This window comes from Heterodontus francisci, chromosome 28 (assembly GCF_036365525.1).
Source record: "Heterodontus francisci isolate sHetFra1 chromosome 28, sHetFra1.hap1, whole genome shotgun sequence".
Classification (NCBI taxonomy): Eukaryota; Metazoa; Chordata; class Chondrichthyes; order Heterodontiformes; family Heterodontidae; genus Heterodontus; species Heterodontus francisci.
Window position 1 is genome coordinate 40,998,927 of NC_090398.1, and position 72,089 is coordinate 41,071,015.

The following is a 72,089-nucleotide window of genomic DNA, read 5'->3' on the forward strand; positions in this document are numbered from 1 at the left end:
AGCACTGTTATTGTGCCAGGAAGATCAGGAGTGCATCAGGGAAAAGAGAGTTGTCATTAGAGCACTGCTAGTGGGCGAGGAAGAGTAGGACAGATTCACGGAGAAGTGAATTGTCTTCACAGCACTGATAGTGGGCCAGGAAGAGCAGAACAGCTTCAGGGAGAAGAGAATTGTCTTTACAGCACTGCTAGTGGGCCAGGAAGAGGAGGACACCTTCAGGGAGAAGGGAATTGTCTTCACAGCACTGCTGGTGTGCCAGGAAGAGAATGACTGCATCACGGAGAAGAGAATTGTCTTTACCACACTTCTAGAGGGCCAGGAAGAGCAGGACAGCTTCAGGGAGAAGAGAATTGTCTTTGCAGTACTGCTAGTGGGCCTGAAAGAGCAGGGCAGCTTCAGGGAGAAGAGCACTGTCTTTACAGCACTGCTTGTAGGCCAGGAAACGCAGGAAAAGTTCAGGGAGGAGATAACTTTCTTCACAGCACTGCTAGTGGGCCAGGAAGGTCAGAATAGCTTCAGAGAGAAGAGAATTGTCTTTACAGCACTATTAGTGGGCCAGGAAGAGCAGTACAGCATCAGGGTGAAGAGAACTGTCTTTACAGCACAGCTAGTATGCCAGGAAAAGCAGGACAACTTCAGGGAGAAGATAATTGTCTTCACAGCACTGCTAGTCGGCCAGGAAGGGCAGAATAGCTTCAGGGAGAAGAGAATTGTCTTTACAGCACTGCTACTGGGTCAGGAAGAGTATGGCAGCTTCATGGAGAAGAAAATTGTCGTTACAGCACTGCTAGTGGGCCACGATGAGCAGGAAAGCTTCAGGGGCAAGAGAATTGTCTTTACAGCACCGCTAGTGGGCCAGGAAGAGCAGGATAGCTTCAGGGAAAAGAGAATTGTCTTTACAGCAATGATAGTGGGCCAGGAAGAGCAGAATAGATTCAGGGTGAAGAGAATTGTCTTTGCAGCTCTGCTTGTGATCCAGGAAGAGCAGGACAGCTACAAAGAGAAAAGAAGTGTATTTACAGCACAGCTCGTGGGCCAGAAAGATTAGGACAGCTTCAGGGAGAAGAGAATTCTCTTTACCACACTTCTAGTGGGCCAGGAAGAGCAAGACAGCTTCAGGGAGAAGAGAATTGTCTTTACCACACTGCTGGTGGGCCAGGAAGACCAGGACAGCTTCAGGAAGAAGAGAATTGTCTTTACAGCACTGCTAGTGGGCCAGGAGGAGCAGGAGTGCTTCCGCTGGCTCCCCAATTTCAACATCCATCAGAGCATCAAACACCCACATGCAAATAGCCCAAGAGCCCAGGTTCCGACCCTTACCCGCCATTGGAGCAACTCATCCCGGGATCAGACAGCTCCCACTTCCTCAGCTTGATCAGACAAATTCCTCAGTATTGGAACACCCACATCCCGGGAACACACATCACCGCCCCCGAACCGGATCGTACAATGCACTGGGGAGCAGACCAGCCCCATCCTGAGATCAGACAATACCGGTTCCCCAACCCTGATCAGACACTCTTCCAGACTTCGGCTGAGCCCTCCTGCACCAAGATCGTACACTTCTCCTAGATCTGTGCCCTACATCCTGGGATCGGGCACCTCCATCCCGGGATTTGACACCCCTCCCCTCCACTTCTTGGAACAGACACTCTCCCTTGGACCAGTGCACTCTCACCACGGGATCAGAATCCCCTCCCCACTTGCCCACACGGATCAGAGACTCTCCCCAGTGTTGGGACTCGGACCCGCCCAGGATGAGACTTCCTCAGGGTTGGGTATACCACCCACCTTCTCTTGGACCCGCTCTGGATTCCTTTCCCTTTACCTCGAAGGTTAAAGAATCTGTCAAGGTTAAAAGACACAATCTGTGGAGTTCAAATCCTACAGCATGTTTGGAGAAATTTGGACTTCCACCCCCTGAATACATAATTCCCACGCCCAATACGATTGTCCAGACCAAAGGATTGGAGCACAAACAAAATACTGAAAATGCAGTAAATCTGATTTAAAAAAGCAGAACCTTGAAAACACACAGTAGGTCAGGCACCATCTGTGGAGAGAGAAATAGAGTTAACGTGTCAGGATGAAAGGCATCCATCAGAACTGGAAGATGGTCAGTGATTAACAGTTTTTAAAGTAATAGTGGAGCCAGTGAAAAGTGGGTTATGGAGAGGAAAGAAAAAAAGGGAAGGTCTGTGATCGGCTGGATGGCAGGAGGGTTTCAATGACATAAGGGATGATGGTGCCTGGTGAATGGGACAGTTGAAGAAACAGAGGATGGGTCTGGAAGATGGCTAGCAATTGTTATAATCTAAAGTAGTTAAATCAAGTGTAGAGTTCCACAGGCAATGACATGTCGAACTGAAAAATATGGTGATCTACCTTATTGAGATTCTGGGCACAGGATAGAGAGTTCTGATGGGCAGTGGCAAGGGGAATTAAAAACTCAAGTGACCAGAAGCTCAGGGTCATGCTTGAAGACAGAATGGAGGAGTTTACAGAGAAAGCATCCAATCTGCGTTCACTCAGTACAATTCAACAGTGACAGATAATCCCACTAATTATTCCCAAATACTTATTTTCTCCATTGTATCTGATTGCACAATATCCAATGCAAGGCAAGAACCCAATAATTCAGTGAGTCTGTGAGCTCCAAATGGAAACACATTTTCATTTGAGACAGCAGAATAAAACCGCAGTAATAATTGAGGAGATTGAATTCATTAAATGACCACACTGATCGGGTGTCTGTAAAACCCTGACCCCCAGAGTAAAACCAGAAAGCAGTTCATACACAATTTGATGCAACTTCAATGGTTCGAGTCACTTACCAGGAACACCAATGACAGCAAGGATCTGGTAAAATATTTTCTCGGGCATTAGTCTTGAACCTTCCATGTTCTGTGTGAAATGAACGGTCCCTTTGTGCTGCAGGCAGTCTCTCTCCATTAATCTGCGAGGTGGTACTCTCCTCGGGCCATTAATCTATGCACTGTGGGTTCTCCATGGTGAAATTAAAGTTGCAAAATTGTTCACATTGTTTTTCTAAAATTTTCAACAACAGATCACGACAGTCGAGTAAATTCCCTTTAGATATAGAAACCTGTACTCCCTTCAAAGATGTATGCACAGGTATAACCAGGTCCCTCTTTCCCTGCACACTCGCTACAACTGTGCCATTCAGTCGATATTGCCTCTTCCTGTGCCTGCTGCCAAAAGACATCACCTCACATTTTCCAGTATTAAGTTCCTTCTGCCATTTGTCTGCCCATCCCGCTCACCTATCAATGTCCTGTTGTAGTCGATTGGTCTCATCCTCACTGTTTACATCCCCTCCATTTTTGGGCTCATGAGCAAATATTGAAATTTTACAAAAAGCACTGACTGTTGGGGAACACTGCTGTCTACCATTTTCCAGTCTGAAAAACAACCATTTACCACAACTCGCTGTTTTCTGTCCGTTCACCAATTTTTGGTCCAAGCTGACACTGGCCCTCCTATCCCATGAGCCTCAGTTTTGTTAACCAGATTTTTATGTGCTACTTTGTCAAATGCTTTCCTAAAATCCATATAAAACCCATTGCATTCCCTTCATCAACCTTCTCTGTTACTTCATCAAATCCATGCTGGCTTTTACTAATCAACTCAAACCTCTCCAAGTGCCTGTTAATTTTTTTCTCTTTCAATGATTTCTCCAATTGTCCTTTTGAAAGCTACCATTCAATCTGTCTCCACCACTATCAGACATTGCATTTCAAATCTGAAGCACTTCTGTGAAAAAAAAAACATTTTCCTCATGTCGCCAATGTTTTTATTTGCCGATCACCTTCAATCTGTGCTCTCTGGTTATCAATCCATCAGCCATTTGAAACGGTTTCTCTTTATTTCCTGGATCTAAAGCTTTCATGATTTTAAACACCTCGATCAAATCTCCTTTTAAGCTTCTCTGCTCTAAGGAGAACAACCCCAGCTTCTCCAGTCTATCAGTGTAACTGTTATAATCTCATCCATTACTCTATGGTTGAATCCCTCCAATCAAGCTTCCCCTCTGCCACAGTACAGGAAGAGTTCTTATCAAGTCACAAATGATATCCTACGTGACTGTGGCAAAGGTCAACTTTCCCTCCTCGTCCTTCTCGACCTGTCTGCAGCCATTGACACGGTGATAACACCATCCTCCTCCAACACCTCTCCACTGCCGTCCAGTTGGTTGGGACCGCTCTCTCCTGGTTCCATTCTTATCTATATAATCATAGCCAGCGAACCACTTGCAATGATTTCACTTCCTGTTCCCACACTTTCACCTCTGTTGACCCCCAAGCATCTCGCCTTGGAACCCTCCTGTTTCTCATCTACATGCTGCCCCTCAGCCACATCATCCACAAACACAGCGTTCGGTCCCACAAGTATGCTGTGAACACCCAGTGTACCTCACACGACCTCACTCGACTATTTGTAAATTTATCAGTCTGCTTGACTAACATCCAGTACTGGATGAGCAGAAATTTCCTCCTATTGTCTATTTGGAAAATTCAAGCCATTGACTTTGGTCCCACCACAAAATCTGTCCCTCGCCAACTCCATTCCTCTCCTGTTCACAATCTTGGTGCAATATATGATCCCGAAATGAGTTTCCAAAAACACATCTGCACGATCACTAAACTGGTATATCATACATAATGCAGACATCTTTAAAACATTTAACGAAGCAAGTGGTGAAATATTTGATGAAGTAATCAAAAACAGGACAAAACATCTTGTTCAGGTGTTCAGGTGCATTGTATCCACACAGTAAAGGTAAATAAAGGGAAGAGAGAGCAGAGGCACGATTATCTGTTTATTAATTATCAGCAAAAGGGGAATAATGCCAGAGAACTGACAAATGGCTAATGTGCTTCTGGTATTTAAAAAGGCTGGATAGATCAAATCCATGAACGATAGAGCAGTTAACACTACCTCACTGGTAGGAAAAGTAATAAAATTCTTATTCATAAAATAATTGAAAAGAACTACGTGAAATTCATAATGTAGTCGAGTAGCCAGCACGTATTCCAAAATAAAGGTCATAATTGAACAATCGCATTGAATCATTTGCATAATTATCAGAATGTGCAGACAAAACTAATTCAGTGGATGTAATATACTGCGGAATCTGCTTGTGCATAGTGAAACCACTGTGTTTTCCAAAGAAAGGCATAGGGGTGAAGAGTGGAGCAAAAAAGCCAATATTTCACCATTGAATTGTCGCTTAAATTAACGTTTACCGTCAAAACTGTTGCATAACCTGATAGATAATGTTTAATGGATTTGCTTTCCTCTAAACATTCCTCTGAACAGTGGAGTCGTGGACTCCACGGGAGTCGTGTTGAGCCGGCGACCAGCAACACCAAAAGCAATCCTCAGCTCCCAATGAAGGAAAATGTGTTGATCACGAAGACGCTACATTAAATGAATGGACCAGTAGGGCGGCAAGGGACTGGCTCTCCACGCCAGGCAGCGGAGTGCGAGCCAGACCGGAGCACATTTCCTGGGCCCGAAACTTCTGGATGGCGACCACGAGCGCAGCGTCAGCCTGGAGGGCCTGGAGGACACCGACATTGAGGAGGCTGTCCTCGCACCACCTTCCCCCCTCACACCCTCCCACTCCCTGGTGTGCAGCAAATTTAGTCATAAACCAAAGAAGCTAAAGCACTCCAAGCAGAATGGTCACCTGCGCATCAACACGAAGAGCATTTCTTATCCACAGTTGTTGCATAAGTTTCTAAATTCACTTGAAAAAGCCGTTCAAAACTCTCCTGTAGGGGATGCAGAGACGAAGTGGGCCCACATCAGAGACGCCATCTCTGACTCTGCAATGACCACCTTTGGCAAACGTGAGAAGCAGAATGGAGACTGGTTTCAATCTCACTTTGAAGAGCTGGAACCTGTCATGGCCGCTAAGTGCACTGCACTTTTGAACTGCAAGAAAGCCCCCAGCGAGTGAACATCCGTCGCACTTAAGGTAGCCAGAAGCGCTGCACAAAGAACAGTCAGGCGCTGTTCAAATGACTACTGGTAACACCTGTGCAGTCATATTCATTTGGCCTCTTAAACCGGAAACATCAGAGGAATGTATGATGACATTAAGAGAGCTTTTGGGCCAACCATCAAGAATATCACCCCCGTCAAATCGAAATCAAGTGAAACGATTATGGACCAATGCAAGCAAATGGACCGCTGGGTGGAGCACTACCTAGAACTGTGCTCCAGGGAAAATTTTGCCACTGATACTACCCTCAAAGCAAGCCAGTCTCTGCCAGTCATGGATGAGCTGGACGAACAGCCAACAAAATCGGAACTCAGTGATGCCATTGATTCTCTAGCCAGTAGAAAAACCCCTGGAAAGGACGGCATTACCCCTGAAATAATCAAGAATGCCAAACCAACTATACTCTCAGCACTCAAAGAAGTGCTTTGCCTGTGCTGGGATGAGGGAGCAGTAACACGGGACATGTGCGATGCCAATAGCATCAGCCTCTATAAGAACAAGGGTGACCATGATGACTGCAGCAAATACCATGGTATCTCCCTGCTCAGCATACTGGGGAAAGTCTTCACACGAGTCATTTCAAACAGACTCCAGAAGCTGGCTGAGCGTGCCTACCCTGAGTCAGAGTGTGGCTTTGAGCAGAGATATCCACCATTGTCATGCTGTTCTTCCTTCGCCAGCTACAGGAGAAATGACGTGAGCAACAGATGCCCCTCTAAGTTGTTTTCAAAGATCTCACCAAAGCCTTTGACCTCCTCTGCAGATGTAGTCTCTTCAGACCAGCAAAGATCCGATGTCCACCAAAGCTACTCAGTATCATCACCGCATTCCATGACAATATGAAAGGCAAAATTCATCAGACCCCTTTCCTCTCCTAAGTCGCAGAAACAGGGCTGAATTCTCGCACCTACACTATTTGGGATATTCTTCGCACTGTTGCTCTCACGAGTATTCAAATCTTCAGAAGAAGGAATTTTCCTCCACACAAGATAAGATGGCAGGTTGCTCAACCTTGCCCACCTGAGAGCGAAGACAGAAGTACAGAAAGTCCTCATCAGGGAACTCCACTTTGCTGACGATGCTGCATTAACATCGCACAGAGAAGAGTGTCTGCAAAGACTCATCGACAGGATTGCGGCCGCCTGCAACGAATTCAGCCTCACTATCAGCCTCAAGAAAACGAACATCATGGGACAGGAGGTCAGAAATGCTCCAACCATAAATATCGGCGACCACGCTCTGTAAGTGGTTCAAGAGTTCACCTGCCTAGGCTCAACTATCACCAGTAACCTGTCTCTCGATGCAGAAATCAATAAACAAATGGGAAAGCCATTCACTGGTATGTCCAGATTGGCCATAAGGGTGTGGGAAAAAGACACACTGACAAGGAACACAGAAGTCCAAGTGTATCAAGCCTGTGTCCTCAGTACCTTGCTCTATGGGAGCGAGGCCTGGACAAAGTACGTCAGCCAAGAGCGATGCCTCAACTTATTCCATCTTCGCTGCCTCCGGAGAATCCTTGGCATCAGGTGGTAGGACCGTATTTCCAACGCAAAAGTCCCCGAGGTGGCCAACATCCCCAGCATATACACCCTACTGAGCCAGCGGTGCCTGAGTTGGCTGGGCTATGTGCGCCACATGGAAGATGACAGGATCCCCAAGGATGCATTATGCAGCGAGCTCGTCACTGGTATCAGACCCATCGGCCGTCCATGTCTCCACTTTAAAGACGTCTGCAAAGGTGACATGAAGCCTTGTGATATTGACCACAAGTCGTGGGAGACAGCTGCCAGTAATCACCAGAGCAGGCTGACAGCCATAAAGGCGGGGCTACAGATCAGCGAGTCAAAGAGACTTAGCAGTTGTCAGGAAAAAAGACAGAAGTGCAAGGTGAGAGCCAACTGTGTAACAGCCCCGACAACCAATTTTATCTGCAGCGCCTGTGGAAGAGTCTGTCACTCCAGAATTTGCCTTTATAGGCACTCCAGGCGCTGCTCCATGAACCATTGACCACCTCTAGACGCTTACCTATTGTCTTTCATGACAAGCAGGACAAATAATATACTGCTATATTCCCACGTCCCTTGATAGGGGAGCTCATCACAGATTCATAATCAATGTTGGAGCTAGTGGAGTGAAGGCACAAGCAGCGGAATGGGCAGCAAGTTGGTTAATACAAAAGTAAGCTAGGGGATCGGGCTTAACAATATTTACTCAGATTAACGGCAGGTGGAAAGTGGTGTTGCACATTGATCAGCGATGGGAAAGTTGTTGTTTTCCATTTACATCACCGATATGAGCAAGGAAAGCAAAAGCACAATTTCCAAATTTGCAGCCAAATCCAATTGAGAGGACAGATGTACAGACCAAGACTGCAACGAAATACCTGATTACATTAATAATATTTAATAAAGTTGTGCAATGGGCATTTAAATGCAAAATACATTCATTAGAGCTAAGTGTGAGCTGCTGAACTTTGTTCAGACTAATAACCGTCCGAAATACTCCTTGGAACATAAGAGTCTGACTAGTTGGAAGGGAAGACAGATTTAGTCGTGCACATTGACAAATCATTTAACCGAGCAAAACTAGGCACAGGGCCACAACGATGCAAATAATGGATTAGAGTTCATTTCTAGGGGAATGGAATTCTTAAAAACCAAAGAGCTGATCTGATACTAATATGGAACCTTATTATTACAAAGCGTAGGGTACTGAGTATAGTCCTGCTCACCATATTGCACAAAGGGATATTGATACATTGAACACAGTTCAATTATTTTAATCAGAATGATAACAGCAATGATCGAAGTGCACTATTTGGGCTGGATTTTAAGAGCCCGATGGTGATCTCTGTGGCATGTTCAAAAAATGTCAGTCTTCAAGCTAAAGAGCCGCTGCATTCTCCCGCGTGATGTCTTATTTAAATAGCAGGGGTGGTCCGACCCGAATCACATGGAGTGGTCGGTCTTTGCATCAACGAACTCGCATCAGCAGCATTTTAAAGGGAAGCCAGCCCTGCCGGCTTATTTCAATTTTTAAATATACACCCCACCCCCAATAGAAAAATTATCAAATTTATTTCAAACGCCCTTTCAAACACCCCAATGTCTATTAGCTTAAATATTGCACTTTACCCAAAGCATTTACCTTTTACATGTGATCTCCAACCCCTCCTCACACCACCCCCTCCCACCCCCAGCCCTCCAAGACTGTACAAAGTTAAATGTTCACCTCTTCCCACCACCTCCCATATGCATTACAATGAATTGACACCTCCCACCGCACTGAATAACTTAACTTCACCCCCTCCCGACAAGTGTCACGCCGGCTTTCCCTGGATGGGGTACTGAATATGTCGGAGTGTCAGCCAGAGCGCCAAAGATCGTGACTTCCAAAAAGCATTTGACAAAGTGTCACTCAACAAACCTTTGAGGACTAAAAAGGTTAGTAGCAACATGGAGACAAAATTTCCTGAGCGACAACAAACAGAGAATAGTGGTTCTTGCAAGTTTTCTTTAAGTCTAGAGGTTGTTTTTTTATTTAATGAAGTTCCCCATGGGTCGGTTTTAGGCATTTGCACTTTATATATTAATGCTCTAGACCTTGGTGTACAGAGCATAATCTCAAAATTTGCCAATAATACCATATTTTGAAGCATTATTAACTGTGATGAGGAGTGTGCACAACTCCAAAAGGACCTGGACAGTTTGACGGAATTGGCGGACTATTGGCAGATGCAATTTAATGCAGAGAAGTGTGAAGTGAATCATTTTGCTAGGAAGAACGCGGAAACTCAATGTAAATGTGATCCAGGAGCAGAGGCACCTGCTGGGTGTATATGTGCATGATTCATTGAAAGTGGTAGGACTGATTTAGGCAACGTTTACTGAAGCATACAGCTTCCTGGGCTCTCTTCATAAAGTCAGAGAGTACAAAAGCAAGGAAGATATATTAAACTTGAATAGAATACTGGTTCGGCCTCATCTTGAGTACTGCTCCTGGTTTGTGGCCCCACACATTCTGAAAGTTATGACGACTTTAGAGAGCGTGCAGAAAAGGCTCACGAGAATGGTCCCAGAGATGATGAACTTCAGTTACTGTTGACAGGAGATTTGATAGAGATATTCAAAATCATTGGTGCATTGGACACAATGGATAGGTATAAACGTTTCCCATTGGTGGAGGATGGGAGGGAAATAGACTATAGATTTCAGATAATTGCAAAAGGAAGCAATGACCGCGTGAATAAACATTTTTTCTCACGTGGGTAGTTGTTTGGGATCTGGAATGGACGGCTTGATAGTGTTGTGGAGGTAGGGTCAATCGAGGCATGCAAGACGAAATTGTATTGTTAAAGGAAACACAGAAGAACGTTCAGGGCGATGGAAATAAAGCAGTGGAATGCCATTAGATAAATTGCTCTTTTAGGATGCCAGCATAGGCACGATCAACTGAATGGTATCGTTATGTGTTGCAACAATGTTGTGATTCCTTTTTATTTTTGTTAAAGTAAGCTCATGCTACAGAAGATTTGAATACTATAAGAGTGCTGTCCTGCTGTTTAACTGGCAATAAATTGCAAATATCCGTCTCTGCTTTGGCATTTCGATAGGACACGGAACAGCATTTCAATTTAAACATTCATTACCAAGCATTAGCAAAAATCTTCCGCTTTGCAATCAGTCGCATTCTTAACACACAGAGGCAGCTCCATAGAATGGAGAAAGCAGTCACTTGAAACAATGGTTTCAGAACCATATTCAATGATTGTACTCAGTAAAAAATCAGCAGTGACAGTTACTCTTAGCAATACATGGCCACTGAAAACAGGTGTTCCACTCCAGTTAGTGACCCACGCTCAATAAAATTCTACTGTGACAGTATTCCCAGTAATACAAGGCAAATTGAGACAGCTGTACCATTCCAGTTAGTGAGCCATACTCAGCACAATTCTGCAGTGATAGATTCACCCAGTAATACATGGTTCTGGGGTCAGGTGTTCCATTCCAGTCAGTGACCGATTCTCAACCCAATTGTACAGTGAATGATACTCCCACTAATGACTTCAATCAGAGACTTGCATTTGCTGAGTTTCAATGCAGCAGTGCACAATATTTCACGAATTGCATTGACTTTATACGTCATACATCTGATCAGTTCCTTAAAGAGGTTTATTATCAGCTAATGAAATAAAATGAAAATGCAGCAATAATTCAAAACATTTGACATAAGGAAATGAATATTTGATTGTGTGTCTGTATAGTTGTGCCCACCAGATCACCGTGCATTATTATCAGTCACAGAGTAAAACCAGGATCCATCACCCACACAGATATACACATCAGGTTATAGTCACTTACAGGAACACCAATGACGGCAAGGATTATTTAATATATTTTCACGATACTGTCAACTGGTTGGTGTATTCTTTGTGTGAAGTGATCTGTCCCTTCGTGCTGCACAATATGTCACTGTATGAAATTCTCCGAGCAATATCTTCTCAGTCTTTAATTTATACCCTATGGGATATGCCTGGAACATTGTGGTTGCAACATCTTTCACACATTTAAAAAAAAACAATTTTGAACAAATAGATTACGATATCAAGTTCGGTCCATATTTGGTTCTGGGATAGAGCTAGAAAACCCCAAAGACTAGACAATGTTCGTCACATTAAATGATCAATAAAAAAATCAATTTTCTCCCAGCAATCTGGTCGTTGTTTAAACATGGTAAATTCCATCTCTAGACTATATATTATTTGAGTGTTGGCCTTCACTCAACTCTGACCTTTCAATAATAAAATTCCAAATGTTTAAATGTCTCTCTTATTGCACTATTGCACTATGTGATGCGGCACAGTGGCGCAGTGGTTAGCACCGCAGCCTCACAGCTCCAGGGACCCGGGTTCGATTCCGGGTACTGCCTGTGTGGAGTTTGCAAGTTCTCCCTGTGTCTGCGTGGGTTTTCTCCGGGTGCTCCGGTTTCCTGCCAAAAGACTTGCAGGTTGATAGGTAAATTGGCCATTATAAATTGTCACTAGTATAGGTAGGTGGTAGGGAAATATAGGGACAGGTGGGGATGTTTGGTAGAAATATGGGATTAGTGTAGGATTAGTATAAATGGGTGGTTGATGTTCGGCACAGACTCGGTGGGCCGAAGGGCCTGTTTCAGTGCTGTATCTCTAATCTAATCTAATCTTAAATGGTAAACATGCAGTTACGTGACTAAAATGGGCTATTTGTGACTATGAGTCGCAGGATTCAACTAAAACAGCATCAGCAACGAATTCAACACCACAAACTGATATGCATTGCAATGGAATGCAGAAGCTCAAACCAATACAATACTTGAAACCAGCAGAACAACTCTGTTAATTCAGACGTGCCAACCGATGCAGCCTGGGAAGCCCAACATATACCATCTCTCCAACCGATACTCACTCTCAAAACGCTAAAAGCCAACTAACATTGACCCTCCAAATCCTACCAACTCTCCATCCGAAGCAGCACCTCCATCTGAATCATTCCCTCCAACAATTACACACTTTCAAGCTGAGGCAGACACTTCAAATGAAACAGCATCTTAATGCAACACAACAACTCAACATCATAGTTCGCCAGAAACTAATGCTGCCCTCAAACTAAAACCTCACCTGAAATTAATACAATTAAACCTGTTATGTCTGTGGTGGGAGCATCGCACTGTTATGTCAGTCTCTTCGCTCCGAAGGTCACAGCATATTGCTTTAAGCTTTCTGAATCAAATAAGCTGCCAAACTGAACACTCTGGTATGCCCCCGAATGAAGCAGACCGAACTAGTTATCTTTAGGCAACAACAAATTAAGTATTTATTTGAATAAATTAAAATCTTAAACGCCACTAAGATGACCATATGTCTAAATACCTTACACATTTTTATTTAAAAATCTAACCTCCACATTCGCATACATATACACAAACTAACAATCATTCAATTTTTACTTAGCTGATCATTGAGCCATAAGATAAAAAAGAATGTCTTTACAAGTTATGTTCCTAATGAACGGCGTCTTCCAATGCAAAAACAGTCAAAGTTTGCTTGAAGTGTTCACAGTGGTATAATGGGAAAAAACCTTCAAAGATAGGAATTCAACAGCTCAGCTGTTGTAGCATTAAATTTTCGTTCAGTGATGCACACAGAAAATACTGATAATTTGTTATTAAAGAAAAGTTTTCCTTATTTTCTTAGGGAATTAATTTGGCTTACAGCTTTATGGAATTTTGAGGGCAGAATGATACAACTTCTTCAGTTCAAATCGCCTCAGAACTCTCTTTGCTGAAACTGCAACATTGAATCACGTGACCTTTCTCTCCCTCTGCTTTTGCTTGGCAACGACAATGCAACTGGCAGTCTGAGCTTGGGGCTGAAGTGCAACCAAAACGTGAGCAGCCGCCCTTTTAAATACCAAAAGAAAGGGATGCAACGTCGCACACTCTGCATATACATGGAACACAGACTTGTCCAGGCTGCAGAAATTACAGGCTGCCGGGAATCTATGAACCTACTTAAAAGTCTATTGCACGGGATGCCCTGTGCAGCAGCCACCGCCCCATGTCTACGATGTAAAGGGTAAGGACTCCTACGCAGACACCTCTGCCGGGATTTCCCTTCACTGCCAGTTGGCAACTCAAACCGTCATGTTGTATCTGGGTGACATACGAGGGCGAGCAAGTGGGGAGTGTGAAGGAGCAGCCCGGACCAGAAACCCCTCTGTGTACTGTGGATTGGCAGATGGGCATTTCCGAGTGGCAGGTCAGGTTGTGTGGAACTGGCTCCCAAGCAGTGTTTCTGTGCTTGGGTCCGCTAAGCAGTTCCAGCTGAGCGGGATTCAGCTTGGCCGGGCGTACTCCAAAATCCTGTGCCCTCTGGTCACCCACAGTCAGGGACGCCCCAGCGGCATCGGCTATTCGCCTGCTCATCTTTACATCCCGAGAGCCGACTGCCTGAGCCAAGACACTCTCCTCCACCAACTGGGAGCGCCTTGATTGGAGGCGACCATATTCCAGACTCTAAATAGATCATGGTGTAAGACGGGCAGATCCCTCAGAGAGGCGCGGCTAATGTTCTCGTCTGGGAGCTGCGTGTCGTCTTGAAGGCAGTGCCCATGCGCACACAGTCTGGAAGCACACTCGACATACAGGTATCTCTGCACGGTCTGAAGACAGACAGTTACAGCTTGGGTGCGTATGCACACCAGCAACTGGTCTATCTCCACAATTGGGAGACTTAGGACCATAGCAGAGAACCAATGTTTCCTCTTGCCCCAGAAGAAATCGACGATATTCTTCCAGATCTTGGTGGCAAATGCAGGGAGCGAGGCCAAAGTTACCAACCGGTACCACAGCTTCGAGACCACCAGCTAGTATATGACCAGCGATCGGCCCCTGTAGGAAAGCACTCAGAGCACTCCTGGCCCAAGCCCGAGCCGAGTGGTGACTTTCACCGCTAACACATGCCAGTTTGCCGGCCAAGCTTCCTCAGTGGGGTTCAGGTGGACTCCTAGATAGAGGATATTGGTGATGCTGCACATGAAGGTGCTTACTTCCCTGGCAGGGACTTCACTTGTCACTGACCCACCAGGGGTCCAGAGCATTTATCCCAATTGATCCTCACGGAGGACGCAGCAGAAAAGGTAGCTGGCCCTTGCGCATCCTCCGCAAGTCAACGTGACCTGTGACCATGAGGTGCATCTCTTCAGTATAATCCGAGAGGATGATCTGCATGCCAGTGCCACGCAGACCCAGACTCGCCAACCTCCTGTAATGCAGGCACAGGAATGGCTCCATGCAAATGGCATATAATTGGCTGGACATGGGCCATCCCTGAAGCACGCTCTCCCAAATCGAAGGGGCGCCGTCAAGAATCCATTAACTTTGACGAGACACTCGAAGTCCAAATGTACGCAGAGTCCTGAAAAGGTATTCGTGATCCACCCTGTCGAATGCCTTCACCTGATTGAGGGAAAGAACGGCGTCTGACAGACCAGTCCTCTGGAAAGGTTGGATCAGCTCCCGGACCAGGTGGATGTTGTACTGGATGCACTGGCCCAGGACCATATGGGAGTGGTCGGGGTGAATAATGTTGGCCAGCTCGAAGCCCAGGCAGGTAGATACAGGAGTATAGCGCGGGCAAAGATCTCACAATGCGTGCTGAGGCTGAAGACTGGATGCCACTTATTAAGACAGGCGGATATCATCCCTCTTCAGCACCCGTAGAATGAAGGCCCTTCGCCAGGAGAGACCCGAACGCTGTGTTGCCAACCTGTTGCCATGGTTCAGCATATCTCATCTGTGCTGCAAAGGAACTTGGAGTGGGAGGGAAAAGAGCCAGTTGCCATGGGCCACGATGGTACCAACCATATAGTAGAATATGGATAGAGGTTCTGCTGAGGAAATATGAGCAGCTAGGGGCTAAATTTAAAAAAACAACCAAAAGGTAATACTCTCCAGATTACCTCCGGAGCCTCGAGCTAATTGGCAGAGGGCCAATAAGATCAAAGAGGTAAATGCGTGGCTCAAAGATTTGTGTGGGAGAAATGGGTTCGAATTCATGGGGCATTGGCACCAGCACTGGGGAAGGAGTGAGCTCTTCCGATGGGACGGGCTCCACATGAATCATGCTGGGACCAGAGCCCTGGCGAACCGCATAACTAGGGCTGTAGATGGGGCTTTAAACTAAATAGTGGTGTGCGGGGGGCGGGTGAGGGTTCAATTGCATGGGAAATTGGGAAGTCAAGTTAAAGGAGATGATATGAGTGCAGGTTATTGATAAGGCTTTGTATCTGAATGCACAAAGCATTCGGAAAAAAATTAATGAGTTAACAGTGTAAATAGAGATGAGTGCGTATGATTTAGTGGCGATTACTGAGACGTGGTCGCAGGGAAACCAGGTTTAGGAATTGAATATCCAAGGGTACTCAGCATTTTGGAAAGATAGGCAGGAAGGAAAAGGAGCTGGTGTAGCTTTGTTAGTAACGGAAGAGATCAGTGCTGCAGTGAGAAACGATATCAGCACTGGAGTTCAAGGCGTAGAATCAGTCTGGGTGGAAGTAAGAAGCAAACAAGAGAAAGAAGTCCCTGGTGGACGTAATCTATCGGTCCAGAAATAGTAGTTATGCACTGGAGCAAAGTATAAACCAGGAAATATTTGGGCTTGCAAGAACGGTAAGTCAATAATAATGGGTGATTTTAATATGCAAATGGACTGAATTAATCAAATTGGCAAGGGTAACCTCGAGGGAGAGCACATTGAATATATTGGAGATTTCTTTGAGCAATATGTTGTGGAATCAACCAAGGAGCAGCCAATTCTAGCTTTGGTATTATGTAATGAGATGGGTTTAATTAATGATCACATAGTTAAGGATCCTCTTTGGAAGAGTGATCATAGCGTGCGAGAATTTCAAACCGAGTTTGAGGGCGAGAAACTGGAGGCCCACACCAGCGTTTTGGAGTTAAGCAAAGCTAATTACATAGGCATGAGGACAGATTCCGCCCCAGTGGACTGGCCAGGAAATCTAAAAGGTAGGACAGTTGATGAGCAGTGGCAGATGTTTATGGAGAAATTCAATTCCTCCCACCTATAATATACTCCAGAGAGGAGGAAATATGTTAAGAGGGGGAAAAACATCCATGGATAAGCAAGGAGGTTAAGGATAACATAATGACAAAAACTAAGGCATACCATATTGGAAAGGCCAGTGGCAGCTTGGGAGATTGGTATATTTTTAAAGATCAATGAAGGGTTACAAAAAAAAGTAATTCAATGAGCAGAGGTAAATTATGAAAGAATACTAGCGCAGAAAGAAAACATGGATAGCAAAAGCTTCGATAAGTATATAAAATGGAAGAGAGTAGCGAAAGTGAATGTTGGTTCCTTGGAAGATGTGACTGGGGAGTTAATAGTGGGGAGCACAAAAATGGCGGAGACACTAAATCAGTATTTTGCCTCAGTTTTCACGGTGGAGGACACTAGCACCATCCCGATAGCAACAAGTAATGCAGAGGTTATAGAAAGGGGGGAACTTGGAACAATCATCATCACTAGGAAAAATACTACTGAGCAAACTATTGGGATTGAAGGCAGACAAGTCCCCAGGGTCTGATGGCTTACATCCTAGGGCGGTAAAGGAAGTGGTGGCAGCGATAGTGGATCCATTGGTTATAATATTCCAAAATTACCTGGATGCAGGGAAGGTTCCAATGGATTGGAAAAATGCTAATATAACGCCTTTTTTAAAAAGGGAGGGAGGCAGAAAGTAGGAAACTATAGACCAGTTAGATTAACATGGTGTTGGGGGCAATATATTAGTTTAGATAGATGATTGGCTAACCAACAGAAAACAGACAGCTGGGATAAATGTGTACCTTTTTGGTTGGCCAGGTCTGACTAGAGGGGTGCCACAGGTTTAGGTCATCGGTCCCCAACTATTTACAATCTACATCAATGACTTGGATGCAGGAATAGATTTGCAGGTGACACAAACATAGGTAGGATCATAAGCTGCAATAAAGAAATACAAATGGATATGGATATGTTTTTAGATTTGATTCAGAGATACATCACTGAAACAGGCCCTTCGGCCCACCGAATCTGTGCCGACCATTAACCACCCATTTATACTAATCCTACACTAATGCCACATTCCTACCACATCCTCACCTGTTCCTATATTCCCCTACCACCTAGCTTTCCCAGGGGCAATTTATAATGGCCAATTTACTTATCAACCTGCAAGTCTTTTGGCTGTGGGAGAAAACTGGAACACCCGGAGGAAACCCACGCAGACACAAGGAGAACTTGCAAACTCCACACAGGCAGTACCCAGAATTGAACCCGGGTCACTGGAGCTGTGAGGCTGTGGTGCTAACCGCTGTGCCCATGTAAAAGCAGATGGAGTTTCACGTGGATAAGTGGTCAGAAGAATAAAAAGGCAAATTATTATGTGAATGGAGAGAAACTTCAGACTGCTTCGGTGCAGAGGGATCTGGGTGTCGTCATTCAAGAATCCCAGAAAACCAGCATGCAGGTGCAGCTGGTAATGAGGAAGGCAAATGGAATTTTGACATTAATTGCTCAAGGAATAGTGTAAAAATAGGGATGTGTTGCTGCAACTATACAAGGCATTAGTGAAACTGCACCTGGAGTATTGCATACATTTTCGGTCCACTTACATGAGGAGGGATGTATTTGCATTGGAGGCAGTTCAGATGAGGTCCACGAGATTGATTCCAGAGATGAGGGGTTTGTCTTCACAGAATCACAGAATGATACAGCGCAGAAGAGGCCTTTCAGACCACCGTGTCTGCATCGATGCATTAAAGACACCTGACCTGTCTACCTAATCCCAATTGCCAGCACTTGGCCCATAGCATTGCATGTTATGACGTGCCAAGTGCTCATCCACGTATTCGTTTTAAGGATGTGAGGCAAGCCACCTCTACCACCCTCCCAGGCAGGGCATTCCAGACCGTCACTACACTCTGGGTTAAAAAGTTCTTCCTCAAATCCCTCTTAAAACTCCCGCCCCTCATCTTAAACTTGTGACCCCTCGTAACTCACCTTTGAATGAAGGGGAACAGCTGCTCCGTATCCACCCTGTTCATGCCCCGAATAATATTTTACATCTCAATCAGGTCACCCCTCAGTCTTCTCTGCTTCAGCGAAAACAACCCACGCCTATCCAACCTCTCATCATAGCTTAAATGATCCATCCCAGGCAACATTCTGGTGAATCGTCTCTGCACCCCCTCCAATGGAAACTCATCCTTCCTATAATGTGGCGACCAGAATTGCACACAGTACTCCAGCTGTGGCCTTACCAAAGTTCTATACAACTCCAACATGACCTCCCTGCTTTTGTAATCTATGGTTCGATTGATAAAGGCAAGTGTCCCAGATGCCTTTTTCACCACCCTATTAAACTGCCCTTCTGCATTCAGAGATCTATGGACAAAAACGCCAAGGTCCCTTTGTTCTTTGGAAATTCCCAGTGTCAGGCCATTCATTGAATACTTCTGTGTCACATTACTCCTTCCAAAGTGTATTTCCTCACACTTTCAGCGTTAAATTCCATCTGTCACTGTTATGCCCATTTGACCATCCCGTCTATATCTTCCTGTAAACCAAGACACTCCACCTCACTGTTAACCAGTCGGCCAATCTTTGCGTCATCTGCGAATCTACTGATCCTCCCCCACCCCCTCCGCCTCCACATAGTCATCTATGTCGTTTATATAAATGACAAACAATAGGGGACCCAGCACAGATCCCTGAGATACGCCATTGGACTCTGGCTTCCAGTCACTAAAACAGCCATCTGTCATCACTCTCTGTCTCCTACAGCTAAGCTCATTTTGAATCCACCTTTTCAAGTTACCCTGTATCCCATGTGCATTTGCTTTCTTGATAAGTCTCCCATGTGGGACCTTGTCAAAGGCTTTGCTGAAATCCAACTGCATCAACTGCACTACCCTCATCTACACACTTGTTCACGTGCTCATAAAATTCAATCAAATTTGTTAGGCATGACCTCCCTCTGACAAAGCCATGCTGACTATTCCAAATCAAATTTTGCCTCTCCAAGTGGAGATAGATTCTCTCCTTCAGAATTTTCTCCAATAGTTTCCCTGCCACTGACGTAAGACTCACTGACCTGTGGTTCCCTGGCTTATCCCTACAGACTTTCTTAATTGGTGGGACCACATTAGATGTTCTCCAGTCTCTGGCACCTCCCCCGTGGCCAGAGAGGAATTGAAAATTCGCGTCAGAAACCCTGCAATCTCCACCTTCGCCTCCCACAGCATCCTGGGACACAAATCATCCGGACCTGGAGATTTCTCCACTTTTAAGCTTTCCAAAACCTCCAATACCTTGTCCCTCTCGATGACAATTTGATAATAGATATGTCCAATTCTACATCCTCATTCTCTTGGGTGAAGACAAATGTGAAGTATTCGTTCAACACCCTGCCAATGTCCTCTGGCTCCACCCACAAATTTCCCCCTTGGTCCCTAATAGGTCCTACTCTTTCCCTGGTTATCATCTTCCCATTGATATACTTACAGAGTATCTTGGGTTTTCCCTACTTTTACCAGCCAGGGCTTTCTCATATCCCCTCTTTGTTCTCCTGATTGATTGAGCCTTTAACTCTCTAAAGTTCAGAAGAATGAGAGGAGATCAAACTTCAGGTATATAAGATGATGGGGGGATTGACAAAGCAGATGTAGAGAGGATGTTTGCTCTGCTGCGGCAATCTAGAACGAGAGGTCATAGTTTTAGGATAAGGGGTAATAGATTTATAACAGATATGAGGAGAAATTACTTCTCTCAAAGGGTTGTGAGTGTGGAATTCATTATCCCAGAGTGCGGTAGATGCCGGGACATTAAGTAAACTTAAGGAGGAAATAGACAGATTGTTAATTAGTAACGGGTTGAAGGTGTTAACCGTGGAGCGGAGTCAACTCCCCCTTGTCCACAGCTACAGTTACTAACTTAGTACAAAGAGGAAGAACTCAGTCCTTTCTTTAACTATCAATTTACTTTAGTCACGTTATTGTGCAATGTAAGAATAAGGCTTATACACTTAGTTAGACAAAAACATACAACTCCCCTGAGTTATACAGTTAATAACAAAACTAGCTAGAATTCATAAGCACACCCACGAGGTTGCTCTGACCTTTCCCTGTCCTAGTCACAGAATACAAAGGATATTACCCGAAAAAGGGAGAGTTCACGCTGGCCAGACATTCCGTTCTCTCTCTCTCTTCTACGTCATCGCCGCGTCGCTCACGCAGGGTCTTCTGCTTCCACAATGGTTGATGTCCGGAGTTTTCGCTGGCTCTATGCCCAAAAAGCTCTATTCTTATCCTGTTGCTGATCTCTCCAAATCTGCGCTGTGTCTTTCCGGTTGGCTTAAGCTTGATCACCTCGTTCACAGCTTCTCTTAATTGGCCCAAGCTCAAAGACCCCGGTATCACACCGTGTCCAAATAAGGCCCTTTTCCTGTGTCCTGTTCTTTGTCTTGTCCCATAGAGTAATTAGTTCAAACTATTTTAACCAACACAGGCCAGTGTCCGAACTCCAGGTTTTTTTTTTAGAACATTACAGCGCAGTACAGGCCCTTCGGCCCTCGATGTTGCGCCGACCTGTGAAACCATCTGACCTACACTATTCCATTTTCATCCATATGTCTATCCAATGACCACTTAAATGCCCTTAAAGTTGGCGAGTCTACTATTGTTGCAGGCAGGGCGTTCCACGCCCCTACTACTCTCTGAGTAAAGAAAGTACCTCGAACATCTGTCCTATATCTATCACCCCTCAACTTATCGCTATGTCCCCTCGTGTTTGCCATCACCATCCGAGGAAAATGACTCTCACTATCCACCCTATCTAACCCTCTGATTATCTTATATGTCTCTATTAAGTCACCTCTCCTCCTCCTTCTCTCCAACGAAAACAACCTCAAGTCCCTCAGCCTTTCCTCATAAGACCTTCCCTCCATACCAGGCAACATCCTAGTAAATCTCCTCTGCACCCTTTCCAAAGCTTCCACATCCTTCCCATAATGCGGTGACCAGAACTGCACACAATACTCCAGGTGCGGTCTCATCAGAGTTTTGTACAGCTGCAGCATGACCTCATGGCTCCGAAACTCGATCCCCCTACTAATAAAAGCTAATACAGGTCAAACAATACCAGCAGTTTGTAACTGATTCTGTGTTTCTTGCAGCCCCTGGCCAACATCTCCTCCCTCAAGATCCAAGGATACTTATCTTAGGATCATCAAGTTTCCCTTCTCCGTGAACCATTCCTGAGAACGTCATTGTCCCCCAATGAGTGTGCAATACTGTTATATATAACACGATATGCTATAAAACTTAGTATATACAGTCGTTTTACTTCCAGTTTTTTGTTTAATTTGATAACCGTTCCTTCTGTTTCATTATAGTCCCATCATCCAATCTTCGCCAAAGTTCATTTTTCCACCTTGTAAGCTGATATCCATTGAATACAACAATTATTAGCGCACATAGAATCACTATGACAGCAATATGTGATACAATTCTGACCCATGGATGTATTTGAACATTAGATCCCCAATTCCAAAACTTATTCCAAAACCCTGGGTCACGCAACAGTTTATTTGCCTTTTCAGCATGAGTTCTAATTCTTTTAGTGTGTTTATTCCATTGATGAATTATCTCTTTTGCCTCGTCTGCTATTTGTGCCCAATCCACTGTCAGGTGTGGGATGGGTGCTAATTCAGTGGCAATATATTCCCGTACCTCTTGACCTGTATCAGTATGCTGGACCATAAGATTTTCATTTTCACTATCCTCTTTATTGGCTTAGGCAGTACTTGTCCACCAACAACCAAGTCCGAGGTTACATTGTGAATGGCTACATTGTGTCCCTCCAGAGGGCACTGTTTCCATCCCTTGTTGTAATTCACAGCAGCCGTGGCTATGTAATACATTTTCCCCACAAGGGCATATTGTAAAAAGGTCTGGTTATTTACAGGCAAAATGGACAATGAACAATTTTCATAGGTGCTGAGCCCGCAATCTGTATGTTTCTGTCTCGTTGTCTCTTCTGGACAGGCCCAGTGATTCCCCCCTTGATGACATTTTGACAAATCTACCCCTTTCTCAACACCATCCATTACAATGGCATGAGATGGTGGGTGACTTAAAGATATCCAAATACCCTCCTGGTACTTGCCCACATTAAGGACTCTCTTTAAAGGGTAGGTCAAATTACTTCCGTGTCGGGGAATATGAAACACTGCACCAACCTAATATCTTCCTCTATCCTCTTCACAGGTACCTAACACTCTGTTAGTTAAGGTCAAACTCCTGTTCCTTCCAGTAACCCCAATGTCTTTCCCACGCACGCCAACCCATCTATTCCCACACAATACAAATTTAAATCTTCCCGCTGTCCTTCGTTGGTTCGAACTATCTTGATCTGTCGAGCAAAGTTATTTCTGGCCACGGGATAGTCTTCCCACGTCGCCACTGCTTCTGGCGCATTCATTTGTTGTGATAGCTCCAATGCGGATTCACCCATAGTCCCAAATATGGTCAATCCAATTGCAATGCAATGTATCACCCTCTTCATTGTGGGCAGGACCTGTAATATACAAATCTAATTTCTGCTCTTATTTACAGTTTCTTTCTTATCCTATTTTAGGTCCAGTCTCTCCATACACTGAGCCAGACTGTCTATATCTTGGTCCCAATTTGTTACTGATTCTAACCATCCATTTCTCCTAGCCCACTTACTTTCCCTATTTTATTTATTTTTCTTTTATTTTTTCCCTCTGTATGTGGATGGACAAATTCAGGTTGTCTTTCAAACACTTCCGCTTCGATCTGCAATTGATCCTGCTCGTGATCTCCCTGACCTTCAGTCGGAACATCGGTGGCATCAAGCATCACATGCCAACTGTGATTATCTTGTTGTTCTCCTGCTAGCTTTACCTGATTAATGTGATACCAGCCACTCTTATCTGGCGCCGTCAATACTTTGTATACAGATGGACTAGCTTTATCTACGATCTCATAGGGACCGGCGAACTTTGGACTCAGAAATGAGATGGGCTGGTATATTCTGATCATCGCCCTTTGTCCGGGGCTCAACTCTATCCGGCTGGCTTTCGTATCGAAATAAGCCTTACTTTGCTGTCTCTTCTTTTCCTGTTGGTGAGCTGCCACGTAATTTTCTTCCCTCACTGTTTCTACTAATTGTTGTACCCAGTTTTCTGATTTGGGGCGGCACAGTGGCGCAGTGGTTAGCACCGCAGCCTCACAGCTCCAGGGACCCGGGTTCAATTCGGGGTACTGCCTGTGTGGAGTTTGCAAGTTCTCCCTGTGTCTGCGTGGGCTTCCTCCGGGTGCTCCGGTTTCCTCCCACATGCCAAAGACTTGCAGGTTGATAGGTTAATTGGCCATTAGCAATTGCCCCTCGTATAGGTAGGTGGTAGGGAAATATAGGGACATGTGGGGATGTGGTAGGAATATGGAATTAGTGTAGGATTAGTATAAATGGGTGGTTGATGGTCGGCACAGACTCGGTGGGCCGAAGGGCCTGTTTCAGTGCTGTATCTCTAAACTAAATACTGTCCACCTCGGGTTCAGAGAAGTCCAAACCTACCAAACCCTCCATTCCTCTCATGTCCCTTCCTGCCATGAGTCTATAGGGAGTATAACCTGTTGATGAAGCTACGGTATTCCTGATTACCATCAACACATAGGGCAAAACAACCTACCAGGTCGTCTTATGCTGCTGTACCATTTTAGCTGTCATGTTTTTCAATGTCCGATTCCTCCTTTCCACAATTCCACTGGACTGTGGTCGACAGGGTATGTGGAATTTCTGTATAACCCCAAAGAGGATCATGACATTTTGCATTACTTGGGCTGTAAAATGTGTTCCCTGATCTGATTCTATGCTTCGGGATGAACCCCACCTTTTCTAACAGAATTTTCGCGGTGAATTTGGGTGTATTGGTTCTGGTTGGGAAAGCTTCCACCCATTTGGTAAACGTATCTACTATTACTAGAATGTATTTAAAAGCTCCTGGAGTGGGGTTTAAGGGTCCTACATAGTCTATCTGCAAATTAGTCCAAGGCCCTTCTACTGGTCGAGGATGTCAGAGAGCCCCTTTCTTGACATTCCTATCGGGGTTGTGTTGTGCACAGATCAAACAATTCTTGACGTAGTGTTCCATGTCACCTTTCGTTCCAGGCCACCAGCACATCTCTTTTATCCTTTCGAGGGTACTCTCTGTCCCTGTATGTCCCCATAAGTCATGGTACCAGTCACCCCTGGCACTACAAATTTTCCTTCACATTACACTACTCCGTCCTGAATATATATCCCCTTGTACTCTTTGTATGTATCTGACTGTACTCCTTCTATCAGTTTTTTCAATTCTCCATCTTTCTTCTGCTCCTCTGTTAAATCCAATACCTTTACCTGTTTCCGTTTCTGTTCCCCAATGTCCTCAATCGGTGGCTGCCATTCCTGCCCGCTAACAGCACCTTGTTTGGCTGGCTCATCCACTTTCCTGTTCCCTTCTGGAGTAAGTTTTGAATGAGATTTGACATTTGTGATCCCATATCCTTCCCCCTGTTCTCCTTCAAAGATATATCTTAATAATGGAGCCGATGGAAGGGGCTTCCCATCCGCTGAGACAAAACCCCTTGCCTCCCATAAGGGCAAATGTTCCGTGAGGCTATTACAGACATACAAGCTATCAGAATATATAACCGATCCAGGCGGGAAGTATTCTGGGTGGCCAACCACATATGCGATGGCTGCTAATTCTGCCACCTGCGTGCTCATGGTTTTAGGCAATTTTAAGACTGCACTAAATTTTTTCCTGACCGTGTTCGTCTTCTACATATCCCGCACCCAGTCCTCCTCTCGCCTTCCCGTACTGATGAGGAACCATCCACAAAAATGTTTAAGTGGGGTTCCTCTTTTCTCTTTGCACCTTTGCTTTCTGTCCCCATTTGTTTCTCCAATCCACTCCTACCCCCTCCTTTTTGTTTTGATACAAATGGTCCCTTGGGATGGTTTGCTATCATGACTTGACACTCATGTCTCTCTCCTTGAATGTCTAGGTTGTCTGCCAACATAGTGGTAGCTTTTACTCCTTTCACGCTTATGTTTCTTCCCTGCAACAACAGTGTTCACCTAGCAATTCGGTTCTGACTTACTGACCCATCTTTGATCCTACCGTCTAATAGTAACTGTACAGGAGTATGTTCTGTCAATATTGTAAATGGATTCAGTCCCACTATGTAATTAAAATACTGTACAGCCCAAAAAACTGCTAACAAATGTTTCTCACACGTCGTATACCCCTGCTCTACCAGTGAAAGCATACGCGAGGCATACGCTACTGGTCTCAATTTCCTGTGTGTCTCCTGTATCAGAACTGCCAAGAGGGTGGTGTCTGTGGTAGCTACCTCCAATGAAACTGGCTCAGTTGGATTTGGGGTTTTCAGAGTAGGCGCAGCAGCTAGTGAATGCATTAAATCTGAAATGGCCTGTACGTGTTCAGTTTTCCACTCCCAGGCCACATTCTTTTTCAATAGTTCCATTAATGGGGCCGCCTTTGTAGCGAATCCATCAATGTGGTCCCTGCAATATCCCACAAACCCAGAAAAGATCTCAACCCTTTTACATCCCTCGGCACAGGGAGTCTGCCAACCGCTACTACCCTTCGTTGGTCAATTTATCTCTTTCCCGGTGTCAAGATCTTTCCCAAGTAAGTAACCTTCTGTTTCATATCTTGTGCTTTTTTAGGGTTTACTTTTAGTCCCAATTCGTGTAACAATTGTAGTAATTCACTTAGTAACTGATAATGTTCCTGTTCCGCTTCAGTTTGTAGCAGTAAATCATCTACATACTGCACCAGACATTGAGGCTTTGAGAACCTTTTTAACCCTTCCCTTAAACGTTGGTGAAATATAGATGGGGAATTATGAAATCCCTGTGGCAGGGCGGTCCATGTATATTGTTGTCCTTGAAAAGTAATCGCAAATTTATATTGGCATTCCTTCTCCAATGGAATAGACCAAAAACCGTTACTTATGTCTAAAACCGTGAACCACTGTGCATCCTCATTTTGTTTAACTACCGTCTCTGGGCTAGTTGCTACGGTAGTGGCCGTTAACGGGGTTACATTATTTAATTCTCGATAGTCTATCATTAGTTGCCAGCTACCGTCCGGTTTCCTCACCGGCCAAATAGGTGAGTTGTTAGTGGAGGCTACCGGTCTTAATATCCCTTGTAGCAACAAACTCTGCATCACCTTTCCGACCTCCTCTTCTGCCTGTTTCGGAAAACCATACTGCTTCTGTGGTTTGGGGTCTGGGCCCTGTATACACACACTTCCAGTCATTTTCCCACAATCATGTTTATGTCGAGCAAATACTACTGAATTCCGTGTGATAATTTGTTGTACTTCACCATCGCTACTCATTTCTTCTGGTCTTGTCCACAGTTCCCCGAACGTGCATATCCTATCGTGGTATTCCCCCACCGGGACGGATGTGTGATCAACACTACCCATGCCCAAAGGCATTTGCCAAATTGCGCAATTAACAGGGTCAAAACAGAGTCCTGCTTTAGCCATGTAATCACACCCTAATATATGTTCTTGTTCTCTGGGTAACTCAATGAGAACCACTGAGTGCTCTATTGCTACGTCCCCCACACTGACTTCCAACGGTACGCTCACATATCCCACTTGTGAATGTCCTGTGAAACCACATAAATCAAGTTTACTTTGAATTTTCCAATCTACTTTACTAACATTGGTGGTGTTTCCGGTGGTTTGGGATCCTCCAGTTTCCCAAAGGAACGTGACAGGGCGGCCTCCAACCCTCCCATTCTTTAGGGGTCTCCCTGGGTTATCCCACCGTGTGTCACACACCCATAACGGAGAGGCCTGCAACCGTCATTGTTGTTCAGGGTACAACCCTGAAGACGGTGCTATCTCTATTATAGCACATTGAGGATTTGACCTATTCGGTCCTCCCACGGGTAGGCTCTGGCTTTTGTTCTGGCCTCCTCCCCGACCTACATTTTCTCGTCTCAGATTTGGGCAATCTCTTTTGAAATGTCCCTCCTGACCACAGTTATAGCAGTGGGTCGGCCCGCCCGGAATTCTCCCTGTTCCTAGGACAGATCCTCTCCCAATGCCTCTACCCCTTCCTCCTGTCTGAACGGCTGGGTGGGGTGCCCCTTGTGTAGTTCCCCTCCCTTCATTTCTCCAGGTTATCGTCTGATCTTTGACAGGCATCGCCTTTCCCCCAGGGGCATTGGAGAATTTTGTTGTTTCCTTCTCCCATGCTCTAACCACCCTCCTGAGTACCCAAGCCTCTGTGTGCGTGTCATGAGAGGGATCAAATTGATCTAGTACCCTTCTTGACTCCTCAGTGCCATGCGACACCAGCGTTCTGTACCATTGGTTTCTAATCTCTGGCGTTGGATTTGCTCTATCTAGATTCGCGCCATATACCCCTTGAAACACCGCCCAGAAGCGAGCTGCAAATGCGACAGGGTGTTCACCTTTTCTTTGATAACATTTCATTAGCGCCTGCACTGTGTCCCCTCTATTAGCGCCCATGACATTTAATACTTGTTCTTTTAAAGCCTCATTTGTGCCTCTACCGAGTTTTTGCTCCTCCGGTAGGGCGGACTGTATGTGTGGGTGTAGGCACATTATAATTAATTTTCTTTCTTCACCATCATCTTAGCCGTGTATTCCTCCCTGTTGACTGACCACTTGGAACAGCTCCCTCGGATCATCCCCGGGTGTGCACGTCCCAATATCTTTCTCAATTGCTGTACCCCCATTTGAGTGGAATATGTCATATGCGGGCCAGCTGCCTCCTGGCCATCTGCCCCTATCGCTGCCCTAGTGGTCACAAGGGGGCCATGGGGGCCGATGACTCCTTTGGCTTTGGTTCATTTGCTGGTGGAGGATCCTCGAATAGAGGGTCTCCATCATCATGACCGTATCTCGCCCCTTCGTCTGCTAACTCATTGCACTCTGCCCCCATCACCATTCTCCTCTCTTCCTTCGGGTGCAAAAGCACAGATTATACCTCTCTGCGTGGCTAGCTGCTGTTGCAGTCTCGCTATGTATTTTTGACACTTTGTGTGATCACCTGTATTACTTCTCTTTTCCTGGGCTGCTCTCTGAATCACACTCATGGCAGTTTTTAAATCATTACATTGCTGCTTCCATCCTTCCACCTCAGCTTTAGCTGCTTGGGCTTCTCCCTCTCGCCTACTTTTTTCTGCACCTAGGTTTTCGCACTGTAACTGACATTGGTTCATATGCATCTAATCTGCACTTCTCTGTCCCTGCAAATTAGTTCCTTTTTCACTAAGGCGGGCTGCCTCCTCACGGAGTTTTTTATTCTCTTCCTCTAGTCTTTTCTGCTCATTTGTAGCCTTCTGTTGGCATTCTATCCATTCCTCAAGTAAGCAGCCGATAGCTACTGACTTCTGTATCTCTTTAAATTTCCTAGCTGACATCTTTGCTTGTGCAGACTTCCAAAGTCCTTCCCCAACAGATTTTCCCTTATCACTAGTGTGACCAGCATATGCTCAGTATTGCGGCCACTTTGCTATTACGTATTTTTGGAGGAAACCTTTCCAATCAAAACAATCCTAGTCTGCAAGGTTTGGAGATTCCCTTTGTTTCTTCATCTTGTGTAAGGAGCTACAAATCAACCCCTAAGTTCCTGTTCTCTCTGTACTTTGCCAATTCGGTTTGGCTCCAGTCTACCGCTGATTCAACGGAGAGATTTATCCTCAAGCCCACCCAGGGAAGCCAATTATTTTAACCGTGGAGCGGAGTCAACTCCCCCTTGTCCACAGCTACAGTTACTAGCTTAGTATAAAGAGGGGGAACTCAGTCCTTTCATAACTATCAATTTACTTTAGTCACGTTATTGTACAATGTAAGAATAAGGCTTATACACTTAGTTAGACAAAAACATACAACTCCCCTGAGTTATACAGTTAATAACGAAACTAGCTCGAATTCATAAGCAGACCCACTAGGTTCCTCTGTCCTAGCCACAGAATACAAAGGATATTACCCGAAAAAGGGAGAGTTCACGCTGGCCAGGCGTTCCGTTCACTCTCTCTCTTCTACGTCGTTGCTGCGTCGCTCACGCAGGGTCTTCCGCTTCCACGATGGTTGATGTCCGGAGTTTTCGCTGGCTCTATGCCCAAAAAGCTCTATTCTTACCCTGTTGCTTTTCTCACCAAATCTGAGCTGTGTCTTTCCGGTTCGCTTAAGCTTGATCACCTCGTTCACAGCTTCTCTTAATTGGCCCAAGCCCAAAGACCGTGTCCAAATAAGGCCCTTTTCCTGTGTCCTGTTCTTTGTCTTGTCCCATAAAGTAATTAGTTCAAACTGTTTTTTACCAGCACAAGCCTGTGTCCGAACTCCAGGTTACCGCAGGTCAAACAATTCCAGCAGTTTGTAACTGATTCTGTGTTTCTTGCAGCCCCTGGCCAACAAGGGTTTAAGAAGAACGGGCAGGAAAGTGGAGTTGAGGCCGAGATGAGATCAGCCAAGATTGTATTGAATGGAGGAGCAGGCTCGAGGAGCTGAATTGCCATCTCCTGCTCCTTGTTCTTATGTTCTTATTGGTGGGGCACATCCCTGGTCAACAGGCTTTCCCCCAGCACCCGGGCATATCAACACCAAGGCAATTCCAGAATGCAGAGAGCAGCTCCACTGTCAGCCCGTCCAACCCCGGGGATTTTCCCCTTGAGTGCTGATGGAAGGCACCAGTCAGCTCCACCAACGTGAGCAGGGCCTCCAATCCTTCAGGACCTCCGGGCTGATCTTCAGCAGGTCCTTCCACAAACCCATGTGCACATCCTCATTGGACGTATCTGGATAGAAATCATGTCATTATAGCTGCAGACCAAAAGGTCCATTCCCTGCGGATGTGTGACAGAGGATACATCGTCGGCCAGCAGCTCGACGCGATGGTTACAGACCCTGCGCCATTTTTCCATCAATTAGAAGAGAGTGAGGTGCAGTCCAAATCTTCCAGGATCTGGATCCGTGGCCTCATGTATACGCCTTGGGAGCCTGCAAGCTGCAGCTCCCTCAGCTCAGCCTTCACTCTTTTTACATCAGCCAAAGGTGCAGGTCCATGATGGTCTGTACAAGTTGGGACTCTAAGTCGGAAACTTTATCCTGACTCCTGTGCATCCAATCTGGCTTTCCGCCTCTTCGCGTACTCCGGACAGAAGGCACAGATTGAGTCTTGCCCACATGCCACCAGAGCGTCAAGGAGGGGAAGCGCCCTTGCTTCCTTCTCCAGTCCACTCAGATTAAAGGGAACGAGCACTGGAATCGCTCATCCTCCAGCTGTCGGTTGTTGAAGTGCCAGTACCCCATCCCCGCCCATATGCAAAGCAGAGTGAACTCCACCCACACCAGATGGTCCAAGTACGGCACCAACAGCAAGGAGGCCACCAAGACGCAGGAGCCGGACACCTGCAAAATGTAGAAGCCATTGATTCGGGATCCTACTCTTCCAGTGCTCCACCTGAAGGCACTGGAGTCGGGATGCAGTTTCCGCCAGACCTCGACCAAGTCTAGGGAGCTGACCAACTTCTCGACTTTATAGTTAAAAGTGTTTGTTGGGACAGTGTATATGATGCTTTACCTTGCATCAACCAGTGGTGAACCTAACGTGGGAACGCTTGATGGGGACCTTATTGTTACGATCCCGTGAGGGACCGTTAAATTTTAAAAGGTAATTTAAATTCCCCTTCATTAACTGAAAGAACTTACTCCAATCATTCACGTTTTAAAGAAGAATATTTTACTGTACAGGTGTTAAACGAATCAAACTACTACGAAACTAACACTACAATTTTAAATCACTTATATTTTAAACGAAAAATCCGAACAAAATATGAAGAGGTATAATTTAAACTCTACATCTCAAATAAACACCCACGACTGACTTTTACATCTGCACGAAGAGTTCCCCTATACTTTACTGGATCCTTGTCGTTTGTTTGCTTCTCCTGGGACCAATCTACAGAGTACAGGGAGCTTTATTTTGTATCTAACCCTGTGCTGTACAGTCCGTGAGAATGTTTGCGAGGCAGAGTGCAGAGTGAATTTTCTTTTGTGCAAACCGTGGTGAACCTACCAGCGAAGTTTTGATTGGGGTAGTTGAGAGGGAGCTTTACTCTGTGTCTAACATCGTCCTGTACCTGCACTTTCAGTGTTTGATGGAAGAGCGAGTAGGAAGTTTCACTGTATCTGCCCCATGGCTGCAACTGTTCTGGATGTGTTGTCTGAAGTCAGTGCGGAGGCAGGCTGACTCTATAGCTTTCCAGTGCTGTATCTGCCCTGGTAACTATTTAAACTAACGTGTATGCCACATTCCACATTCCTTACAATCCTGAGAATTGACACTAGTTGAGTTGGTCATTTCTGTTTTTACAGAAAACGTTCTGCTCACCCTGGGACTGTTTTGCCTTTGACTTGAGTACTGGTTCCATGGCCAGTTCCTTCATGGGTTAGTTCTTATTTGTGGTATTGAACTACATGAGGCATCAAAGCCAGTCCCCATCGTGCGCTCCTTCAACAGGCCTGAGATAACGATCGCATCCTTCTCTCCGGCCATTGCCTGCAGCTGAATCAGATTGTTTACAATTTTATCGCCCCATTTGACCCGGAAATGAATTAGCGACATCGTGTCTGCCCCACCACTAAAACTGCCTATTTCCAGCTCCATAAGATAATTTGCCTTCATCCCTGTATGAGCTCAAATGGTGCAGAAATCCGCACCGATCACTGAATTTCTAGGACTTTGAAGGCTGGGGCATCACCGATGGCAATGTTGTTGAATGTCAAGGGAAGATGGCTGGATGCTAAACTGATCGGCCTGTAGTTACAGGGTTTATCCCATTTCTCCTTTTGTTGAACCTCGGGTAAAAGTGGTACTCTTCAGACTTTTGGCAGGACTCACATATCAAAGCAGAACTGGAAGGGTTTAATCAATGTCTCTGCTATTTTCACCTTGCCGTCCATCAGCAGCCATCATACATCTCATACAGTCTGTTAAATGTTTTAATTTATTCTGCTACAAAATACGGTGTATTTAATCATTGGAAAGAATTAAGCCAATGTATTTGGATCCAGGTACAAAATCCATTCTTCATTCAAAAACTCCATTCTCTTCTCTGCCAAATATGTGAGGCTAAACCTCATGGATCCGTTTGACACTGAGCTGCCTCTGATCCCAGATCATTTCCATTACTACACTATCACACTGCAGCTCCGCCCATCTGCTGTATAAACCTTCAAGCCTTTACTGAATCTGGACCTTTCTACCCTAATGCAACCCGGGGTCAACCTCCAAGTCAGAAAGCTCAAAAGATGACAAATCATCCAAAGCTCTGCTGTCCGTGCCCAAAATCAGACAGAACCCCTTTTACCCATCACATGCATAATCACTGACCTACTTGGGTTCCCGATCTGGCAGGAATTCAAATTTAGCATTCTCACTCGTTTTCAAAGTCCTCCATGGCATCACCATGAATTACTCCCAATCCCTTGCATGTTCCTGCAACTTCTTACGCTTTACGTATTCACGCTCCCTCTTGAAAGTGAATTTATTTCCCTCTGTTTCTCTTCCTGTGCCCTTTGTGGCTCCATCGAGACGCTGGTGCCGGCGCTAAGACGCCAAGAAGCCATAGGATGGTGCGTAACCCGCTACTGGACTCTGCCAACGTGCGCCATGTGGTGTTCCTTGCTGGGAAGGGTGGATCAGCAACTTTAATGCTCTTCCTTGAAAAGAGTACAGTGTGAGCGTGGAATGTATTCAGTCATTTGCCACCTTTGTGTTTGAGCAGGAAACAGGCCGAGAATCAGTGAATGTACTTGTCATTTTCAGACTCTGAATTGTGTATGAGTGTGGCTTTATTCATTGTCAGATACTATCCCTATCACAGTGTGACGCTGCACTGAGCATGAATATGTGATTAATTAAATACCTACTCGTTTCTGTGTGTCGAGTCGGAAACAGGTCCAGCGTCAGCAACTGGCCATTTCATTACCTTACTAGATGACGTGTGAAACTGTGGGATTAACTCAGTGTGAATTGGTGTCCCCATCACTGTCTGACTCTGGACTGTGTCTGAGTGTGGGATTTATCCAGTGTCAGTTACTCTCTCTTCCACTATATATTTTTGCACTGTATGTGAATGTGGGTTTATTCATGTATGTTACTGTCCCTGACACTGTCCCAACCAAACTGCGTGTGAGTGTGGGATCTATTCAGCCTCAGTTACAGTCGTTGTTTCTGTCTTGCTCAGTGTGTGAATGTGAGATATAAGCAGTTCCAGTGACTGTTCCAGTCACTGTCTGACTCTGTACAGTGTGTGAGTGTATTACTTACTCAGTGTCAGTTACTATCCGTCTCACCTTTTGCCACTGTCGTGTGTGTGAGTGTGGAGTTTATTCGATAACTAGGTGACATTAGGCCCTGAATATGAAAACAGAACTGGTGTCAGGTTCTCTTCCTGTCAGTTCCTGATGCTATTGTTTCAGAGTGCATTTATTTACTGTTCCTGTTGCTGTCTCACTTTTTACCTCATTTGCAGGATTTATTCAGTGTGTGGTACTGTACACTACACTACATTGTCGCACACTACCCGGGGCATGGAGAAGGGATTTCTTCACAGTCTCTTTCTATTGTGTAGCTGACTAGCCCATTGCCATTTACAGTCGCTGCCACTGTCCAGAAACTGTACTATATGTGAATGCCGGATTAATTTCTTATCAGTTACCGTCCATGCCACAGTCTGATTCCCTACTGAGTGAGAGTGTGAGATGTTTTCAGTTTCACTACTGTTCCTGACTGTCTGACGGTATACTGTGTGCTCTGGAACAATGCATGGATAACGCAAAGTCCACGCTGTGCACACAATTATAATAGCCACTTCCCTTTCTTTTGCTCATCCTGACAACACCATGATGCCAGAGGCATATTTGCCTTGAAACTCTGTCATATCCAACTCTTGTGTTCAATGATCCGGTGAAAAGTAACTTTTCTCCTAGTAGCAGATGCTTCAGAATATGAACTTGAGTGTCGTAGAAGTGATCATTTACTTCTACATTTGTGAACAATCTTGGCCCATAAGTTCATATGTAGGTGACCAATCCTCTATCTGATGGTAGAACAAGAGTTATGAGGCATTCAGCAGTTATGACAGGCATTTCAATTATTTGCATCAGTCTGGTGTTGATAGCATGTGTATGGCGGTCATCTGCAACTGTCCGACGCCAGAAGCCAGCATAATTATCTTCACATTGTATCCAGCATCGCTCAATCTACTCTCTTAGAGCAGCAAGCAGTAATGTCGAAGCTGAACATCTGCAAAACACAGCTGATCAATAACTTCTGTTTCTAATAACTTCCAGCATTGTCTGTTGACTGTAACTCTTCATACATGGCAGGACATATGGTCATGACTTTTCAGCTTCCAAGCTGGAGAATCTTCACCTTTTGCTTCATGGATGGCCATTTACCGTCGTTGTCATAATAGGATTCCTTATCCTCGCGGATACAACGCAGAAGCATACTGGCTGGGGGTTGCCCAGCTTTAACAGGCTGTGAGTGCACAACAAAATGACCTGATCATTCAGACGTTCGGAGACAACATATGGTGACCTCCAGTTGCACCAACGGAGTTTGCCTTATCACCTCCAAACTGCTACCTGCTCTGTTGGTCCCCCCACTGGTAAAAGTAAAGATGACATATCCTCTCCATGTCCTGTCTATTTTATTTCGGCTCCCTTTCCTGGGAAGGATTTGGATGCACAGACTTTCCCATCCTCTCCATGTTCTTCCAGACATTATAGACGGAATCCAGAGGAAAAGGAGGAACCCCCTATTCCGGAGCCCACACAGTTGCAGGAATTGAAGGAAGGTACATTATTAAAGCGAGTACAGCCGCTAATAGAACTCCACTGCGGTGCCTTTGAAACTCCCATGCCACATCTGCAGGGCAATGGGCACGCTTTGACATGTAGCTGGGACCTGGCTGCTGGTCAGTCGAGTGTCTAAATTCCGGTGGACATTTAAATCGCATTTCTGGGGTCCAAGGTTCCTCTAAGATCGCCTGCATTTCAGCCTAGGTCAGCAGGTTTCCAAGTTGCAAGGCGGCACTATCAGGGGATTTGTGTTATAGAGGCTGCGAACTGGCAGAAGAGACTTAACGATTTGGCTTGCACTTCGCAGGAAGCTATCAAGTGGCAGTGGACCATGCAACTGTAACTGATGCATTACATCAGCCTGTGACAGTACCACTGTTTGATTGGTCGTGGCTCTGTGCATAGAGCAGCTCCACAGGGGAAGTAGCATTCTTGATAATATTACAGAAACACCTTATCATAGAATTGTTACAACACAGAATCAAACATTTCGGCCCGCCATATTTATGCCGGCTCTCCACTGGATCAATTCCCCGAGTGCCACTCCTATGCCTTTCCCACGGAACCCAGGACAGTCTTAATTTTCAGATATCTATCAATTCCCTTTCGGATGCTTCACTTGAAGCCAGCTGTATCACCATCTCAGGCAACGAATTCCGGATACTAACTAATACTACATGAAAAAAGCTTTCCATCATGTTACGAATGCTGAAATCGCCAATTACCTTAAATCAGTGTCCTCTTGGTTTGGAGTCGTCCAACAATGGGCAACAGTTTTTCCCCATAAATCCACATGATTTTAAATACCTCTATCGAGTCTCCTCTCACCCATGTCTTCTCCACGGAAAGAAAGCCCAATTTCTCCAAACTATCTACATAACGTTTATTCCTCATCCATGGACCAACTCTCATGAAACCTTCCTGCAGTTTCGCGAATGTCTTCACATCTTTCCTAAAGTGCAGTGCCCAGACCGAAAACAGCACTGTGGTTTAGGCCGGCACAGTGTTATTCCGAGCAAAAGAACATAAGCAATAGGAGGTGTGGCAGGCCATTCGGCCCCCCAAGCCTGCTGCGCCTTTCCATAAGATCATGGCTGATCTGCAGCAGACCTCAACCCTTCTTTCATGCCAGCTCCTCATAGCCGACAATTTCCCGACATTTCAAAAATCTATCCACCTCCTCTTTCAATACTTTCACTGATCTAGCCTCCATAACTCTCTGGGATAGAGAATTCCAGACATTCACTACCCTCTAAGTGAAGCAATTACTTCGCATCTCCGTTTTGAATGAGTGCCCCTTTATTCCACAACTATGTCACCGAGTTCGAGATTCCCCTATTAGTGGAAACATCTTCTCAACATCTACCCTGTCAAGCTCCCTCAAAATCTTGAACGTTTCAAAAAGAGCACTCCTCATTCTTCTAAATTATAATGAATAAAGGCCTAACTTGTTTAGCCGTTCTTGATAAGTCAACCCCTTCATCCCAACATACATTTGCCTTCTTAATTACTTGCAGCATCTGCATGCTACCTTTTTGCGTTTTATGTACAAGAACACCCAGATCCCTCTGTGCTGCACTTTTCTGAAGTATCGCTCCATTTAATAATAGCCTGCCATTTGATTCTGCCTAACAAAGTGCATCACCTCACACTTTCCTTCATTAAATTCCATGTGCCAAGTTCTTTCCCCACTCACTCAACCTATCGATATCCCCTTTCAGATGCATTATGTTCTCATCAGAACATGCCCTCCCGCCTATTTTTGTATCATCAGCAAATTTGGATATGTTACACTCTGCCCCCTCCTCCAAGTAATTCATATAGATAGTAAATAATTGAGCCCCTTTGACTGCTCACTGTTGCACTCCACTAGTTATGTCTTTCCAACCTGAAAAAGACCGATTAATCCCGATTCAATGCCATCTGTGAGTGAACCAATCCTCAATCCATACGACCACATTACCCTCAAAACCGTCAGGTCCCATCTTGTACAGTAATCTTTTACGTGGCACATTATCTAATGCCTTCTGGAAATCCAAATACGCTACATCTACCCGTTCTCCTTCGTCAACTCTGCTTGATATACCTTCCAAGAACTCGAGCAAATTTGTCAAACATGATTTCCCCTTCACAAAACCTCGTTGACTCTTTTTGATTGCTTGAAACTTTTCTAAATGTCCTACTATTTCTTCCTTTATAATCGACTCTAACATTTTCCCAACGACGGATGTTAGTCTGACACGGCCTCTAGTTTCCTGCTTTTACCCCCTCCCTTCTTGAACAGGGGGATCATATTATCAATTCTCCAGTCGCATCCTTCAAGGGTCCCGCGCTCACGTTAGCAACTCTTTTTTTTTCTTTTTATATACCTGTAGAAGTTCTTCTGCTTGTTTTTATATTTATTGTTCTATGCAAGTTTAGCATAACTTCTTTGGTTTGTACTCTATACACCGAGTAATGAAGCCTATGATGCAGTCTGATTTATTTACCGCTCTCTTGACCAGTCCTGCCACCTTCAATGATAGGTGCACATATTCATGCAGTTCCCTCTGCTCATGCACACCCTTTAGAATTGCACCCATTATGTTAAATTAGCTTTCCACTTTTTTTCCTACCAAAATGAACACTTCACACTTCTGTGCATTGCATTTCCTCTGACACTCTCTACCCATTCCACCAACCTGTCTTGTTATTTTGAAGTTTTGCGCTTATCTCCCAACAGTTCACAATGCTTCCAATTCTCATGTCTTACGCAAAATTGGAAATTATGCTCTGTACACCAAAGTTCAGGATCCTGAGGAACATGATTGCAAATCTTTCTCCAGATAGAAAGAAAACTGCTCCACTCTATTTCCCGTCATTCTGGCAGTTTTGTATCCATGTTGCTCTTGTTTCTTTTATTGTATGAGCTATAACTTTTCTCACAGGTCGGTTGTGTGGCAGTTTATTGGTTGCTTATCATATGCCTTTTGGAAGTCCATGTACACCACATCACAATATTAACCTTATCAACTACCTCTGATACCTCATCAACATTACAACAAGGTAGTTAAGCATGATTTGCACGAAACAAACCAACGCTGATTTCGCTTTATTAACGTGAATATGTCCAAATGACTCTTAATTTTCCCCGAAATATCATTTACAGAAGCTTTCACATGGCCAATGTTAAATTGACCTGCCTATAATTGCTGGTCTTATCTTTACACCCTTTTATGAACAAGGATGCAAGTGTATCATTTGGCACAGGCTACTCTGTGGAGGAACTCGTGTGCTGATATCATGGGACTGACCTGTTTGACCTCCAACAACCATCTTCCTTTGTGATAAGTATGACTCCAAACAGTGAAAAGTTATCCCCAAGATTCCCGTTGACGTTTACTTGTGTGCATTGATTCCACGCTCGGTCAAATGATGCACTGATGTCAAAGGCAGTAAGTCTCAGGTCTACTCTACAATTCAGAGTTTTCATCCATATTTGACTCAGATGGTAAAGATATCTGGGGCCGAGTGGCCCTGGTAGAGTCAAAACTGAGTATCGATGAACAGATTATTGCAGTATAGGTGCTGCTTGATAGCACTGTCGATAACATATTGCATCACTTTCATGATGATCGAGATTCGACTGATGCAGAAGTATTTGGTCGGATTGTTTTTATCATTCAGTCATGGGATGTAGGCGTTGCTGGCTAGGCCAGCATTAATTGCCCATCCTTAATTGCCCTTGAAAAGTTGGTGGTGAGCTTCCTTCTTGAACCTTTGCAGTCTATGTGGGGTAGGTACACTCACAGTGTCGTTAGGAAGGGAGTTCCAGGATTTTGACCCAGCAACAGTGGAGGAACGTCTAGATAGTTCCAAGTCAGGATGGTGTGTGGTTTGTAGGGGAACATGCAGGTGGTGGTGTTCCCATGCATTTGCTGCCCTTGTCCTTCCAGTTGGTAGTGGTCGCAGGTTTGGATGGTGCGAAATAAGGAGTCTTGGTGCGCTACTGCAGTGCATCTTGTAGATTCACACTGCTGCCACTGTGCGTCAGTGATGGAGGGAAGGAATATTTGTAGATGGGGTGCCAATCAAGCGGGCTGCTTTGTCCTGGATGGTGTCGAGCTTCTTGAGTGCTGTTGGAGCTGCACCCATCCAGGCAAGCGATGAGTATTCTATCACACTCCTGACTTGTGCCTTGTAGATGGTGGACAGGCTTTGGGGAGACAGGAGGTGAGTTACTCGCCGCAGTATTCCGATACTTTCGTGTTTATATGGCTACTCCCATTCAGTGTCTCGTCAATGTTAACCCCTAGGATGTTGATAGAGGGGGATTCAGTGATGGCAATGCCTTTGAATGTCAATGAGAGATGGTCAGATTCTCTGTTATTGGAGATGGTCATTGCCTGGCACTTGTGGGGCGCGAATTTACCTGGCACTTATCAGCCCAAGTCTGGATTTTGTCCAGGTCTGGTTGCATTTATACACGGACTGCTTCAGTATCTGAGGAGTCACGAATGGTGCTGAACATTGTGCAACCCTCAGCGCAAATCCCCAGTTCTGACCTTTTTATTGAAAGATGGCCATTGATGAAGCAGCTGAAGATGGACCTAGGACATTACCCTATGGAACTCCTGCAGTGATGGCCTGGATCTCAGATGATTGACCTGCTTCAACTACCACAACCATCTTCCTTTGCGCTAGGTATCACTCTAACCAGAGGATAATTTCCCCCAATTCCCATTAACTTCAGTTTTTTCCAGGGCTCCTTGATGCCATACTCGGTCAAATGCTGCCTTGATGTCAAGGGCAGTCACTCTCACCTCACCTCTTGAGTTCAGCTCCTTCGTCCATGTTTGGACCAAGGCTGTAATGAGGTCAGGAGCTGAGTGGCTCTGGCGGAACCCAAACTGAGTGTTTTGAAACTGTGAAGATTGAATGTATCCAGTCTTTATTCGACAGGGCAAATGTGATCAACATTTTACATTGTTGGGTAGATGCCAGTTTTGTAAGTGCACTGAAGCAGATTGGCTGTGGAACAGCTATTTCTGGAGCACAAGTCTTCAGTGTTATTGCCGGGATGTTGGCAGGTCCCTAGACTTTGCTATATCCAGTGCATTCAGCGGTTCTTGATATCCCGGAGAGTGACTTGAATTGGCTGAATACTGGCATATATGACGCTGAGGACTTCAGGAGGATGCCGAGATGGATTATCTGCTCTGTAATTCTGGCTGAAGGTGGTCGAAATACCTCAGCCTTGTATTTTGCTCTGATGTATTGGGCTGCCTCATCATTGTGGGTTGGAATATCTGTGGAGATTTCACCTCTGATTAGCTGTTCAATTTTCCATCGTTCTTGGCTGGATATGGCAGGACTGCAGAGATTTATTCTGATCTTTTGAGTGCGGAGTTTCTTAGATCTATCTGGGGCTCTATTGACAGAGTGTAATGGTACTTACAGAGGGACGAAAGGTTGAGTCACTGACGATGGCAATAGTTACTGCAAATGCAGAGGGGCAGACAGAGTGTATCCCTACTTGTGGAAAATCCACCGGGTATGTCCAGAGTGGATCTATTCTTAATGAGAATCGCTAGGGGGAGTCATCGAGTGATTCTGACCTTCGATAGACTGCAAAGATTTTTTTTTTTACAGCATGGGACTCTACTCATGGTGAGTCCACTGGAGATTCGTGGAATCGGACTGATCTTAAAGAGACCACACAAGGATTTGCCAGACTGGGTCCATCCGCACAGAGTCTTCGCAGGGGGATTCATTTAGTGGTCTGTATTTGCTTGCACTCCATCGTGTGTGTCAAAGCGTTGATCTGTAATTACAGAACCTCCAGATTGGGATTTACACAGCGGTCTGTACTTACAGAGCCTCAGGGGAGGAGTCAGCACGTGCGTTTCTATAGACACAGTAGCTCCACAGCGCGAATCACAAATTATTTCCATACTTAGAGAGTCCCTCACGGCAGAGACACAGCTTGAATTTCTACATAGAGAGTTGACTTCCCACTTAATCTGTCTCCATTCAGTAAATACATTCGAAACGCTGAAATTTTCCTCACAGGGCTGCCCTTTTTCTCTATGCGTGGTGGCTGCAAACTTTAACTTTGACCAGACATGTATTAAGTTAGAAATGTGAGAGCGCCTCTCTCAGGGCAGGTCTATTGCACTCTGTGGTGTGACTCATCTCCTTAAACGTGGAGATCCAGTTAGTAAATTCCAAATGCTTGAGCATCTATCAGGAGTGTTCTACCACACTCTGTGATTTATCTGTCCTCCTTAATTGTGTTCAATCAGTCATAAGTTTAAATATTCCATCTATGATAGCGACATTTAATAGGCATCTTGACAAATTTATTTAAAAGGATGGGAATAGAGGAATACGGACCCCGGAAATGCGGAAGGTTTCAGTTTAAAAAGGAATCACGATTGGCGCAGGCTTGGAGGGCCGAATGGCCTGTTCCTGTGCTGTACTGTTCTTTATTTGTTCTCTTTGTTCTTTGACTAGCGAAAGTCCACTCTATATTGCTTTGGGAATTTGCTGTCTTCTTTAACTGTAACCATTCAGCAATTAGACTGTAAGTGTTCGACTGTCTCTCTCAGCACTGCTGTACTGGACTCTAAAATGTGGCTGCCAACTTTACCATCCATTCAGTAATTAAATTACAAATGCTGGAGCGCCTCTGCTGGGGCTGCCTCCAGCACTATTGGATGTGTGTTCAATCTTCAACCATCTCCAATCAGGTATTATCATCCATTAGTCGGAATGCCAACTCTGTGCTCCTCGTCATCAACTTTTGTGATCCATTTGCAAAACAATCATTCAGTAAGTAAATTTCAAATGTAGGAGTGTCTCCCTTAGGGCTACATTCTCCGCTCTTTGGAGGTGGCTCTCCACTTTAACTGTGCTCATTCAGTAATTTGTATTGCAAATGTGAGAGGGTCTCTCTCATGACTGCGAGCTGGGATACTTCAGTCTTCCTTAACCGTGAAAATTGTACAGGCAGTTCCTTCCTCGTTCATTTTAAGACAAATCCTGACGTGAATCTACCATGTGAGGTTTCTAACTGGAGAGCTAGACAGTGATCTGTCATGGGAAGTCCATATATTTTTTGTTATATATGTCAAACTACAGTGCAAGCAACTATGTGCAGACAGAAGTAAAATGGGAGTCCAGGTCGTTCAGCAAGAAAAAGGCAGGATGGTTTGCCAGGACAAGGGTGGCACAAAGAAGCGGTGGTTAGAACACCAGCTCCAGCAACCCGGATTCGGCTCAGGTTACTGCCTGTGTGGAGTTTACAAGTTCTCCCTGTGACCGCGTGGATTCCCGCCGGGTGCTCCGGTTTCCTCCCACAACCAAAGACTTGCAGGTTGATAGGTAAATTGGCCATTGTAAATCGCCCGTACTGTAGGTAGGTGGCAGGAGAATTGAGGGAAGGTGGGGATGTGTTAGGGGATGTGGTATTAATGTTGGGTTAGTATAAATGCGTGGTTGATGGTCGGTAGAGACTCGGTGGTCTGAAGCACTTGTTTCAGTGCTGCATCTCTCTTTGACTTGGTGTAAGTGAGGCCTCAAGCAGCAGGGTTTGGAATGTCCTCATGTTTCCAGATGATAGAATGTCTGATGCTGGCCAAAAATATGTTGGAATAGGCAAGGCAAATGGGAACAATGGCAGTATGATGGTTTGACCAGTAAATGAGCTGCGGCGGTGGTGAATTGGGGCGACGTTACAGAGGTTGAAGTAGGTGGTCTTAGTGGTGGTTTGGATATGTTGTCAGACGGTCGTCGGAGGAACAAATTTAAGTTTGAACATTCTGGTTTATTATCAGTCTGTAGCCAAGATGAAGGATCGAACACAGGATAGATCATTAGGGAGAACAGTGATATCAGTACAGCAACAGGAAGAGAAGCGGTAATAAGTGACCCCCAAGCTATGATTCGATAAAAACGAATTTGGATGGTCGTGGAGAGACTTTGGAAACGATGGTGTAGTCAACAGTATCACAGGCCGCAGAGAGATCGAGTATGACAAGGGGGTTTAGTTTAAATTTGTCACAGTAAGTGACATCGGGCGTCATTGATGACTTTAATAAAAGACGCTTTGATGTTATGCTAGGGGCGAGAACCATACTATAAATTTTCAAACATGGTATTTCGGGAAATGTAAGCACGGATTTGAGAGGTGGCAACACGTTCAAGGACTTTGGACGGGATAACAAAGCGGAAGGTACCAAGTTTTTTTGAGTGATGTGTTGCTAATGGCAGAGTTCAAGGAGAGAGTGGAAGTACCTGAGGAGGGAGCACTGTTGACAGTATCAGCTATCATGGGTCAGGAATGAACGTTGCACTGTCCATCCCAACAATGCCCAGCTGAGCGGCCACGTCTTATTTTTACATGTAGGATGTGGGCATCGCTGGCCTGTTGGAAGCAGGTAAGAATGGCAGATTATCTCAAGGGAATTCGGGAGTCAGGTCGCTTTCTACAACAAACGTCAATGATTTAATGGTCGCCATTAGACTAGCATTTAATTCCAGATTTTTTCGAATTCAAATGTAGGCATCTGCCGCGGTCGTATTTGAATCCATGTCGCAGTGCATTAAACAGGGCTCTGGATTACTATTCCTGTGACATTGTCACCATGCCACCTCCTTGCTACTAGGTCTATTTGGTATGGTGAAGAGCCTGGCCTCACTCGCTCGATCATAGTCCCGTCTCCTCACCAGAACACCCTGGCTGTGTTTGTCCAGTTGAAAATCCCGCATTTGACACAGGGGGAGTGTGGGTGTGAGAGGGAGTGGGAGAGACATGGCTGTGATTGTTTGGGGAATGTTTGGGAGACACAATCAATAAAGTGTCGCCCAAATAAAACTAATAGCAAAAAATCAATTAACCCGAGATTTCAAACATCCGCAGCATTTTGCTTTTCTAGCAAGACACGCTGGTTTTATGAATTTGAGTCAGGAGCTGAGAATGAATCGTGCAGATGGAGGCGAGGTTATGGCTGCTGTTTCCCCTCTTCCCGTCAAGGGGCCCTCTGTCTCCCCGCTGCCTTTTGGCATCGGGTCCTCTAAATTTTACCTTGTGGCTGCCGTGCTTCTGATTTTTGGCACGTATGACCACCCACAAATCAAGATACCCATGGTATTTGCACTCGTCCAGCTGAAGGTCACCTCTTTCCAGTTGCAGATAAATATTACATTCATAGAGTGCAAACATTGGGAAGTACCCCTGGGCCACTATCCGTTGTTGCGTGTATATATTAATTGGGCAATTGATGTAAACGGATATTTGACTGCACTCTTAACCTGCTCTCTGAACTTTGACTGGGTTGCCCCATAAATGAAGGTATTCGTGCAGCAACTTAAATTCATCAGCATCAATCCAACTCGTTCAAATATGAACTCAGAATTGTTGTAATTCCTTGTATTTGTTCCTGCAATGTTATAATATAAGAATTCTATAACATGCACTAACCACAGAAGTATGAAGCTGCCGGATATGGTGAAGAGTAAAATCACAGACATTCTTCTCCTCTCCATCTCTGGGTCATTGCGATTCTCTCTATTGATCTGATCCCTCAGACGCTTACGTACTCGACTGGCCACTAAAATGTGCCTGACTGTCAGAGCATTGAGCAACAGAATTAAAGCAAATGGGAGCAATGGTGTTGAAGCTGCATGATACCAATCAAATGCCACCCACCCTGGCTCATTATAATAGTTTGGATTTGTATAACAATCCCATGGTACATTGTCGATTATCTCTCCAGGTTCATATATAAAGTAGAAGGGGACGTTACTTAAAACTAGTATACTGCAGGTTGCTGCCAGAACCACAGCTGCAGTTTTCTCGGTGCAATATTTTGTTTTCAGCTTCTGGAAACAAATGGCTACAAATCGATCAAAGGAGAAAGTGACCGTGAACCAGACAGAACACTCTCCGGCTGCAATTCTCAGGACAGCAATAACACTACACACAGGGGTGATGTAGAGGAATGATCTGGGGAAATAATAATAAAAAATCCGCCAAAGTATGATGTCATTGATAAGAAACAATAGATCTGCCATTGCCATGGCCACCAGGTAGCGAGTGATGCAGGTGGAGAGGCCGCACTTTCTCCTGGACAGGATCATAATTCCCAGTAAATTAACTGTAAGAGAAAGAAATGAGATGATATCAGCAAATTAACAGATCAAACTTTCTCCATGTCTGACCCTCACAATAATGGCAGGAACTTCACACCAAAAAATGGGGAGAGGGTGGGAGGAGGTGGGTGCATCGTGGGATGTGGGGCTTGAGGTTGGGTCAAGGATTACAATTTTTAAAATCTCAACCCGATCCTCAACCACGTCCGACCCACTTAATTTAGGGTTTAACGGATTTGGGAGAGGGGTTGGACAGACTACAATTCCCAGGACGTGGGTTAGAAATTCAAATATTTTAATTAGGTTGGGAGTCTCTGATTAATCTGTTGTACAGAATTACCTCTTGTGATCCCCTTGTCCCCATGAGACCACAACCTCCACAAAACAAAAACAACAATAATCCAAAATTGACAATCAAGCCACTTTTCCTGTATCCGTCCCGGGAATCAAGCATCAACCCACAAACCCCATGTTCCGCGACCCACAAGCCTAAATTATTTCACCCCTAGGATCCCAGGGCAGGCACGCCCTGGGATTTGGATCACCCAGTATTGCACCCACTCAGAATTTGGGCCCACTCCTTTAATTGGAACCCACGGCGATCAGAATCGCCTCATGGATCCGGAGTCCCCTCCTAGTATCGGACATATTTCCCAGGATCAGTCACCGACCCTCACCACCAGCAACTCTCCTCACTATCCCACCCCACCCTGGTATCATATGCCCCACAGATCAAGCTGATCAGACGCTCAGCCCAGCCTCTCTACATTCCCGGTCTAAGAAAACACTTCATGATCGGAGACCCCCTCCAATTTGAGGACCAAACACTCCCTAGGTCCTCGCCAGAATCGGACCACGTTACAGCATATGAGGCACCTCCCCTGGGTTGAGGATCAAACACTTCCCTTCCTCTTCTCTCCTGCATTCGCGCTTAAGACAAAGCTCCAGGACAGAAAGGGTTCCCTGGGGTCGTTGATCAGACACTCTCCGTCCCCTGACTCTCACTTTCTGATTCGTCCTATACTCCATCGTATGAGACACCTCCACTGGGTTCATGATGCAAATACTCCCTCTTCCCATTTTCCTCATTGGACTCGGGCCATAGTCCAGGATGGGAGACCAATACGAAGGTGTTGGGATCAACACCGCTGTGATCTGAGTTGCTGCCACTTTTTTCCCCTCTGGAATTTGGGATTGGACATCGCCTCTATCAGTCATCTCCCTACTGCTTTGGACCACACTGGTCTGCGGCCTACTCCAGAGTGCTCCTTGCCCGATTGCAAGGAAGGCCTGCTGGTTAATCTGGCATAAAGGCGGGGTCACTGCCCGGATAAAGCACGCAGACTGTGAAGTGAAAACGCTGAAACTCGTATCCCGAGCTATGTCACCGCGCTCCCCCCCCCCACCCCCCCCCCACCCCGCGGCTCCCCCGTCCCGGGGTAATATCCATGCCTACGGATTGGATTAGAAACCAAAACATAAAGCTGCTGCACTGCTGGAGAATGTTAAAAACCTTCAGCAGGTCAGATTCCATCTGTGATAGATGAACAGAGTGAACGTTTCAGGCTGACAGGTTTTCAGCAGAACCCAACGATAATTAGAATTTAACAGTATAAATACAATGATCACAACAGAGAAAAGTAGAGGAAAGGGGGACGACAGTTCCAATGAAGAGCAGGAGTAATTCAATGTGCACAGGAATGATGGTGCTTGGCCGTCTCTCAATGTCCAGGAGACGCCATCGTGATCAATAAATGCAGTGATGAAATTGAAATGAGTACATGCTAATCGCTGTTTAACCAGGCAGAAGTCTTCAGGGCTGTATTCAATAGGAAAGAAGGAGAAAAGCGAGCAGTTGATAACATCGCCTGTACTTTCACATCAAGGTGCCTGACGAAGAAGAGCTCATGTTGGAGTGATTGAGGAGTGGACCAGTTTGACCTAGGGGCGGGCAGGTGGAGCAGAGAGAAACATTGGTCTCTCGTGGATTTAGTTGGATGTGACAGAATGTGGAGGGCGATGCGTTAAATTTGGACGGTGATAGGGTATGGGTAGACTGTCGGGACAAAGGCAAACTTCTCGTGTTTCTGGAAGGGAGGAGAAGGGGTGAAGTCAGTAATTCGAGTAATAGGATTGATATGGTCGAGTACCCTATTAGTCGTTGTCCAGGGGAATCCTCGGCTGAGGAAAAATGAAGATATTTCAGAATCACTGGTGTGGAAGGCATCACACTTATAACAGATGGGATAGAGGCTGAGAAGGTGGGAGTTTGGGACAGAATCTTTCCAGGAAGCAGGAAGTGCACTAAAGAAAGGTGTTAGAGTCAGTGATGACATAGTAGTTATTGGTGGACAGCCAAGCCCTTGGAATGGTGGTAGAAGAATCAATGAATGGAACAACTGTGTCAGTAATAGAGCATGGAGTGGTGGAAATGAGAGAAAAATATTCTGAAAGTCTTCAGGGTCAAGGAGCAGTCATCAAAGTATCAGAAAAAAATGATATATGTAAATGAGGATAATGAGTAAAACTGGAACACATAACAGTCCACATAGCCGACGAAAAGATAGCATAGCTAGGAAACATACTGGCTCCCATATTGACCATGTGAGTGTGGAATACTCCCGTGTTTACAACCGAGGATAACACACCCATAATTTTTAACAGGGTTCCTGCACAGGTGTGAGTATCAGGCGTGTCTTCATTCCCAGAATAAAGCCGTTGAGCAAGAGAAAGGAGTTCCAACAGTAATGATGAGTGAATGAAACTAACGGAAGAATTCCAAAAAGCACCCTCAGAACGTATCAGCAGAAAATGATCAAGGGAAGAGACCTCAAATTATATGTACTGCAAGATTGCATTCTCTGTGAGTTTAACAAAAGTTTGGATTTATTGCACCTGGAGCAAGAGGGGACAGACTGATATGGACAGACATGTAAATTAAATTCTGGATCACATTCCAATTTCAAAAGGATATCACAGGTGCTGTGGACAGTCGGACAGACTGAACCAGTGGATGACGATTTAGTGTCTGAAGAATGGAGAGAGAGATCTCTGAGGGGCGTATCTAAACTGGTACAGCATAGATAATAAATAAATCTTCGAAACATTTAATGAAGAGAGCTGCGAAATATGTCATGAAGTAATAAAAAAGAGGATGCAATCTCTTTTTCAGATGTATTGCATCCGCACGTAGTGAAAGGAAAGATAGGGAACAGATAAAAGAAACACAAATATCTGCTCATTAATAATCAGCAAAAAGGGAATGATGCCAGAGAACAGACGGACAACTAATGAGCTACGGTATTCAAAAAAATGTATGGATAAAACAAGTCCAGGAACAGAGCAGTTAAAATTACGTCAATTTTCGGAAAGCTACTGAAATTTTTATGCAAAAAAAAAATGAAAATAACAACGATAAAGTCATAATACAATAGAGTATTCAATGCACCTTCCAAAACAAAGCTCATAACTGACCAATAGCAGTGAATTATTTAAATGATAATCAGAAAGTGTTGGAAAAATTAATTCAGTGGATGTAATATACGGCGGTTTTCCCACAGCCCTCGCCAAGGGATCTCATTGCAGATTCATGAACAATCTTGGAGCTGGTGGAGTTAAGGCACAAGCATTAGAAGGGAGAGCAAGCTGGTGAATGAAAATGGAAGACAAGAAATCGGGATTACCGGTATTTACTCATATTAACAGCAGGTGGAAAGTGGTGTTCCACATGAATCAGCACTGGGAAAGCTGTTGTACAACATTTATATAATCCATATGGACAAGGGAGGCAGAGGCAGAATCTCAAAATTTGCAGTCAAATCTATGCTGAGAGGACAGTTAATCTTGACAAAGAGAGCATGAAAATGCCTGCGTGCATTCTGTTAATTAAAGTTGTGCAAGGGGCATTTAAATAGCAAATAAAAAGTTCAGTAGAGCTCGTGTGAGTTGCTGAAATTTGGTCAGGCGAATAAGCTTCCGCCCTGGAAAATAAATGCCAGATGGATGGAAGGGAAAGGGAATTAAGCCGTATCGATTCTCAAATCATTTTGAACTAGTGAAACTGGGCACAAAGCCATAAAATTGCAAATAATGGATTGCAGTTCAATTCTCGATGGATGGATGTCTTAAAAGCCAAAGAGCTGATCTCAGAATAATGTAGAACTATATTAATACATCACGTAGCATACTGAGTCCAGTCTTGCTCACCATATTTCAAAAATAATATTGATACGCTGGATGCAGTTCAATTATTTTAACGAGGATAATACTAGTACTGAGAGAACTGCACGAATTGAAGTGGATTTTTAGAGCCCTCTGCCGATCTCTGGCATGATGAAAATCTGGTGGACAGCAAGCCAATCAGCCGCAGCAATATTCCACGTGCCGCCTCATTTAAATAACCTTGACGGCCTGCCACCCCCGCTCAGTCACGTGGAGGCGGCGGACTGTCCATCACCGTCCATCACTGTCCATCACTGGCTTCCATTTTAAATGGAAGCCAGCCCTGCCGGCTTATTTATTTCTTAAAGCTTTCACCCTCCAAAATTTATCAAATAGTTCTCTGACGCCGCTTTCCCACACCCCAATAACAATTGCATATACTATTTGCATTTTCCTCCAAAATATTTACCTTTTGAATTTGTACGGAGTTAAAATTTCACCGCTTCCCACCATCCCCGACATCCATTCCGGTTGTTTAAGCCCTGCACCACATTAAATATCTTAACTCCTCCCCCCTCCCCACCCGTGTCACGACAGTTTGTTTTTCCTGGGTGAGGATCTGAATGTGCAGGTTTTTCAATCGCCGCGCCAAAGATCGTGACTTCCAAAAAGAATTTGATAAAGTGTCACGCAGCAGACCTGTGAGAAAAGTTTTATCCCATGGGCTGGAACATACAGCAGCAACGTGAATGCAAAATTGCCTGAGCAACAGGAAACAGAGAATAGTGGTTATTGGAAGTTTTATGACTGGATGAATGTAGATAGTGGAGTTCCCTGAGGGTCTCTACTAGAACTCGTGCTCTTCATCATTCTTACTAACGTTCTAGAGCTTGATGTGGAGGCTATAATTTCAAATATTGTCGATGATACGATATTTGGAAGCATTGGTAACTGTGAGGAGGATAATGCAGACTCCAAATGGACCTAGACAGGTTGATGTCATTGGCGGATGCAATTTAATGCAGAAAAGTGCGAAATGATTAATTTCGCTTGGAACAACACAGAAAGACAATATACATTGAAGGGCACAATTCTAAATGTGGTTCAGGAGCAGAGGCACCTGTTGAGTGTATATCTGCATTATTAATTGAATTTGGTATGACGGTTTGAGAGAACGATTTATAAAGCAGACTACATCTTAGCCTTTCTTCACAGGGACAGAGAGTACAAAAGCAAGAAAGTTATATTTAACTTGAATAGAACACTGGTTCGGCCTCAACTGGAGTATTGTGCCCAGTTCTTGGCACTACACTATTTGAAAGTTATAAAGACATGAGAGAGCGTGCAGAAAATGTGCACAAAAACGGTCCCAGAGATAAGGAATTTCAGTTACGGAAATCAGTTGGTGAAGTTGGAAGTGTGTTTTTTTTGTTGGCGGCTAAGAGGTTGAGTGGAGATTTGACAGAGATATTGAACGCCATTAAAGTTGTGGGCAAATTAGATACAGATAAAAGTTCTCATCAGTGGAGGGATAGAGGAAAATAGACTGCAGGTTGAAGATGATTGGAAAAAGCAGCAACGACAACATGTGGAAATCCTTTCTCATGCAGTTTTTTTGTTAGGATATGGAATAGATTGCCTGAGACTGTGCTGGAGGCACATTCAAGCAAGTTACTCAAGAGGGAATTGTATTGTTCACTGAAATAGCAGAATACAAAGGCTACAAAGAACAAAGAACAAAGAACAGTACAGCACAGGAACAGGCCATTCGGCCCTCCAAGCCTGCGCCGATCTTGATGCCTGCCGAAACTAACACCTTCTACACTTCCGGGCCCATATCCCTCTATTCCCTTCCTATTCATGTATTTGTCAAGATGCCTCTTAAATGTCGCTATCGTGTCTGCTTCCACCACCTCCCCTGGCAGCAAGTTCCAGGCACTCACCATCCTCTGTGTAAAAAACGTGCCTCGCACATCCCCTCGAAACTTTGCCTCTCGCAACGTAAACCTATGTCCACTTGGAACTGACTCTTCCACCCTGGGAAAAAGCTTCTGACTATCTACTCTGTCCATGACGCTCATAACTTTGTAAACATCTATCATGTCGCCCCTCCACCTCCGTCGTTCCAGTGAAAACAATCCGAGTTTTTCCAACCTCTCCTCATAGCTGATGCCCTCCGGACTAGGCAACATCCTGGTAAACCTCCCCTGTACCCTCTCCAAAGCCTCCACGTCCTTCTGGTAGTGTGGCGACCAGAATTGCACGCAATATTCTAAGAGTGGCCGAACTAAGGTTCTGTACAGCTGCAACATGACTTGCCAATTTTTATACTCTATGCCCCGACCGATGAAGGCAAGCATGCCATATGCCTTCTTGACTACCTTAACCACCTGCGTTGCCAATTTCAGTGACCTGTGGACCTGTACGCCCAGATCTCTCTGCCTGTCAATACTCCGAAGGGTTCTGCCATTTACTGTATACCTCCCACCTGCATTCGACCTTCCAAAATGCATTACCTCACATTTGTCCGGATTAAACTCCATCTGCCATTTCTCTGCGCAAGTCTCCAACCGATCTATATCCTGTTGTATCCTCTGAAATTCCTCATCATTATCCGCAACGCCACCAACCCTTGTGTCATCCGCAAACTTACTAATCAGACCAGCTACATTTTCCTCCAAATCATTTATATATACTAAAAACAGCAAAAGTCCAAGCAGTGATCCCTGCAGAACACCACTAGTCACATCCCTCCATTCAGAAATACAGAGATATTGCAATCAAATGCCATGAGGGAAATTGTTCCTTTGGAGTGCCAACGTCGGCACGATGAGCCGAATGGTCTCCTTATGTTCGATAACTATGTTCTGATACTTTTGTTTTGAAGAAGCATCATGCTGCAGTGGATTTGTATACGATAAGAATATTGACCTGCTGCTTCCACGTCAGCAAATAGTAAACATCTTTCTCGGTTAGGGCCTTTCAATGGGACATGGAACAACATCAATGCATTTCAATTTAAACATTTATTACCAAACATCAACAAAAATCTTACCATTTGAAAACAGTTGCATTGTTGACACACAGATGCAGCTCCATGGAATAGAGAAATCTGTCATCTGAAGAAAATCGCGTCAAAGTGGAACCACATTTGATAATTGTACTCACTGCAAATCTGGATTGCCTGGTACTAATAATAAGAAATTACGACTGGGTTCAGGTGTTCTAACTCGGTTAGTGATCCACTATCATTAAAATTCCACTGTGACTGTACTCATGGCTCTCCGGTCAGGTTTTCCATTCCAGTTAGTGACGAAAACTCTATCCAATTCTACAGTGTCTGATACTCTCATTACTTTATTCATTCAGTGAATCTAATAGACCATTACACTAAATTTCACTGAATGCATTCATTGATAATTCGGACAGCCAGTCAGTTGCGAACAGAGGTTCATTATCAGCTAAGGAAACATAATAAAAGCACAGTAATTATTGACGACATTTGACATAAGGAAAATATATATTTGATTGTACGTCTGTATAGTTGTGACCACTATACCGTCGTCTATTATTATCAGTCACATAGTAAAACCAGGGTCCAGGTCTAAGACAGATACACACATCAGGTTATATTTACTTACCAGGAACACCAATGACGGCAAGGATCATGTAATATATTTTCACGATACCATAAATTGGTTGATGCATTCTCTGTGTGAAGTGATCTCTCCCTTCGTGCTGCAGAGTTACTCTATGAAACTCTGTGGCAATAACTTTCCAGAGTCTTTAATTTATACCCTATGGGATCACCACTGGAATATTGAGGTTGCAACATCGTTCACAAAGCTTTATTTAAATTTGAACAAATAGATTACGACATCAAGTTCAGTCCAGGTACTGATAGAATATATTTGGTTCTGAGATTGAATTAGAAAAAAGCCAAAGACTGGACAATTTTGTTCACATTAAATCATCAGAATTAGAATTAGAATTAGAATTAGAACATTACAGCGCAGTACAGGCCCTTCGGCCCTCGATGTTGCGCCGACCTGTGAAACCATCTGACCTACACTATTCCATTTTCATCCATGTGTCTATCCAATGTCCACTGAAATGCCCTTAAAGTTGGCGAATCTACTACTGCTGCAGGCAGGGTGTTCCACGCCCTTACTACTCTCTGAGTAAAGAAACTACCTCTCACATCTGTCCTATATCTATCACCCTCAACTTGAAGCTATGTCCCCTCGTGTTTGCCATCACCATCCGAGGAAAAAGACGCTCACTATCCACCCTATCTAACCCTCTGATTATCTTATATGTCTCTATTAAGTCACCTCTCCTCCTCCTTCTCTCCAACGAAAACAACCTCAAGTCCCTCAGCCTTTGCTCATAAGACCTTCCCCCCATACCAGGCAACATCCTAGTAAATCTCCTCTGCACCCTTTCCATAGCTTCCACATCCTTCCTATAATGCGGTGACCAGAACTGCATGCAATACTCCAGGTGCGGCCTCACCAGAGTTTTGTACAGCTGCAGCATGACCTCGTGGCTCCGAAACTCGACCCCCCTGCTAATAAAAGCTAAAACACCATATGCCTTCTTTACAGCCCTATTAACCTGGTTAGCAACCTTCAGGGATTTATGCACCTGGACACCAAGATCTCTCTGTTCATCTACACTACCAAGAATCTTCCCATTAGCCCTGTACTCTGCATTCCTGTTACTCCTTCCAAAGTGAATCACCTCACACTTTTCCGCATTAAACACCATTTGCCATCTCTCAGCCCAGCTCTGCAGCCTATCTATGTCTCTCTGTACCCTACAACATCCTTCGGCACTATCCACAACTCCACCGACCTTAGTGTCATCTGCAAATTTACTAACCCACCCTTCTACACCCTCTTCCAGGTCATTTATAAAAATGACAAACAGCAGTGGCCCCAAAACAGATCCTTGCGGTACACCACTAGTAACTAAACCCCAGGATGAACATTTGCCATCAACCACCACCCTCTGTCTTCTTTCAGCTAGCCAATTTCTGATCCAAAGCTCTAAATCACCTTCAACCCCATACTTGCGTATTTTCTGCAATAGCCTACCGTGGGGAACCTTATCAAACGCCTTACTGAAATCCATATACACCACATCCACTGCTTTACCCTCATCCACCTGTTCGGTCACCTTCTCGAAAAACTCAATAAGGTTTGTGAGGCACGACCTACCCGTCACAAAACCGTGCTAATGTACTTATTCTTTTCAAGATGATTATAAATCCTGTCTCTTATAACCTTTTCCAACATTTTACCCACAACCGAAGTAAGGCTCACAGGTCTATAATTACCAGGGCTGTCTCTACTCCCCTTCTTGAACAAGGGGACAACATTTGCAATCCTCCAGTCTTCCGGCACTTTTCTTGTCGACAATGACGACAATAAAAAATAAACCTGCATTCTCCCAGCAATGAGGTTGTTCTTTCAAACAACAAATATTATCAATTCGAACTCTGGATCTCCTATAGTTTCACTGATGTCCTTCAGTCAAATGTTACAATGTAGTAATTAAATTCCAAATCTTAGAATGTCTCTCTTAGGATTAATCTACTGCACTCTGAGACCTGGTGGCCCTCTTTAACTGTGGACATTCAGTTATGTGACTATGCACTGCTGGATTCAATTTAATACAGCACCAGAAGTTAATTCCAAACCACAAACGGATATACCATCGCAATGTAATACATAACCACAAACTAGTGCAATGCTTGAAACAAGTAGAACAACTCAACTAACACAGACCCTCCAACCAATGAAGCCCCCGACCCCAACAGATACAATCTCTCGAACTGATACTGCCCCTCAAACTGATCGTAGTCCTCCAACTTATACAAACCCTCTAACTGGTACTGGCGTTCCAAGTCATAGCAACCTGAAGCCAAACCTCTATCCAAAACAGTCCCTGCAACCGATGCAGACATTCAGGACGACATAGACCCTTCAAATTAAACAGCAGCTTAATGTAACAGAACAAACCAAAATCATTGGTCACCTGAAACTAATACAGTTTTGAAACTAAAGCCTCACCTGAAATTAACACTATTAATATTGCTTCTCACACGAAAACAACAACTGGGGTCCAATTCTGGGTAATGCTCTTCAGGAAGGACGTAAGAGTTCTTGTGAGGGTGCAGACGAGATTGACCACAACTGTTCCAGGAATAGAGGATGTTAGCTACAATGTTAGGTTGGAAAATCTGTGTTTGGTCTCGTTGGAACAATAGAGTTTGATGGGAGATTTGGTGGAAGTGTGCAAGATTGTGATAGACTTAGATAACATAAACAGGGGAACCTGTTTCCACTAATGCATGATGCAAGGAGGAAGGGGCACAGATTGAAAGTTTCGGTCAAGCGATGCGGTGGGAATATAAGGAAATATTTTTTTTTTTATGCAGCCGGTGGTAATGACGTGAGACTCACTGCCCACAAGGGTGGCTGAAGCGGAGAGAACTAAAGCCTTAAAGAGGAAGTTGGATGGCCACTTCAGAAAAAGTAGATTGTACAACCATGAGGATTGAGCGAGAGCGTGGGACTGACTGGAAAGCTCCATGGAGAACAGGCACGGACTCGATAGCCGAATGGTCTCAATGTGCACTGAAGATGCCTCCATGATTCTATAACTGATTCAGAAGTCGGACTAATGGAGTCATAGTGTCACCGAGTTATACAGCACAGAAGCAGGACCTCTGTCCCACAGTGTCCATGCTGGCTGTCAAGAACCTATCTATTTTAATCCCATTTTCCAGCACTTCGCCCGTAGCCTTGAGAGCTATGGCGTTTCAAGTGCTCATCTAAAAACTTCTTAAATATCCGGAGCGCTCCTGCCTCTACCGCCCCTTCAGACAGTGTGTTCCAGATTACAACCACCCTCTGGGCGATTTTTGTTTTCACCTCGAATCCCCTCTAAACCTCCTGCCCCTTACCTCAAGTATATGCTGGCTGGTTATTGACACCACCGCTAAGGGGGAAACATGTTTCTTCCTATCTAATCTATCTGTGCGCTTCATAATCGTGTGCACCTCAATCAGGTCCTCAGCCTTCCCTGCTCCAAGGAAAAGAACACTTGCCTATCCAGTCTCTTTTCATAGCTGAAATGCTCCAGCCCAGTCAACATCCTGGTGAATCTCCTCTTCATCCTCTCCAGTGCAAGCACATCCTCCCCACAGTGTTTTGAACAGAACTGTACAAGAGTACTCCAGCTGAGGCCTAACTAGCGTTTTATACAGCTCCATCATAACCTCTCTGCTCTCATATTCGACGCCTCAGCTAATAAAGACAAGTATCCCATATGCCTTCTGAAGCATCTTGTTTACCTGTGCTGCTGCCTTCAGGGATCTTTCGACAAATACACCAAGGTCCCTCTGACCCTCTGTACGTCATAGGGTCCTACCACCCATTGTATATTCCCTTGCCTTGTTAGTTCTCCCAAAATGCATCACTTCCAAAAAGTATTGTAACCCAACCATGAATCTCAAACTAACACCAAACATCAAGGTCATACTGCTGCTCAAACTAATACAGTATACAAACATGTGCAGCAGAGAATAGTAGCATCAATGAAATTTACGGCACAGAAGGAGACCGTTTTTTCCATCATCTCACAGAGGCTTTTCTCCTCACTTCATCCTGACTCGACGTCCTGATGCTGCTGGTGGTGGGGGTGTTGGGGGCGGGGCGGGGGGGCTGGGTGATCGGGTACATCCCTAACTCACGCAGCTGGAGATGGTTCCTGCAAATATGGATCGCTTCAGGAAAGGGATGCCTCATCGTCGTAATCCGGAAGGATTGCGGTGCCTCAGAGATCGCCATCTCACTAGATAATTCTGCTTTTATCTCCGAACTCTCCTGCCCAGATTCATTCGTCCTTAGATCAGACGTGGGGCAGGTGGGTACCACTGGATCAAGCCGAGGTCCGAGCTCAGGCTCAGATTTCATTCTCTGGCCAGGGGGCGCGCCTTCATGTGCTTAGTCTTGAACCACACCTTCCTCCTGGGCAGACTGGTCCCCACCCATGTCGAGGTTATGAAAACAGTGGCGCCTGGAACCACCTGAGCCGTGGCTGTTGCAGGTTGTGTGGGGGAGGGGAGGGGGTTGCGGGGGAGTTCGGCGAGCTAAGGCGGCGCCATCTTGGCCCCTGAGGTGGGGCCTGCAGCCCAGAGTTGGGACAACTCTTACGAAGATGCCCCACCACGTTACAGGATTTGCAACACGCCCAATCCGAGGCCCATAAGAAATGAAACTCCACCCCTGGAAGTCTGCATTGAATTGGCCTCCCAGGCCTCATTCCACACCAGATGCATAAATAACTGTCAGCGGAAGAAGTAGACATGTTGGAGGCTGTTATCCCAGCCCCAAGCTACACTGGAGGGATCCTCGACCTCTCCCTTCCGGTATGGTGCAGGTGGGGGAGGAAGAGATCACTGGGAATGAAAGTGGACATTGGATAAGAGAATCCACTACACCATGACGCCCAGAGTGTCCACTGAAAGGAAGGTCCTGTCCACCGTGAGTTCCTTGCTCACGACCAGGGAGAAAGCCCACTCGGTCATCAGGGACAAAAAAACAGCCTTCCTATATATGCTGAGGCTGTGACAATATCAGGGGATGGGGAGACAACTTAGGTTATTTCTTTTACAGAAGCTTTAGAAGCCATAGTTGGGTGGGCATAACTCTTCACCCCATGCTTTGCTCTTAGATGCCTGAATATTAACGGGGTATAGGACAGGCTGCAGCTGCACAGGAAGTCCCCGCCATCGGACAGTTCAGAGATGCAATGGGGAAAATGCACAAACCGTTTGTTGAAAAAGTAAATTAAAAAGAATGAGTAAATATAATGAATAGGTAATGCATATAGTTGTAGGCTTATGGCAAGCGGCGTGGTATGGAAAGAGGCTGAGGGAGATGAAGGCCAGGAGGAATTAGGCTTTGCAGCTAGAACAATATAGCACACTCTTTTCACTGGTCTTCCAGCTGTGGGGGTGTACATGTCTTTAGCCGGACAACTGTAGTTGCACAAGCACACTCCTATGCTGAAGTTATGAGAGAGGAAAGAAAACACTTTTCACCCCAGCTGCTCCAGCTGTGCCAGGCTAGATAGTTGAATTTGAGAGGGAGATCGCAATTAATTGTAATAAACCGCACGGGAATCCTCCACTGAAACAGGCAGCCCCACAAGGGGTATTCTGTCTCTTCTTCCTCCCTCAACAATCAAGAAAATTGGATTCAAAGCTCCAAACAACCTCACAAAGGTTCTTTCAGTGCTTCTGTCTTCTTGTTGCCTTCTTTCAGTGATAAAATAAATGGAAAACCTTCCTCTCAGTCTCAGTCTCTGTCTGCCCCTCCCTGCAGCAGATGCACAGGCTCCCGAACACACTCTGCAGTGCCTTGTTGCTTCCAACTGGTACAGAGCAGCTCCAACCGGTAGCAACCAAACAACGTGGTGGATTCCCCGAGGTGTTTGACGGGGACAGTATAGAGGGAGCCTTACTCAGCGTCTAACCCGTGCTGTACCTTCTCTGGGAATGTTTGATGTGGGCAATGCCGAGGGCGCTTTACTCAGCACCTAATCCCGTGCTGCACCTGTGCGGGGAGGGTTTGATGCTCACAGAGTAATGGCAGCATTATTCTGTATCCAACCGCGTTCTGTACCAGTCTTGGAAGGATTTGATGGGGCAGCAGAGAGGGAGTTTTAATCTATTTTACACACCCCACTATTTTCCTTGGGAATATTTGATGAGGAAAGTATAGCGGGAGCATTATTTTGCATGCTAAACCCTTTTTTAAGGTGGTCTTTATAACCCAGCACCTTTTATGTACTTTTGTGGAGTGGGCCTTTATTGCTCGGTCCCCCTTTATATACATTTTATAAAATAACTTTATTAACATCGAACAAATAAAATAATAACTCAACTTAAAATGGCATTGTGTGCATCTGTGATGAACTCCAGCTCCTGAGATGGCCAGCAGTCATGGAAGGCCTCGCATGTACCGGTGGACACCGCATGCTCCTTCTCCAAGGACACCTGTATGTGAAGGTAACCTCAGAAGAGGGGCAGGCAATCAAGGTGAAAGGACCCACCCCATGGTCCGCAGCCTGTGAATTGCCACCACGGCCAGCCCCAGGAGCAGACTGACGAGGAGATCCTCCTCCCGGCCCACCACCCTCCACAACAGGTGCCCAGACATCAGAAGCATGGGGCTGAAGTGCAGCCAAAACATGATGAGCAGCCCCTCTAAACACTCAAAGAGGTGCTGCGAACGCACACACCCCAGATATACATCCAACGCAGATCCTCCAGGCCACAGAAATTTCAGGCGGCCTGGGAGTCAGTGAATCTACATAAAAGGACTGCCCTGTGCCGCACCCTCCATCCGTGGTCCCCGATGTAAAGTGGGAGGACCCTGCTCAGATATTCCTCCACCAGGTTACCCCATTGTTGGCAGACGGCAACAAGGACTGCCGGGGCATTCCCAGAGTGCAAGATGAAGGCAAAAAATGGAGAGTGTGCTGGAACAGCCCGTACAGGAAGGTCCTCACGCGATATGGAATGCCACAGTATGCATCACTGAAAGGATGCTCATGTTGTGCATGTCTGGCTCCTGAGGAGGGTTTATGGGCCTGGGTTCAATGAGCAGCTTGGCCAAGCAGGGGACTGCCGGTGGGTGAGCCTCTTGACTGGAGGCGACAATGTTCCAACTTTGAATATCTCCTGGTAAAATGCAGGCAACTGCCTCAGAGATGCACGGCTAACTCTCAACCGGGAGCTGCATGTTCTATTGAAGGCAGTGCCTCGGCGAAAAAACATACGTCGCCAGTGCACACCATCTGGGAGGATGGCTGATGTACAGGTATCTCTGCAGTGTCCAAAGGCAGAAAATCACAGCCTGGGATCAGCCGCACACCAGAAAATGGCCGCCCTACTCAATCGGAAGACTCAGGACTGCGGCACAGACCTAGTACTTCTTCTTGGCCCAGAAGAAATATGAGATATTTTTCTGGATCTTGCTGGCAAATGCACTGGATGGGAGCCAAGTGAGCAACCGGTACTACAGTATCAAGACCACCAGTTTGTATATGACCAGCGCTCGACCCTGTAGGAAAGCATTCGGAGCAGTGCTGTCCAACGCCACAGACGAGTGGATACTTTCACCTACAACGCCTGGCACTTTGATGGCGAGGCTTCCTCAGTGGGGCTAAAATGGTCTCCCGGATAGAGAAGGTCCGTTGTGCACCTTGCAAAAGATGTTGACTCCTCCAGCGGGGATTTCAACTGCTATTGACCCACCAGGGCTCTGGAACATTTTTCCCAATTGATTCTCGCAGAAGACAGGGCAGAAAAGGTCTGCTGGCCCGTGTGCACCCTCCGCAAGTAAATGAGATCCCTGACCATGACGAGCACGTCATTAGCATAAGCCGATAAGGTGACCCGCATGCCCCGTCCACCTGGCACCCGACCCGCCAACCTCCTGTGAATCAGGCACAGGAATGGCTCCACGCAAATGATAGTCAATTGGCTGGATACTGGCCATCCCTAATGTACTTCTCTCCCAAAGTGAAGGGACGCCTCCAAGGGCCCGTTAACTTTGACCAGCCATTCAGCAGCATCGTATGAAAGTCAGATCCAGAACACAAGCTGTGGCCCGATTCAGAATACGCGCAGAGAAACAAAAAGAGATTTTTGATCCAACCTGTTGCACGCGATGAACAGACCATACCTCTGAAAAAATGTGCCGGATCCCTCCCACACCAGCTGGATGTTGTCCTGGATCTACAGCCTGGGATTGTGTAGGATTCATCACGGTAGAACATGTGGGTCACTCCAGAATTGGCCTTTATAGCCACTCCAGGCGCTGCTTCACAAACCACTGACCACCTCCAGGCGTGTATCCATTGTCTCTCGAGATAAGGAGGCCCAAAAGAAAGAACATGTGGGACAGCACGGAGCCCAGGCTGGGAGACATAGCCCGGGAAAAGATCTTATGATCTGTGCTGAGGAGGGAGATGAGATGCCAGTGTTTAAGGAGGTGGGGATCGCCCCTCTTTGGCAGCAGGACGATGACCGCCCTGTGCTGCAAAAGGGGCATCTCCCCGGTTGACGGGCATGCCCCCATGACCCACGTGTAATCGCCCCCCAAGGACGTCCCAGAACGCCTGAGGTACTCCACGGTCAGCCAGCCCTACCTCGGGGATTTCCCCCTCGAGAGCTGGTGGAGGGCACGGTCAGCTCCACCAACATGAGTGGAGGCTCCAATCCTTCAATGCCGTCTGAGCTGACCTTTGGCAGGTCCTCACACAAAAGTCTCCACGCGTCCTCGCTGGAAAGAATATGCTCCAATCGGTAGGGGCCAAAAGGCGCATTCGCTCTGGATCTGTGACTGAGGATCCGTTGTCGTCCAGCAGCAGAACAATTTGCTTAAGGAAGCCTACCCATTTTTCCAGCGAGTGGAAGAAAGGTGAGGCACTGTGTAAATCTTCCAGGAACTGGATCCGCAACCTCACGTACGTGACCTGGGACCCTATGAGCTGCAGCTTCTTGAGTGTACCGTTTTTACCTTTACACGCCTTCCACACGGTCGGGTCCATGATGGCCTGACCAAGTCGAGCAACTCCCTTTCGAGGCACCCGATCTCGGTTTCCCACCTCTTGGCAGACCCCTTTGCGTATTCCTGCAGAAGACAGAGATGTGAGTCTTGCCCACAACTTCCCATGGTCTCAAGGAGGGGAAGCTGCCCGGCTTATCCAGTCGGGCCAACATCAACAGAACGAGTCCAGGAATCGCTCGTCCTCCAGCAGCCAGTTACTAAAATGCCAGTGCGTGGGCACCGCACGTGGGTGGAGTAGAGTGAGCTCTGCCCACATTAGGTGGTGGTCCGCACATAGCACCAGCTGCATGGAGGCCATAGAGATGCAAGAGACGTAAGCCTGTGATATGTAGAGGCGGTCGATTCTGGACACTCCTCCTCCTCAAGACCTACATGTGAATGCCCTGGAATCAGGATGGAGTTTCCGCTAGACTTCCACCTAGTCGTGGGAGCTGATCAGGTCCCTCAACTTCTGCACCGACGTTTGACTGCACTGCGCATGGAGTGATGCCAAAGATGGAGGGGACAATTAAAATGCCCCCGGATAATGCACCCGCTGCTATAGATAGAGCTTTCGAAAGTGGGCAGATCTTTAAAGAAGCTCTCTTGCAACACACCAGGCCTGGACGCTTCTACACACACAAAGTGGAGTGGCACGGTAGCTAGGCAAATGGCGAAGTGGAACAAGCGACCAGGCACAAGCACCCTGACCACCAAGATCTCTGGTTGAAACGTCGAGGCCAACAAGATAGCCAAACCATTAGAGGTTTGGGTGAAGTGACTAATGTAGATCCTACCATGTCACTCTGGGAGCCAGGTGGCTTCATCTCCCAGAACGGTGTGGGCTTCCTGTAGAAATCTCATTTCATACCTCCCTTCCTGAGAGATTGTGAATCTGCTGAGATACCTCCTGCTGCCATTGCTGTTGAGGCTGGCTATAGTTATCTTCCTGTAAATGTTACTTGGAAACACGTCACCACCACGTTACTGTGAGGGGGGAGTCGAAGTGCACCTCCCCTTCTACACCCCAGCAACCCTTTCAGGAGCACTTTAAACTGGCACCTCTCAACCACTTTCCACCCGTGTATTTCCCTCGCTTCCTGAGGGTGCAATGAACGGACTGTATGTCGTCCGACGGCTAACTGAATTTTTTTGCAGTAACACCTGCATGCCGCAAGGAATTTTTGGAGTTCCACGGTGGAGATGAGAACAACCTCGGTGGGAGGCACGAGGGAGTCAACCGCCTCACTGTCGATGGATTCAAGGTCGTCCTCTGTGCCAGACACCGGGTCTCTATTTTGCTCTTGGTCAACATCGCCCGTACCCGACACCCATCACAGACTGTTCCCGCCTCCATCATGATCCAACCTCCATGATCAGTGGCAGAGTAGCAGTTGCCGACTCCAGAAATCTAGCCAGACCCGGGACAGGATGTGCTGAGAGGAGACCATGTCATGCCCCGCTAGCGTACACAGGCTCAGCAGATGGGCAACTATGCAAATTGACCTCAGGGTCCAGTACATCCTGGGCAGCAGCATCAGTCCAATGGGTGGGTTTCCCACATGCAGGACACCAGATCCATTGGAAGATGGAGTATTTTCTACTGGCGGGTCTACAGGCTACCCAACACAGGTTCCACCCACCGCCCACACCCACCTGATTGGGAGCTGCCAAGATTATAGGGCCATCTCCCGCCCTCCCTTCTGAAGAACGGAGGCGCCCATGTGCTGGTGGCATGGGGAGCCCGATGAACTGTGCTCGGAGATGGCCCCTGTAATTCAAGATCTTGTTAAGCGGAGGGGCGCCTTCTCCTCTTACTACAGGAGATACATGGGGGCTCAGCGACCTCCATTTCAGAAGCGAGCTCTGCTTCCATCTCTGCATCCCCAGCCCTGCTGCCTTGGGCCCGAGCTCAGGTGCGGTGTAGGCGTACTCCCCTAGATTGGGCCTGGGGCTATGCTCAGGCTCAGGTTGTTGTTCTATGTCCAGGCTGCGTGCCTTTGTGCGTTTTGACTTATGCCATGTCTTCCTTCAGCCTGGAGGCTGTGGAAACTATGGCCTTTGGAAACGGTTGAGCAGCAGCTGTTGCAGGTATTCAGGGAGCAGAGGAAGGTCCAGTAGCACCACCCTGGACTTTGGGGCAGCTATTCCAAGCATGCCTCACAACCTTACAGGGTGGCAGCCCGCCCGGTCGCTGGTCCAGAAAACACCGTATCCCCCCGTCCCCTGTAATTCCACACTAACTGGCCCTCTGTGACCCCTTCCCGCGCCATCTATATGAATAACTAGCGGTGGAAGGAGTTAGCTTGCCGAAGGTTGCTCTCCCAAACACCGAGCGGTACTGGGGTGATCCCCCACCTCACCTCCCCCAGAAGGAAATAGCATTTCTCAGTTGAAAAATTACAGAGATGTATTATTGCTGGTCTTCTGGTTGGAGTGGGGTGATTTCTTCACCTTGGACAGCTAAGGTTGCCCAGGCGTACACGTTTCCAGATGTTATCAAAAAGCAATAAAGTCTGTTCACCTGGGCATCGCCCGCTGTCCCAGGCCAAATGATTGGGGTGTGATGGGAGCACCCAGTTCGTTGGTAACAGCACAGCAGCCACTACTGAAACAGAAAGCCTCACCTTCTTTACCTACTCCAACCAAGGGACTTCAATGTTAAAGAAAAGTTGCAGAAGATCTTTCAGTTCCTTTGTTCTCCTGTCCCTTTTCCTTGTTGAAAGAATTAGTTGAAAAGCCTTCCTTTGAGTCTTTGCCTTTCTCTCTCCCTGTGGCAGTAGCACTTGCACAATGTACAGTTTCCAGACTCAGCAAAATCCCCACAGTCAGCTGAAACTCGTTAACCACGGAACATTCCTAAATCAGGCAGCAGAAAACCCCGTTTGTTCTTTTTTTTACTCTGCATCTAACCCATGCTAAACCAAAACTGAAAGTGTTTGATATGGATGGTATAGAGGAAACGTTGTTCTGTATTTAACGCCTTTTTTTCTTACTGTTGTTTTTTTACTCTGTATCTAATCCCGCTTTTTTTTTTGTTTCTTTTGGTGGACTTTATACCCCAGGCCCCTTCTAAATATTTCATATCGAGGGGGCTTTATTCCACAGGCCCCTTTATTATACATTTTTAAAAAATAACTTTAATAAAATCAAATAAACAAAAAATTCATATTAAAATGCCATTCTCGGCGTCGACAATGCACTCCAATCCCTGCGGCGCACACCGGTAGCGGAAGGCCTCAAGCGTACCGGCGGACACCTCATGCTCCTTCTCCAGGGACACCCGGGCGCGAATGTAACCGTGGAAGAGGGGCAAGCAATCAGGGAGGACGGACCCCCCCGATGGCCCGAGGCCTGGACCTGTTAATTGCCACCTTGGCCAGGCCCAGGAGCAGACCAACAACGAGATCCTCCTCCTGGCCCACGGCCCTCCTCATCGGGAGCCCAAAGATCATGAGCATGGGACTGAAGTGCAGCCAGAACTTGAGGAGCAGCCCCGTGAAATACTCGAACAGGGGCTGCAACCTTGCACACTCCAAATATACGTGGAACTCTGATTCGTCCAGGCCACAGCAAGTATAGGTGGCCTGGGCGTCCACGAACCTACTTAAAAGTCTGTAGCACGGGACGGCCCTGTTCAACAACTTCCACCCCAGTCCCCAATGCAAAGGGGGAGGACTCCCACATAGAGAGACCTCCATCAGGGTTCCCCTCGCTGCCAGATGGCAACGTGAACAGCCCGGGTGTGTCCAGCCGGCTGACGAGGGCGAGGAATTGGAGAGTGTGCAGGAGCAAACCATACAAAAAATGTAACTGCGCCGATTGGAATGGCACAAAGGGCATTTCCAAGAGGTGGCTCGGGTTGTGCGGGACCGACACCAGAGGTGGGTTTCGGGGCCACGGTCCAATGAGCAGATCCGGCCGAGCGGGGCTCAGCTCGGCCGGGTGTGCTTCGCTCTCCCGACCCCCCTTGCCATCCACAGTGAGGGTGGCCCGGGAGCTTCGGCTACTCCTCCGCCCGTCGGTCCATCACCGGAGTCTGCCACCCGGACAGCCGAGGCGCTCTCCTCCACCACGGGGGAATGCCCTGACTGGAGGCGACCATGTTCCACACTCGGAATATACCCCGGTAAAAGACAGGCAACTCCCTTAGAGAGGCACAGCTAATGTTCTCTGCCGGGAGCTGCGTGTCATCTTGAAGGTAGCGACATTGGTGGAAGAAATACATCACCAGCGCACACCATCTGGGAGGACGCTCGATGTACAGGTATCTCTGCAGGGGCCAAAGGCAGAGAGTCGCAACCTGGGTGCGGACACACAGAAGCAACTGGCTGCCTTCCTCGATCGGGAGACTCAGGACAGTGGCAGAGACCCAGTGTTTCCTCTTGCCCCAGAAGGAATCGACGAGTTTCATCTGGATCTTGGTGGCAAATGCAGGGGGCAGGGCCAAAGTGAACAACCGGTACCACAGCATCGAGGCCACCAGTTGGTTTATGATCAGCGCTCGGCCCCTGTAGGAATGCACTTGGAAAAGTCCTGTCCAGCGCCCCAGCTGAGTGGTGACTTTCGCCTCCAACTCCAGCCAGTTTGCCGGCCAGGCTTCCTCAGCGGGGCTAAGGTGGACTCCCAGACAGCGGATGTATATGGTGCTCCACGCAAAAGGTGTCAACTCCTCTGTCAGGGAGTCCATCCACCAATGACCCACCAGGAGTCCGGAACATTTTTCCCAATTGATCTTCGCAGAGGACATGGCAGAAAAGGTCTGCTGGCAGTCGCGCATCCGCTGCAAGTCAATGGGATCTGTGACTGCAAGGACCACATCGCCCCTGTAAGCTATGAGGATGACCCGCTTGGCTGGCTTGTGCAGAGCCAATCCCGTCAACCTCCTGTGAAGCAGGCACTGTAAGGGCTCCACGCAGATGGTGTACAATTGGCCGGACATGAAGCATCCCAGATGCACTCCTCTCCCAAACTGAAGGGGCACCGTCAAGGACCCGTTAACCTAGACTAGACCCTCTGCGGCACCATATAAAAGTCGGACCCATGCCACGAAATGCGGCCTGAATCCGAAAGCGCGCAGAGTCCTGAAAAGGTATGAATGATCCAACCTGTCAAACGCCTTCTGCTGATCGAGGGAGAGAAAGGCGACCGACTGACCAGTTCTATGGGAAGGATGGATCATGTCCCGGACCAGGTGGATGTTGGCCTGGATGGACCGGCCCGGGACCATGTAGGACTGGTCGGGGTGGACCATGTGGGCCAGCACGGAGCCCAGGAGGGTAGACATAGCCCGGGTAAAGGTCTTATAATTCGTGTTGAGGAGGGAGACCAGATGCCAGTTTTTAAACAGGCAGAATTCGCCCCTCTTCGGCAGCAGGACGATGACCGCCCTGCGCCACGAGAGGGGCCTATCTCCGGTCGCCAGGCTTCCCCCCAGGACCGCGCATAATTGTCCCTCATGACATCCCAGAATGCCTGGAGGAACTCCACGGTCAACCCATCAAGACCTGGGGGTTTGCCACTCGAGAGCTGGATGAAGGGCGCCAGTCAGCTCCACCAACCTGTAAAGGAGCCTCCAATCCTTCGATGCCCTGTGGCATGTCCTCCCACAAAACTCTGCAGGCATCCTAGCTGGACCCTCCGGAGAGAACAACGCACTGTAATATGTATGGAACAGGAGGCCCATTCCGTCTGGATTACTGATGGAAGATCCATCGTCGGGCAGCAGCTCAACGAGCTGCTTTCAGAACCCCTGCCATTTTGCCAGCGAGTAGAAGAAGGGTGAAGCGTGTTCCAAATCTTCCAGGATCTGGATCCGTGACCTCACGTACACGCTTCGGGACCCTATGAGCTACAAGCACCTCAGCGTGCCCTTCTTCACTTTTTACGCCTGCCACAGGGACGGGTCCGCGACAGCATGACCGAGGCGGGACTCCAGGTCGAGCAGCTCCCTCTCGGGGTGCCTGATCACGGTTTCCCACCTCTTGGTCGACCCTTCGTGCAGTCCTGACAGATGACGCAGATGTGAGTCTTGCCCACATCCCACCATAGCCTCAAGGAGGGGAAGCCCCCCTGCTTCCTTCCCCAGTCAGCCTAGAATCGATGGAACGAGTCACGGAAACACTCGTCTTCCAGCAGCCGGTTGTTAAATGCCAGTACGTGGAGCCCGCCCACGTGCGGCGCGGAATGAACTCCGCCCACACCAATTGGTGGTCCGAGCACGGCGCCAGCCGCATGGAGGCCGCCGAGACGCGGGAGAGCGATGCCTGTGAAAAGTAGAGGCGGTCGATTTGGGACCCTCCTCCTCCAGACCTCCACGTGAAGGTTCTGGAGTCGGGATGGAGATTCCGCCAGACGTCCAGCAAGTTGAGGGAGCTGATCAGTTCCCTCAACTTCTCCATCGATGCTTGTTCGTGATCTCCCACCACGATTGTACAGTTAAAATCCCACGAGGATGATGGACTCGCTGCTATCGATGGAGCTCAAGAGAGCGGACACTTCTTCAAAGAATCGCACATGAAGCGCGCTGGGCCTGGGCGCGTACTCGTTCACAAAGTCGAGTGACATCCTACCCAGGTGAACAGCGAGGTGGAGCAAGCAGCCTGGCACTAGCTCCATGACCCCCAAGATCTCCGACTGAAATGTCGAGGCCAACAAGATAGCCACCCCACTAGAAATAAGGGTGAGGTGACTCATGTATACCCCACTCTACCACTCCAGGAGCCAGGTGGCTTCGTCTCCCGGAACTTTGTGGGTATCCTGCAGAAAGCTCCCTTCCCTGAGGAATGAGAGATAGTGAAATCTACGGTGGGACTCCCTGCTGCCGTTGATATTGAGGCTGGGTATGGGTATATTCATGTCAAGGGTACTTAAAACCCGTCACCAACACCTCACTGTGAGGAGGGAGCGAAATTCCACCTTGACTTCCACTCCCTCAGCAACCCATTGAGGAACACTTTAAAACGGCACCTCTCAACCAGTTTCACGCCCGGACCTTGCCCGCTTTCCTGAGGGCGGCATGGACGGACTGAATGATCAGCGCCAGACTCGACCAACCGTCGAGGGCCAGCTGAACGTTATCATGGCAACCCCTGCATGCTGCGAGGTAATCCTGGAGTTCTGCCGTGGGGATGAGAGGAGACTCAATGGGAAGCACGAGGTACTCCACCACCTCAATGGCGATGGTAGCAAGGTATCCCACACCGAATCCCCCTCCTCCTCTGGGACGTCACCGTCAGCGGGCGACACACCCACCAGACACTGTGGGGCGGACATCCCTGCCTCGACAGCTAGTCCCTCCTCCGTCACGATCCCAGCCCCAGGATCGATGGCGGCGGAGTCCTCTATGTGTTTGAAGATGGAACTGCAGCCTTTGTGCACCAGCCCTTCAGGACCCCCCTCCACCGCCGTCCCCAGGCCAATCAGAGGTCCAGGGGAGATGGAAGTGCCCGACTCCAGAAATCCAGCCGGAGCCGGGACTGGCGGCGGAGAGAGGAGGCCGTCTCCTGCCCCGCCAACGCCCACAGGACCAGCAGATGGAGAATTACAGAGATAGGCCTCTGGGGCGGGCACATCCCAGGCGGCAGCATCAGGCTGTTAGGAGGGCGGCCCCTCACAGATCTCGCTCTCACCCAGGACACACGACCCATCGGCCAAAGGAATGATTTCTCACGCGGGGTCCACAAATTCACCCACCAAGGCCGCTCCCCACACCTCAGGAGTTGACAAGATCACAGGGGCGTCTTCCACACCTCCGCTCTGAGGGGTGACGTGTTCCCACCCAGGGCTTGAGGTCCTGATCGTGCTGGTGGCAGGGGGTCCTGCGGACCCATGCCAGGAGATGGACCCACGGTTCAGGGCCTTCTTCAAAGGAGGAACGTCTCCTCCTCTTATTTCGGAAGGGGCGTGGTGGCTCAGAGACCTCCATGTCATCAGGGGCCTCTGCCTCTGGACCCAACTTTTGCCTGGTTTCCCTGGGCCTGAGACCAGCCCTGGGGCAGGTGAATTCCCCGGGAATGGGCCTTGTGCTGAGCTCAGTCTCGGGTAGTGTCACGGTGCCCAGGGGACCTGCGTCTCGATTTTTTATGTTTCCTCCACGCCTTCCTTCCTCTTGAATGGGACCCCTCACCCTACGGAAGGCCTTGAAAACCAGTCTCTGGCACTGACTGAATGGCATCTGGTGGAGGTGTAGGGGGCGTTGGGAGGAGGTGCAACATGCCCCAACCCTTTGCAGACATGGCACTGTGCCCCATCCAAGATCCAGAAGATGCAGTAGGCCGGCACCTGGAGCTCTACATTGAAATGGTCCTCTGTGACCTCCTCCCATGCCAGCTGCGTGAATAGCGGGAGCTGAAAGAGTACACATGCCGGAGGCTATTGTCCCGAAGAACGAAAAGGACTGTGCTGAGCCCCGTCTTTACTTCCCCCAGATGGTGCAGGTGGGGAAGGAGGAGCTCACTTGGAATAAAGGACTGGGCATTGCACAAAATGACCCTTTGTGCACTGGCCTCCCAGGGGGAATCTCCATGGTCAGCCCAACCAGCCCAGGGGACCTTCCCCTCGAGAGCCAATCCTTCAGCAACCACCAGGCTGAATGTTGTCAGGTACTCCCACAAAACTCTACAAAGATCCTCACTGGACGGATCCGGAGAGAACAAAGCACTGTAATAGGTGTGGACCAAGACACCCATTACCTCTGGATCCGGGATGGGAGATCCGTCGTCAGCCAGCACATTAACAAGCTGCGTTTGGTACACTAGCCATTTTTCCAGCGAATAGTCAGGCACAGTCCAAATTTTCCAGGATCTAGATCCGTGGCCTCATGTATGTGCCTCGGGACCCTATGAGCTGCAGGTTCCTCAGTGTGCCCTTCTTCTCCTTGTACGCCTGCCACAGGGCCAGGTTCATGACCTCATGACTGAGGCAGGAATCCAAGTCGAGCGCATCCCTCTCCAGGCACGGTTTCCCGCCTCTTGGTCAAACTCTTCGCGTACTCTTGACAGATAACACAGATGTGAGTCTTGACCACATCCCACCATTGGCTGAAGGAGAGGACGCCCCCTACTTCTTTCTCCAACCAGCCCAGAATCGATGGAACGAGTCCCGTAATCGCTAGTCCCGCCGCAACTAGTTGTTCAAGCACCAGTACAATGACGCCGCCCGCATGCTGAGCGGCCTGAACTCCGCCCACACCAAGTGGCAGTTCGAGCATGGCACCAGCCGCATGGAGGCCTCCGAGATGCAGGAGACGTATGCCTGTGAGATCTAGAGGTGGTCGATTCTGGACCTTCCTCCTTCAGAACTCCATGAGAAGGCGCGTGAGTTGGGATGGAAATTCAGCCATAGAGCCACCAAGTTGAGGGGGCTGATCAGTCCCCTCAACTCCTCCACCGGCGCTTGGCCGCACAGGAGACTAGACCGATTCCCCACCTCGAGGGTACAGTTAAAATCCACCCCCGCTCCACCGTCCCCGGAGATGATGCACCTGCTGCTATTGATGGAGCTGAATAGAGTGGTGATTTCTTCAAATAAGGGTGCTTGCAGCGCGCCGGGCATGGACACACATTT